Here is a 72,089-nt window from a genome sequence, read left to right as displayed (position 1 = left end):
GTGGCTCTACAAAGAAAAGCAGGAGATCATAGCAGGCACCAAGCCTGAAGTTTTGCACATACTGGCAAAAGTTTTTATGCTAGTTTGACATCTTCTCCCATGTGGAGGAATGGAAGGAATTGCAGGCATTTTGCAGCACAAGTTCACAATGAGTTGTACTCAAAGCTATATCTCTAAAGGTCTGGACATGCTCTGTGGTTACAGGTTTGAATTTTGCCCAAAGAAAATATAAAAATCTCTTATTCTTTTATCACTGCAAAAGACCGCATGTCCACTATAGTAATACTTGTTTTCATATCTGTGTTCAGCAGACTTGTACATAAAGTTTAGTTATTGCATTCAAGCACAAATATCATCAGATACTAAACCCAGCATGTTACACATCTTGAGTTTTTATACTCTCTGTAGAAAGACAAATATTTCAAACAGGACACACATAAGTACACATAAAGAACCAATTTTTTAAGACAAGCAAGATCAGTAGCACCATCTTTCCTGTGTGCAGTGTTAATTAATATTTCTATGAAAGATTGGATTATTTTCTAAATATATATTGAGGAATTTTTTAGAATAAGAGAAGAGGGGAATTGTTGAGCTGGAAGTCTGGAAATTGTCTTGTCCAGCCCCTGCTGCTCAAAGTAGAGTCAACTTCAGCAGGTTGCTCAGAACCATGTCCAGTTGGGTTTTGAATAACTTCAAGGATGGAGGTTTCATAATCTCACCAGGTTACCTGCTCCAGGGTTGAATCAGCCTTAAAATAAAATTCTTTTTTCATATGCTTAAATGGAATTTCCTGTATTTGAAGTTGTGACTATTGCCTCTTATCCTTCCACTCGACAACACCTAAAAGAACCAGACTCTATCTTCTTTATTTCCCTCTGTCTTTCTCCAAATATTACTCATATTGATAAGATCATCCCCCGAGGTTCTTTTTTCCAGGCTGAACAATCTCAGCTCTCTCAGCCTATCCTTTTATGACAGATGCTCCCATTCCTTAGTAATACTTGTAGCCCTTTGGTCGACCAGCTCTGCTATATCCATGTCTCTCCTGTACTGGGGAACAACACTCCAGACGGGATCTCACCACTGCTGAGTGAAGAGGAAGGATCACCTCCCTCGACTTGCTGGTAATGTTTTTCCTAATGCAGTCCAGGATGCTGTTGACCTTCCATGCCACAAGGGCACATTGCTGCCTCATGGTCAGCTTGTTGTCCACCAGGACCCCTGCATTACTCACTTTCCAGTCAGTTGGTCCCAGTTTTTCCTGAGACATGGGATTATTCTTCCCCAGGTGCAGGACTTTGGATTTTCTTTTGCTGAATTTCAATAGGTTCAGCTCCAGATGGGCTTTGACTTTCCTAATGTCAACCCTGCACACTTGGACAGCATCTCTACTTCCTGCTCAGCCGCATGGCCCTGCTTCCATCTCTTGTACATTTGTATTTTTTTTAATGTATGAGTTTAGTCAGGAGCTCGTTCCTCATCCATGCATTTATCCTTGCCAGCTTTGCTTGACTTTTGGCATGTTGGAATGGGTAGCTCTTGAGGTTGGAGGAGGTAATCCTTGAAAGTCAACGAAGATTTATGACTTTCTGTTAGGTATTCAGTAAAACATTAATCTGGGCTACACTACTTTTTCAAGAGAGAGGAAGACAGACTGGTCCGCTAATGACACCTCAGAAAATGGTTCATAAAATACATGTTCTTTCCCTCCCATCTGTTAGAAGAGTGGCAACAGACCTTACTGCTTTCATAACTGTAAAACACTTCAGTATCTACATTTTAGATGCCAAAACCAAACAAAATTACCAATTAGGAATTATCAATTAGACTTTCAGTGCAACGAACTAGATGTGTTCCTACAGTTTAGAGGTCAAATTATTTTCTGTACCTGCTTCAGCAGAAAAATAACCCTGAGTGAAATGAGAAAAGAGGTCACACTGATTATGAGGTAGGCAAGGGGGGGCATTAACTGGCTGGATGACCGAGCCCAAAGAGTGGCGGTGAATGGAGTTAAATCCAGTTGGCAACCAGTCACAAGTGGTGTTCCCCAGGGCTCAGTATTGGTGCCAGTTCTGTTTAACATCTTTATCAATGATCTGGGTGAGGGGATCTGGGATCTGGGAGCGCTCTCAATAAATTTGCAGATGACACCAAGTTGGGTGGGAGTGTTGATCTGCTTGAGGATTAGAAAAGCTTTACAGAGGGATATGGACAGGCTGGATCGATGGTCAGAGGCCAATGGTATGAGGTTCAACAAGGACAAGTGCTGGGTCCTGCACTTGGGTCACAACAAACCCATGCAGCGCTACAGGCTTGGGGAAGAGTGGCTGGAGAGCTGCCTGGCAGAAAAGGACCTGGGGCTTTTCGTCGACTGCCAGCTGAATATCAGCCAGCAGTGTGCTGAGGTGGCCAAGAAGGCCAACAACATCCTGGCCTGTATCAGTAACAGTGTGGTAAGTAGGACTAGGGAAGTGATTGTCCACTGTACTCAGCACTGATGAGGCTGCACCTCAAGTACTGTGTCCAGTTTTGGGCTCCTCACTGCAAAAAAGACATTGAGGTGCTGGAGCAGGTCCAGAGAAGGGCAATGAAGCTGGTGAGGGGTCTGGAGCACAAGTCTTATGAGGAGTGTCTGAGGGAGATGGGATTGTTTAGCCTGGAGAAAAGGAGGCTGAGGGGAGACCTTATCACCCTCTACAACTACCCGAAAGGAGGGTGTAGCCAGGTGGGGGTTGGTCTCTTCTCCCAAGTAACAGGCAACAGGACAAGGGGAAATGGCCTTGAGTTGCACCAGGGGTGGTTTACATTGGATATTAGGAAAAATTTTTACACTGAAAGTGTTATCAAGCATTGGAACAGGCTGCCTGGGGAAGTGGGCGAGGCACCATCCCTGAAGGTATTTAAAAGATGGGTAGACATAGTGCTTAGAGATATGGTTTAGTGATGGTTTTTGTCAGAGTTAGGTTGATGGTTGGACTTGATGATCTGAAAGGTCCCTTCCAACCTAAATGATTCTATGATTCTATGATTAGGAAAGGTGGCTTGATGAAAAGTTTTGAGTGTGAGCTTCCAAAATATTTAGTGATATTCTGCTGATATGCTCACTGACAGTTATCTACCAATACCTCCTTAGTAAGGTCACTCTCAGCCAGTGTGGAGAATTAAATGACCTTGTTACCATTTCAAAGTGCTGGTCAGCATATTTTATGTGCAAAAGAAAACCAATGATCTTCCATGAAATAAAGCCTTTACCTATAGTTACTAAATAACAGTTGCTATAGCCTTGGATAAACTTTATATGGTAAGAGCTCAGCAGTACCCATGATCTACATTTTTCCAGCTAGATTTTTGCTTCCTCTATACAGCATGGTAGAAGTAGGCACTAATGAACACTGATACTGCAAAAGTCTATATGAAGCTTTTTATGACGATTTCCAAGATCTAAAACTAATTAAATTGGTTTAACAATCTTATTCTAAAAAATTTTTATTGTAAATATTACTACCTTCAGGCAGGGTAGAAATTTGGTGACAATCTTCTTCCCTGATATGTTAACATTTTTCCTGCAATAGTGAACAACTGATGGGATTTATTTCACTTCATTGTCTGCAAGAGCAGGAAACTCAATTCAATAATTCAAGAGATCTTTTCCAATCCAACGTTTCTTTCAATTGTAACTTGGAAGTACAGATTTTTCTTTAAAAAAAGCTATCAAATGGCAGTGGAGCTTAAAAAGATGTAATAGGTCACCTGCTCCATTTATCTATTAGTATAGTATTGCTCTTTTCAATATTCACCTTTGCATTTTGTTCAGTGCAGTTTTAAATATCTCAAGTGTCAGAGGTTCCATCACCTTTCTGAAAAGATCAACTTTCAGGAAAATAGCTCTTATGATAGGAAGTCTCTCTGGCTACATCCATGCCTTTTATCAGTACAGTAGTCACTAGTAACCCCTGTCCAAGCTGGGGAACTATTCAGAATAAAAGCAAACCTTTGACGAACATTAGTAGTAGAGAGACACAAAAAACTAGTCAAACAACAGCGAGGGTCTCAAGTGAGGTGTCTGATCTTCAGAAAATTTAAAAGTTCTCTAGACTTACCTGAACTAAACATTTTTACAGATTGTGGGGGACTGAGCTGAGTGACCCAACTGATCTCTTCTACTCTTGACAAATTTGTGCTATGTCAGAGTACCTAACTCCAATGTTTATAATGGTTTGTGTTCTTGCTCGATGCCAGTAACTCATGTCTCTGACCAATCGTGCAATTCTGAGCGGTCCTGGATTGCCACCTCTCCTGCTGGTTGATCCATCTGAATCACATCCCAGTCTGAAACCATATGCTTATTCACTCACAAGTGTCACTTCTTCATATGCATTCTTCCCTGCTCTCCTATATGGTTTTCCAATCTGCTTTGGCTTTCTACACAGTAAATATTAAGAATGTCCCAAAGACATCACTCAGCTGCAAGTTGCAAGTGGGTCTTTTCACTTTCTGTGAAAAAGCTGTCCTGAAATGTTATATCAATGGTACTCTTTCCATTCTCTTTCAAAACTCAATGAAATAGTTGCTCCCCATGAGTGTGAAGTCATTTCACTATGGGAATGCTGTGACTTCCATGTAGAAGATGCTGAATTATGATACATTGTAATTACTACAAACTACCATGAAAATAGACATGGTAGATCTAAGGAGAAGGAAACAGCCAAATGGAGTGTGGACCCAGCATCTGGCCTTGTTGAACCTCATACCATTGGCCTTGGACCATTGATTCAGCCTGTCCAGATCCCTCTGCAACGCCTTTCTAATTCTCAAGCAGGCTGACACTCTCACCCAACTTGGTGTCATCTGCAAATTTACTGAGGGTGCACTCAGTCCCCTCCTCCAGATCATTGATAAAGACATTAAAGAGAACTGGCCCCAGTACCGAGCCCTGGGGAACACCACTCGTGATTGACCGCCAACTCTATTTAACTCCATTCACCGCCACCCTCTAGGCCCAGCCCTCTATCCAGTTTTTAACCCAGCGAAGAGTACCCCTGTCCAAGCAATGGGCAGCCAGCTTCTTCAGGAGGATGCTCTGGGAAACTGTACCAACGGCCTTACTAAAGTCCAGGTAAACAACATCTGCAGCCTTTACCTCATCCACCAAGTGGGTCGCTTTGTCATAGAAGGAGAACAGGTTAGTTAAGCAGGACCTGCCTTTCATGAACCCATTCTGACTGGGCGTGATCGCCTGGTTGTCCTTCATGTGCCACATAATGGCACTCAGGATAATCTGTTCTATGACCTTTCCAGACACCGAGGTCAGACTGACAGGCCTGTAGTTCCCCAGATCCTCCTTCCGTCCCTTCTTGTGGATGGGCATCACATTTGCTATACATCAGTCAACTGGGACCTCCCCTGTTTGCCAGGACTGCTGGTAAATGATGGAAAGTGGCTCGGTGAGCACTTCCACCAGCTCCCTCAGTACCCTCAGGTGGATCCCATCCAGCCCCATAGACTTGTGTTATCTCCAGGTATTGGAGCCGGTCCCTCACCATCTCTCTTTGGATTGTTGAGGCTTCATTCTGTTCCCCACCCCTATCTGCTAGCTCAGGGGTCTGAGTACACAGGGGACAACCAACTCTACTACTAAAGACTGAGGCAAAGAAGGCATTAAGTACCTCAGCCTTCTCCTCATCCTTTGTCACTATGTTACTGCCTTCATCTGATAAAGGATGGAGATTCTCCTGAGTCCTCCTTTTGTTACTAATATATTTATAGAAACTCTTTTTATTGTTCTTAGCATCCAAAGCCAGGTTAAGTTCTAATTGGGCTTTGGCCTTTCTAATTTTCTCCCTACATAGCTTTACAACATCTTTGTAGCCTTCCTGAGTGGCCTGCCCCTTCTTCCAAAGGCCATAAACTCTCCTTTTTTCCCTGAGTTATATCCATATCTCTCTGTTCAGCCAGGCCAGTCTTTTCCCTCAATGGCTCATTTTATGGCACACGGGCACAGCCTGTTCCTGCACCCTTAAGACTTCCTTCTGGAAATCCATCCAGCCTTCCTGGACTCCTTTGCCCTTCAGGACTGCCTCCCAAGGGACTCTGTCAAGCAGGCTCCCGAAAAGACCAAAGTCTGCGCTCTGGTCTATGGTGGCAGTTCTGCTGATGCCCCTCCTTGCTTCTCTGAGAATCAAAAACTCTACCATTAGATGATCGCTATGCCCAAGACAACCTACAGCTATCACATTCCCCACAAGTCTTTCTCTATTTCCAAACAACAGGTCAAGCAGGGCTCCTTCCCTAGTCGGTCCCCCATCAGCTGTGTCAGGAAGTTATCCCCAACACCCTCCAGGAACCTCCTAGACTGTTCCCTCCCAGCTGTATTGTGTTGCCAGCTGATACCTGGTAGGTTGAAGTCTCCCACCAGGACAAGGGCCAGTGATCTTGAGATTTCTCTCAGCTGCTTGTAGAATATTTCATCTACCTCTACATCCTGGTTGGGTGATCTATAACAGACTCCCACCATGATATCAGGCTTGTTGGCCCTCCCCCTGATTCCTACCCATAAACACTCAACCCTATTGCCACCATCATTAAGCTCTTGACATTCATAACACTCCCTAACATACAGAGCCACCCCAACTCCTCTCCTTCTTTGCCTGTCCCTTCTGAAGAGTTTGTAGCCAACTAATGCAGCATTCCAGTCGTATGAGCCATCCCACCATGTTTCTGTGATGGCAACTACATCATAGTTTTCCTGCTGCACAATGGCTTCCGGCTCCTCCTGTTTGTTGCCTATGCCACATGCAGTAGTGTAGAAGCACTTCAGCTGGGCCAATGGTCCTGTCACCATAATTACAATTTAAACAGATGGAGAAACTGAGATGCTGAAAAATCAAACATCTTATCCAGACTCAGGTCAGAATAATATTCACAATATGTCTAAATCATATAGAGGTGCCCTGGGATACCTGTGTCTCTCGAGTAAGTGAAGTCCACAAATGGAAATAATATAGTAATATCTATTATGCTTCTGGGACAATTATTTCTGTAGGGCTCTGCACTGTGTTATGTCCACGTCTTTGCTAGGTGTCTGTAATACTGCTCTGCACTGTGGCAGCATAGCTGGACCCTCAGATAGGCCCTTACGCATATTTCTTTTTTTAAGTTCTACTGACGGCACCACGCTTTGAATGCCATTGTGAAAAGAGGTTCTTAACTGAATACCTACTACTTCTCTTTCACAGTAAGCCAACAAAATGCATTTTTTTCAGTTGACTTATGTTCCAGTGGATTTGGATATAATGTCCTGTATCGATACCTTTACTATATCAAATTTTACATAATTTTTTCTTCTTTTTTTTCTTGTCATATTTTTCTTACAGAAACATCTTTGCTATAGAATAATGTTATTAAGAATTAATTGAGGACCTGTTAAAGGTGCTTCATTAAATGCAAAATTAATTTGCAGCAATATAGACACATAGTCTGTCAATAGAGGGATAAATATGCTTCGTACTGGACATTTTCCTGAGCACAGCCTTCTTCATAATATCATACAATTACATATGCCTGTGGAGGTATTGCAGTGGTTATATTCAAGTCAGTATAGAATTTTTGAGTGCTGCTGCCCTTGTTTTATAATATTATATTCTTCATTTCATAGCAAGAGAATGATAAATTTCAGAAATGTTTTTGTATGAACTTGAAAAATCAATATAATAAAGATGAAAGCGTACACATACACAAAGCAATAAAGTTACTAAGAGACTTTAGGAAAATATATAGCTCAAATAGCACTAACTAATTAGAAGGCTGGAAGTTATCACAAAGGGTGCGATTCAGCTCCAGGTTAAGACACACATATAAGCTAAAATTTCTCTTTGTAACTATGTGTAAACTAGATTTCTAAGCTTATGCTACGGTCATTGGAAATTTATGACTTAATTCATAGCTGCCTGATGCCATTTCAGGTGCCTGGCCTTCAGCAACTATAGAAAGGTAAGTGACCGGAGGTTCAGCTGCTGCAGAAAAATAAATGTATTCTACAACACATAGGTTTGCCTGGAACCATCATAATATCTTCATATGCTATAGTAGGGTCTTAAATATGTGATCTGTGTTTTACAATGGGAAGAAAAAATAATTCCAATTTTGGAGGACTTATTTCTTTCTGAAATTGTGAAATGTGTGCAAAAGAAAAAAGAATTAAAATCTCCCAGAGTCAAGCTAGATAGTTCTCTGTATTCACATCCATTTAGAAAAAAGTTAAATAATTGTTAATTATACCACACATTTAAACCAGAAGCTAAAAGTCAAGGCACTACCTATAAACATCAAGCAAACAAGCATCTACAACATGTAAATAGAAGACAATAAGAAAGGAAGACTATTTATGACCTTAGTTGATGTTTCTGTTATTGAAGGTGACTTTACATTGCTGTACCTTCTTTAACAAGATTAGAGAACACTTTAACAAGTTTATATTCTGATTCATTTTTGTATGAAAAGAAATTGTGTAATGATATTACCCTCCTTATCACTTGAGAAATAACTGTTTAATATTTTTCTTTAAATCAGAGAGGGTCACTTAGGATCTTGTCTTGGTCCTGTTTACTTACGCTATTTAAGTCTCTCCTTTATTTTTCTTTTAACAGGACTTGCCACTCCTAGTCAAAATTATTATTGCTGTAGTAAGATGATCAGTCTTCCACAGTTGAAAACACTAGATGTTTCACAGGAAAGTGCAAAAGACCTTGCAAAGGGCAGAGGATCATCTTCCTTAGTGAAATCTTTGCCAAATCTCTGAGTTAAGACATGTCCTGCTCATGAGATTTTTCTTTCTCTTGCAAATCTTGTTCTGCGGTGCTTTCTAATTATAACTCTTCATATCTTTATATACGCATATTGACTTGCTGGATATAGCACAGATCTTGCCTTCAACATTAAATAGTAGTGCATGTCGTTGCCTAATTCTATAGTATGTGAAAAATATACTTTATTTCAGCAGTTCAGGACTGTCTTTCTTTACATACCATTTGAGATATTACATTCTTTCATTTAAGACAGGAACACTAGAAACTACTAATCTACCATATACTATTCCGTGTTTTTTTCATATCAAAGAAGTAAGCAGACCTTTCTCTGCAGCCTTACTGTATACTGAGTTGCTGACTGAAGCGGGGAATTTATCAGTTATGATTTTATGAACTATGTTGAGGTACCTACACCAGACTTCAGGAGCTGTCAGCCCATATAATAGAATTTTTCAAAAATTACTTGAAACTAGATGGCTTCTCCTATTATTGAGTGACCAGAGCCACAGGACTTTACAAATCTCGAACTTCATAAACGATTATCAACCACCAGGGACAAAAATGGAATGGCAGTACAGGGAGTTGTCACTGGGAGAAACTGTTCAGTTATGTGAGCAAAAACCAAATCAAGACCAAAATGGCTTATTAATGCATTAGGAATGCATAACAAACTGGTAATCAGTGATCTATACATTTTGGATATGTTTCGGTAACACTTCAGATGAAAGACAATACTGAATGCTCACAAAATGTTAATAAACTACTAAAAATACCTAAATAGCCTTCTGTTACTAATCCCAAAGCTCTAACCACACACACACGCAGAGATGCGTGCACAGAGCCACTTATACACCCCACCTCCCCAGGACACACGGGTCACAAGCATATACAACTTTTTCTGATAGTGCCAGTTCCCCTGTTTACTCACACTGTTCATACTCACATTCCTACCTTAACAAGTGAGGTTATCAAGGTATGTCACCAAGGGTAAGCCCACGCGATCACTCCCACAGGAATGATTCCTTGTTTATATCAGGAATAAATGTGTACGTATCCAAAGAGACAAATATAGAAGTAAAAGCAAACAAAACAAACAAAACCCAACCAATCAACCCACCCAGAAAACTGTGAAACCCAGTAAACCGTGAAACCAGGCATGTCATGTGGCTCCAACTGTTTAAACTTAACAGTTTGTGATAATGCCTATTTCTGTGGCTTATCTTGACACAAATCTAAAAAAAAAAAAAAATTAATTAGACTCAGTAAGTATTGTCCTATAAAACCTCCAATGCTCGTAGATGCTAACGAACAGCTCAGAAATACCAAACTTATAAAAAGACATGCAAAGACAAAAGTAGGTGGTAAATGGGTGAGTTATTTGAGCTGAAATTTCCACCCCTGTAAAGATTAATATCCAGATGCCACCAGCCATTCAACAAGAGGAAAGGAGGGGGAGAGGAGAAGGAGAGAGAATAAACGGTTTGTCGCTCTAGGTGGTGAGCTCTCACACTGCTAGGGGATTCAGCCAGGCAGCGATCAGTTGCAATGACACAAACCATAAAATGGAAATCTGAGTTCCAAATCTCCCTTAAATGGAATTAGATCAAAAGATCTTGTGTTTTACTGTAAATAAATACAACTATTGAGTGGGATACTGTTTTCTCAGGGTTTACATTGATTGTACTTCCAAGCCTGCCTCGCAGTTGCCCTATCTCCTCATCTAAGACATAGAACTGACAGTATATCTGCCTTTAAAAGTCCCTGAGCCACAAATAGCTGAAGAGAAGAACACTCTGGGGCAGCAGGACAATGCACTTGCTCTGTTCTTGTGCACCTCTTTTAAGATATGGTATTAGCAACTGTCAGAAACAGCATGCCAGCACAGAGGGAACTCTGATCTAACTGTATATCCTTGGGCTTACTCTTTTTATGTCCCCATCCAATGGTCTCTTTTTTCCCCTCCACTTTTCACAGCCATCTTATTATAATCATAGTAGCTTACACTTTTCTGTCCAGGAACTTTTAATTCTGACATCCTCCATCCCTGGAAAGATGATGGAACAGCTCGTTCTGGGCGTCATCTCAAAGCATGTGGAGGAAAAGAAAGCTATCAGAAGTACTCAACATGGATTCACCAAGGGGAAATCATGTCTGACTAATCTGATAGCCTTCTGTAATGGCATGACTGGATGGATAGATGAGGGGAGGGCGGTAGATGTGGTCTACCTTGACTTAAGCAAGGCATTCAACACGGTCTCCCACGGCATCCTCATAGGGAAGCTTAGGAAGAGTGGGTTAGATGAATGGATAGTAAGGTGGATAGATAACTGGTTGAAAGACAGAGCTCAGAGGGTCGTGATTAGGGGCACAGAGTCTAGTTGGAGGTCAGTGACAAGTGGTGTTCTCCAGGGGTCAGTACTGGGTCCAGTCCTCTTCAGTATATTCATCAATGACCTGGATGAGGGGACAGAGTGCACCCTCAGCAAGTTTGCTGATGACACAAAGCCGAGGAGGGGGGCTAACACACCAGAAGGCGGTGCCACCATAGAGAGAGACCTGGACAGGTTGGAGATTTGGGCAGAGAGGAACCTGATGAAATTCAACAAGGGCAAGTGTTGAGTGCTGCACCTGGGGAGGAATAACCCCATGCACCAGTACAGGTTGGGGGCTGACCTGCTGGAGAGCAGCTCAGCTGAAAGAGACCTGGGAGTCCTGGTGGACAACAGGATGACCATGAGCCAGCAATGTGCCCTTGTGGCCAAAAAGGCCAATGGCATCCTGGGCTGCATCAAGAAGAGTGTGGCCAGCAGGTCGAGGGAGGTCATCCTCCCCCTCTACTCTGCCTTGGTGAGGCCGTACCTGGAGTACTGTGTCCAGTTATGGGCTCCCCGGTTCAAGAAGGACAGGGAACTGCTGGAGAGGGTGCAGCAGAGAGCTACCAAGATGATCAGGGGACTCGAACACCTCTCTTATGAAGAAAGGCTGAGGGATTTGGGTCTCTTCAGTCTGGAGAAAAGACGACTGAAGGGGCACCTTATCAACTATAAATACTTAAAGGGTGGGTGTCAGAAGGATGGGGCCAGGCTCTTCTCAGTGGTGCCTGGGGACAGGACAAGAGGTAATGGGCACAAACTTGAGCATAGGAAGTTCCACCTAAACATGAGGAGGAACTTCTTTACTTTGAGGGTGGCAGAGCACTGGCACAGGCTGCCCAGAGAGGTGGTGGAGTCTCCAACTCTGGAGACATTCAAAACCCGCCTGGACGTGTTCCTGTGCAACCTGCTCCAGGTGACCCTGCTCTGGCAGGGGGGTTGGACTAGATGATCTCCAGAGGTCCCTTCCAACCCTATGATTCTATGATTCTATGACATAGTTTTGGCAACTTTTTCCTCATTAGAGCAGCAACTTTTATTCCTCATCCTTCCAGCTCCTGCTTTTATTCTCGAAACTAAATGCCTAATATTCCCTTCCACAATGTGGACTTTTCCAGAGGCGAAGCATGTGACAGGCCCACATAACACTGTCACAGAAGTCGATTAAGTAGCACAAGAAAAACTATTAACATCTCATGACTCAATGAAGAATTAATCATACATCACCAAGACATACATAAGCCAGTAAGGTGCAGACCTGGATGAAAAGGGTGTTCTGAACGTTAATGTGCTAAGATTTGTAGTTGAGATTCTCCTCCATAAAGTTAAGTGGTTCGAAAATTTTGGGGCATCAGATTCCAGCGTCTGAACTGGAATACGACTGGTGAAGAACTTAAGATAAGGGTTGCAGCGGGAAGCACTCTGAAACACATAATGAGGAATAGATTCATCTGTCCTACGCTGCCACGCTTTCTGCTAAGTAGCCTTGAGCACCATCTACTGGCACTTTCTGTATTAACTCCTTACAAGCAACCCTGCTCCTGAAAGAGGTTCAGCCCTGGTTACTAAATGTCTTACTAACTGACTGAGCAATTCATTTCATCCCTAGTTGACAAAGCACCAGAGGGACAGATTAGCTTCTATCTAGCCAGAACGGTAGACATGGTACTGGAGTCACAAAAGTATCTCTGGAAATCTTCTATGTGCACTATGATTCTGCATCACCTTGCTCAGCATAGTAGCTAAATGTCCAACACACTGTTCTGGGGAACTCAAAAGGAATTTACACCATCTCCTCAAGAGCTATGTCTGCTGCCCCCATACATGTCATCACTACTAATACACGAGCCCAGAAAAAAATAATAATGTACAGGACAACTTCCACAAGAATATACAAACACTTCTGAGGATCAGAATTTTGAAGTAAAAACTGTTGGGAGATCAGGATTTTAAGAAACATGAGAATCACACTCAAAGATATTTTATTGGCTTTCACAGAAAACAGAGCAGAAAAGTATAATTGCACAGGGATCAGGACTGAGTATATGATAAGGTCTTCATTTTAAATGGTATGTTATATGAACAACATGGGGGTTTGGTTGGTTTTTTTCGTTGGTTTTTGGTTTTGGGGTTTTTTTTAAGCTCTGGCTATACAAAGAAAGATAAAAATATGTTTATGGAAACAAGAAACTTTTAAGACTATTGAACTCTCCACGTTCACGGTGCATTAGAATTGTGTTATTTAGAACAGACCTTCCTGTAATTGCCACACATTAAGAAAATAATGCAAGGTTTAATGGTGTACTAAGAATTGAATTTATTGCAAAGTATTAGTGGATTTCTCTCAGATTACTGTGAATTTAATTTAAGTAAGATGCAATAGCAAGTAGGGAAAATGCAGCTTTCCTGACTGCAACTGTGTTTAAAGTCTTGTCTTAGGACAAACTACATTGCCAAAGTATCTCTTCCAATGGTCTTGTTCTTATTTTGAGTGGACCATTCCTTTTATCAGAAAAGGAATATGGAGGGTACGAGATGTTGTGTGGGCTTCGTAGTACCAGTAAGTCAAGGACATGTGATTTATATCTTTTTTTTGCTAGCAGTAGTGTTACAAAAAAGTTGAACTGCATGTGAGAAACCAGACATGTATGAAACGCAGATGGATAAGTTTCCACAAATTTAAGGCTGTTTGCTAGGGGAAAAAAAAAAAAATGGCACTGAGCAAGCTGGTGCCATTCTTCCCTAAAAGCTCTTTCCTTTATTTGTCAAGGTGGTGCACAGTCACATGTCCCACTGGGCTTCCCTCTGGTGGATACATGACTAACAGTGATTAACATTTACTTTATGTCTGTATTCATGTGTGTGTCTGTGTCTGTGTGTGTTTCCTTTTCTTCTGCCATGAAGACCTACACTTAGTTGCCACTGTATAAGGTCATTGTAATATAATCTATAAAGACCATGGCAGTCCTTTTGAAATTTCAATAACTTCATCAAATGAACAATTTTATAAGGTGGATAAATACACATACTGTAGACTCTGATCCTCCTCTTCTAGACTGTACTGATTTAATGCAAATTCATTATTAGAAGTGGCTGTAATCCGATATGTATCACCAATCTCCTTAGTTAATCAAGGCAAATACAAAGTTTTTGGACTGTACTTCATAGGGATTTCAGACTCTCAGTCTCTTTGTCTGCACTTATCCTTTAAGAGAAGATGACTAATATGATTTTCTAATCAGATTTGTAACTCAAAGAATGTAAATTGCACATCGAATTGCCAGAGCGGTGAACATCAGGGTGAGTTACTGACAAAGGAGAGAAATAAAACATTTAAAAGGAAAGAAAACAAAACCCCACCCGCTATGCTAAAAGTTTTGATTAATTAGTGTGACCTGTTTCGTATTTCGTATGTCAAAGAAGAAAAATGAATGTGTATACAAGAGCCATTTACTGTGTGCTCTTGTTCACTAATCAAAGCATCTTAAATAAAAAAATCATACATTAGGGTAGTCAGGCAAAGAGTTTGAAATGTAACAGATGACAAGTCATCGGCTAGTGCTCTGTGTTTCAAAACTTTGTGAGAAACTTTGGAAATTTATTCTTCCTAATGAACTTTCTAATAATTGTACTATCTTAAAGCTCATCTTATTATTATCATCTTATTATCATCATATTATTAACTACAAAGTTGTTAATAATAATATCTAACCGATAAGTCCCAAACTGCTTCATTGAAAATATAATGGAATTTAGTTCTGAATATAACCTCCTGAAAGGTTAAGTTCAAAGGTTAATGAGCTAGAATGATCCACCTGCATAACTTAAGGTATGCTAATCCATGTAAGCTTTGTTTTTATACAGAAACAGTGTGTGCAGAAGACCCCTGCCATTCACTAACAAAACATCTTTAAAGAAGGAAAAAAATGTAAGTAAAACTCCTCAGGGTTGGGAAAGGAAGCTGTTAGATTACAACTTAGATAGTTACCATCAATATTAATTATATTGATGGTAGCTATTAATTATGTGTTTGATGTTATTTATACCATATTTCAGTAATTACTACTAAAATTAGCCTTTTTCTTCAGATATTCTACTATGATACTGACAGCAAATAAAAATAATTATCTTTGATACCTTTTTGTGACTAAGGACCGGATTCCAAAGTAAAACTTCATTTTTGGTTTAAAACCTCTGAGATTGGTGCATATTGACAGTCATCTTGGAAATGAAAGCATTTAAAGTATATGAAAGTGAATCTCTGGAGCAAAACTCTTGATTTCTTTACTTAAACAAAAACTATTTAAAGGTAGTTTTCCGTTTTACCACCTCTGGCTATATGACTGCTATTTCTCATATTCTAAGAGAAATTGTAACTGAAGGAACAAAATGAAATGGGGATTTCCAAACAGAATACAGTACTTGCCAGAAATTATAAATTCAGAGCCCATAAATATATTTAGACATTAGGACCAACAGAGTCCTTCCATACACTGTTAAATAGAAGGTATTAAGTAGGAAAATACTTGCATCAGTGAATAAAGGTGACAGTTCTGCTGGTTGGATATACAAGAGATGAGAAGCCTCAAATTCTGAATGGAGGTGTTAAATATAAAAGAAAATCTGAGGTAGTCCATTCAAAGGGTAACAATCTTAACTAGAGGGAGATGAAGTGCATTGTACTAGACACTGAATGTTACGTCTATGTATTTTATAGATCCTACATGGAGGACTGTTTTGAGTGGTTTTTTTCCTACCCTAAAGGAATTCATCAAGTGTATCTGCTGCAACACAAAGGTTAACAAGGAACACATCTTTTTATTTTAGTGTAGTTACATAAAGAAAAAAAAATGTGAAGTTATTAAAAAAAGCACCATTATGTAACAGAAATTACACTTTGTGTTCAGTTCTTTTGCTTCTAATTCTCTGAACCTGACATTGTACAGACTACAACAGACTGGAAGGGATCGTGTGCTGCTCGCTCATCTTCTAAATTGAAGATCAGGTCCCTTATATTAGAGAAATAGAGGAATGTCCCTCCAATGGATGCCAACAGTTAGGCAATTCCCATCATCTTTCCAAGAATCAGTTTATTAGGCTACTAGGAATTTAAAGACCTCTCAGTTTTAGAATGGGTGTGAGCAGCTGCTCCATAATCTCAAGCCGCCCTTAAGCGTCACTGAAGTTTTGCTTCTGTTGCCTTAATTTTATTGTGTATCTTTTGCTCTAGCTAGCAAATGTTAAACAAAGGATAAAAAGTGCTTTGATTAAAAAGCTCTAAAAAGAACAAGAAGGTATTTTATAGCTCATTCTTTAGCAGAATAATTCTATGGAGGAATCCCCAATTATATTTCAGAAAGCTGAACAAGGCAAAGATCTCTTTTAAAAAAAGCTATGTTTAGGGTATGTTACAGCAACATGTACAAGTGCACCTAATATAATCACTAACACAAAAGAAACTCACTGAATCATACTTAACAGCTGTAAAAACCTACTGTAATTTACTAAATTCGAGAATTAGTTTTGCAACAAAAATGAAAAGACAAGACAACACACCACAAAATATATCTTCTTCATTTACTCTGACAAGTGAAGCCTTGTTTTAATAATTCATGATAACTTATAATGAGCTTGTAAATAATGTGAAACATCTATTATAATAACAATAATAAAGTAGGAAGCTTTTATAACTTCTTTTTTTTTCCAGTGGTTATTCTGCAGCTGGGTTATGCTCTTAGCCCTGGGGCAGTTTGCTTCATAACATAAAAGACTCTATAAACAGAATTTGATATTGCATCTTCTAATATTTTTTTCCAAAGATAGTTACTAACTTTTTGAATGTCGCAGAAAATAGAACATTTCTGATGTGTTCATTGATGGGAATATTATTTTTTTCTTGTATCAAATAGTTAAGGCATCTACACTGAGATCTAGAGCTGATGAAAAATAAACTTTTTTCCCCTTTGGATTCCAATTTTTACTGGTCTTGTAGTAGAGATTTTTAAGTATTTTAGCAATGCCTTATTTAGAGAAATGACAAGCTACGTTTTTCTTGCTCTAAGGTAAAGGCACCCCTCAGATGTAGCTATACATGAGCTGTGGTAGAATAAGGAACTAAATTATGGTTTTATTTTCTCCTTGCAGCCTGGAATTTGTTTAATAAGATTTTCCATAAAAGCATTTACTGTATACATAATGATAAAAACTTTAAAAACCTTACAGAGTTGTTTTTCTTTGCATATAAAAATAGGACATAAAGAGATGTAGCTTTGTTGCAAGTAATGTTGTTAGATGCTTTCTTATTCAGCTCATCTTTGCTATTATGTCAATGACCATTATGTCTATGGTGCTCTGTCCTGGAATAATCGTAATTAGCGAGATTAAATTGGAAACATTTTTTTGTTAGCAGTAATTTTAGAATTTGTAAAAGGTCAGGAGAAATGCTGGGAGAAGTTTACTCTCCACCAGTGTGCAAAATAGGCTGGATTGTTACAGGGGGAAAAAATTAAAATATTTATCAAATTTATCAAAGGAAATAAGTTTGCATGCTAAATCTGTAAAAAGACTGTAGTTAATTTATGTACCATTAAGGAATACAGGTTTTTATTAAACTGTCTATTATACTTTTCAAGAATATTCTAATACCATCTGCCACTTACAGCACCTGTGAAAGAAAAAGTAAGGTTTTCTTTTAATTGCCTAATGCTTTCCCATGCTTTCCTGGGCTTCTTTGGTACTACCTGTAAAAATGTTGTAATGACAGAATGGTATTTTTGCATAACTTAATCATATACATTATAAAAATACCTTTCCTTCAATTTGCTTTTTAAAAATGCAGATTCTTCATAATTCTGAACTAACCCCAATGTAGTAAACTCAGCACACACAGGTGCTTATAGGGGAGATATGTTTTGGGGATTTCTGTTGTTCGGGATTTTTGTTTTGCTTTGTTTTGTTGTTTTGGGGGGCATGTGTGGTTTTTGGTTTTGGGCTTTTTTCAAAAATTCTGAGTATAAAATTCTGTGATCAGTTATATACTTAGTTGGTTGGGGCAGTGATCATGATTGCGTACACAAATTACACAGTTCCACATTCAAATGGTTAATAGTGTTTGAAAATCAGTTACAAGACTCTACTGTGACTTTCCAATACTGATTTGCTCATTAGTACTATTTGTTGGCACTTCTGCAGCCACTGACCTCAAAAAAAATAATAATGGTGCTTGTATTCTGCAATTTACAGATCACAAAACTGACGCAGAATGGTTTATCTGAGCTCTCAGAGCAGACCCACACTTTTCCCTGAGCTGCCTTCAGTAAAAAAAACTTAAAATTGTAACCTGTTGGTGGCTAGCATCCCTAAGCACAAAATTCATGACAAGATTGCAGGTCAATAAACAGTTGGCGCTGGGCAATAGCCCTTTTATATTTTAAAGGCGGCAGTTGTTTAAGTAAAGTTCACATCTCTGATCAAAGTGGATGTGAAGCTGTTTACAAATTCAGGACCATTCAGGACCATTCACGATAAATGAATCTCATACTGAAAAGAAAGTCCTACTTCAGGAACGAAATCTTATCCTAACGTGAAAATAAAGTGACTCCCTCAGTGTCATTTACCTAGACCAAAATACATAGATTATAGATAGATTATAGCATATAAGAATTTCTGTAGAATTGAATGTGATCCAAAGAAGAAAAGAAAGCAAAAAAGAGTAGGAATCCTATCTAAAATAAATGTCTGTTTTCACTCAGCCTCCTCATAGACTGGTACCCAGACCACCAACATCAACATGTTAGTTGGTACACTCCTTTCATATGGAGAACAGATCTGTCATCTGTGGTGACGGAACCACATTTGTAGTCCTAATCTCAATAATAACATGCCATAAATAGGGATTTCCACTGGAAATTGATCTCAAGAAGCTTCCCTATGAAACTTTAAAATGCTACTTACGTTTATACCAGTTCTTACTATTCCAAGCTAAGCCCTCGGAGTTACAGTTTCTCAGAATAGGACTAAAGAAAAAAATTTGGATAGTACAAGCAATATTGCACTATCAAACTTCTGACTATTCCACAAATTAAAAAAAAAAAAACCCACAGAACAACTCTGATTCTTTAATGCTATCATATAACAAGCTGTGAATTCATGCAAACATTCCCTTAGAAAGCTATCAAATACAAGTCCCTCTGATCAGTTTACTACATGAAGAGAAAGGGAAAAAGCAGAAACCTTTTAAAATTTGACCCATTTTATAACTGAGTTCACAGTAAAAGTCAGCTAGTCAGGAAATGAGTTGTTACATGATTCCAGCTTTACGTGAAAATATAGATAAGTTGCTGATTGCATCAGTAGTTGCATCTGTCATTTAATTAAACAAGAAATTAGAAACCGACCTTAATAATTCATCTGATACTGAATATATTATCTCTCCTTGATATAATCACAGAGAAATTCACTTCAAATTAACTCTTGCAAGCCAATTAATCCCTTTTATGAATCCGAACTAATATTTTTGTCTCAAAGAAGACAGACACGTTTCTCTTCTCTCACATTTTTGGTTTGTACGATCTTTGCATGAAAAGAGATGCCTCATGTTTTAAAGGTCACCTGCTCCTGCTGTTTGTTCTGCCCCCGAAGTCATAATCTTCTGCCTGTGACATCACAATTAGTTTCTGCAGAGCTGATTATAGCCACAAACAAAGGATTATGACTTCAGGTGAGGGATAAGCAGCAGGAACAGATGAGCTCCTGAGGAAAATGTTCCCTGTTCATGACTGTATCCTTAGAAACAAAGTGCAGAAAGTAAAAGTTGTGCTTGATTCAAAACAAAACACTTTATATGAGATGGCAGTATCTGTTAGCAATTGCCTATTGGTCACATGCATATAATTATTTTCTGGATAAGTGCTGCTTGACAAAAGCAAGACATGGAAAACATTCAATATATAAGACCAAGGTTCCCAGAACTACATTTAATTTAGCTTTACAAGACCCAGATTGTCTCATTATGTATTACCCGTACCATGCAATAGATAAGCAGTGCACTTCACAATATCAGTAAAGATACATTCCCTGCACCAAAGCGTTTACAATCCAGGCTAAATGAGAATAAGCAGAATTGTAAACAGGACTAAAGTACAAGATGTGAGGGCAGAAAAGAACAAATTAAATTATAATATAATTCTGTGGGAGGCTAATGTATATGTCTTGAAACTAAAAATGTAGATTTTAGCATGAATTATTACCTGCTCACTGTTTAAGAAAAGGGGGTTTTTTATTGCCTGTCAACTTTAACCCATGGAGAGAAGCGGTGTTTTCTGTCTAACGGTGACAGCAAGGGGCTTTGGGACTCCACCATTTGCTTGCTGAATTACTTTAAATAAGTCACTCAACGCATCCAGATCTCATTAACTGTTCTGTGAAATGCAGCATTGCAGCCATTACAATAATAGGGACTTTTTCGTCCTTCAGATGGGTGCATGTTCTGAATGTCAGAAACATCTATATCTATCTATCGATTTATCTACCTATATATTCATTCTCTATATATAAATATATTCATGAAGGCTTTGGGCCTGATTCTCACCTAGTGTAAATCACAGCCCTGAGAACCAGTGCTCCTACTGAAGTCAAGGGCAGAATGAATTTCCCAAACTTCACGCATAAAGAAATGACAGTTACATTGTAATAGAAGTACAGAATGAAGAACACTTTCCTTTCTGATTTTGGGCCAATAAATACATTTCAAAGATATCAGAAATTATACTTCTTATTAATAAAGGAATTATTTTAAAAAATATATTATTCAGGGAAAGAGAAAAAAATCCCTTTAGAGAGATTGAAAATAAAAAGCTTTTTAAAGCTGAAAAAGTTCGGCATGTTGATACTGTGCTCTGAAACCTGAAGAAGCCTTCATTTTGACTCTGCAGAAATATAATATCTTCACTCAAAAGCTTTCCAGGTATTAATATTTCATAATTTATAATTAATCTTTTTAAATCTTACCTTGATGAAAGAAGCCAAGCAGCTAAGATTAAGTCCATAGCCTCTAAAATTTCCACTTGCCCAGAGGATATTCCACTGGGCTTAGTACTCAGCCCCCTATTGATTTTAATTTATATAAATGATCTGTTGCCTCTCTTACACTACTGTAGGGGTACCATGTGCACAGGCAAATTAGAGACAGGCTGGTGGTAATGAATTACTAGGCAGACGCTTTCCACATGGACTGCTGCTAACACTGATTTAATTATTTCTTCAAGAAGTTAAAATTCAGGTTTAACTTCAAGTATTGTCCAGGCTGTGGCCAGATGGCTAAGGGAAGTAATACCTATTAGGGCTTGATCCGACTATGAATCATATATTTAAAGTCAGTAGGGAGAAGAAAATAAGTAGAATAGTAAAATTAATAATAATGAAGTACCTAATCTAAGTGGAACTAGCTCAGAAGACATAAAAAAGGCATGAGGTCATTTTTGAGGTACAATAGGCTGAAGCAAGCAGAAACTAAATGCATTTTTTTGGCTGTTTCTGACATTCAGAAATATGACATCTTCATTTCTCCCTGACTTACTTCTGGGCAGAAGGCCTATGCATTGAAATACTTCCTGTTTTTTTAAAACATAGGTGGTATGTAAATTTTATGCAAGTTCTCATCATAAGAATGAAATTTAACTTGGACAAGTTATGTTACTTCTCGGTGGATCTGGTGGCTTGGTCTGTAAGAGCTCTGTGTGAGGCTGATTGAGGACTGGTTCACAAATGGGTCACAAATGGGGCTAACCACTCCTCCAAAGGGCTTAAAAATACGCTTTTAAACTCTCATGCTCTGCTATTGCACACAACAGTTGTAGTTTCATCTTTAGGTGCTTTGAAGCCTGTTATGGAGTTTTTTGAAGTGCATGAAAACCTATGGTTTCTTGTGGCACACAAAAAAGATGACTTCTGAATTACTGCATGTTGGCCTGTGATCCCCTCCAGCCATGTGCCCCCATAGACCACCAAAAGGAGATATATTTAATTGTGCAAATATCTACTGTACCATTTGAACTACTATTTGGCCTTGCTAGAGGCCAGCATACCTGAAATTAAACAACACTGTTCCATCGGGTGGATGAAAATCCATCAAGTGTTTGGAAGCCTGTGAGGAGCTACAGAGAAGGAGCTGGTAAGGAACTCTTCTTAAAGACGCATAGGGAAAGTCCCTGAATATCTTTGCAGGTATAAGGAGACTGTTGAGAAGACTGAAAGATGATTAACGATTGCTAAATGAAAACCTTTACAGAGACAAAAGCAGGGACCATTCCCAAGGGATTGTGAACCAGGAAGCCCTGGGTAAAATACTTAATAAACATATCCAGATTCCAGGTTAGGAAAGACTAATTTGAAGTTCTAACTCTTTCACATTTGGAAGATGCTGGAAGGCAAGGCATATAGGGTATCTTGAAAGCACGGTCCTGGGATGTCTGCCTACTTTTATTAGTGTCTCCTGCATACAAATACATATGACAGACACAAATGACAGATATCACAGGGAAAAACCACTCAAATGAGTCTAAGAAAAAACAAGTGTGTTCCCCTATATGTAGACCTCTTGGTGGAGATGGAGGTGCTCCAACTTTATGTGTAACTATGCAATCCCTACTATCTGATAATGCTCACAGTGGTGAGAAGGTCCCCTTACAAGGTCACCTATGCAGACCCCAGGTGTGGATCTCCACCTTGTTGCAACCCATATTGTCAGTGCATGTGCTGGACACTGGCTGCTTGTGGCATCCAACAGGGAGGATGTTCTTTCTGGCCAAGGCAGGGTTATGATGCTGTGGAGAAAGTTCTGGTAGTGTCAAACCAGGTTTGTCTGCTGCTGTTTCCATCTTCCAGTTCCAAAGTATCTTACTGCTGTTAAAAATGTTTATTCTTTTATATTTAATTTCATTTCATACTTAAGCTGACTCTTTCTTTCCACCACAGGCTCTTGACAGAACTTTGGTTACTGTTCAGTCAGGCTGATGATCACCTGAAGCAAATTTCACTACAGCTGATTTCCTCATAGTATTACCAGTTTTGGCTAAAACCCTCTCACTCAGAGGTGGGTGAGGTAGTTTGTTCACACCCATAGTTTACACTCATACTCTCTCCTTATTATCTGTTGTTATCCAAGCCATGTCACCAAGACGAGGCCATTTGGATTCCCCCAGAGTAGTAATCTCCCAGAGTATTGCTAGGCATTCTCTTCTGATCTTGCGGTACAGCTCCCACGGTGTCCCACTGGCAGTGGTATTTGCCCCTTACACCATAAAATCTTACAATCTACGCCACAGGTTTATTCGATACTATCAGCCAGAAAACTTATCCTCCATGGAGAGTAGTCCTTTTTTCCTCCTGGCTGGAGCTAGAACCTTATCAGTATTGGTTCCATGCTATTATTTTTAATTTGTTTGGAGAAACCAGAAATTTTAAAGTTTAGTACTTCAAAATAATCAGTAAAACTGTGCAGTGAAATAAAACACTGCCTTGCCTGAGTCAGAAATGAATAAAAATCAGGAATGGTACTATATGCTGTGCCAGTGCCAAGGGATTTACGTTCCAAAGATTTCTTTTCACTAATGTCATGTAGGTCTTGAACTGACATTGCACACCACTCATCACTTGCAGAGACAGATGCTGCAGTACATCAACTTCTTTAATGACAGCAGTGACATATCTTGGATGAAGTCTCTCCCATGTTTACCCTTAAGGATGCAGTTTTATTCCTCCATTTCTAAGTATTCAAGCTTGTTTGCGGGTTACGAGAACAGTATCTTCAATTGCATGAAAATGACTTCAAAGTCAGGGTCATAGGATTACAAGAGGCATCCTGGATCATTAAGTCCTGTCTCCCAGTGTTTGAGATACGCACACGATTAGCTCATCTCATGCATCAGCCAGGTTCCATCTTAAATGTTAGGTTTTTCCCTCACCACATTAACTAAGAGGTTGGTTTGCTTTCTAGATTTTTATTTCCCTAATTTTAATTATTACTTTCGTTTACAGCCCGAATGTTTCTACCCATCATCAGTTTATATCTGTTTCTTCCTATACCAGCATTATCTATCTTTCAGCTAGATGAAATTATTACTTTCCTTTCCGGTGCATACCCTATTGATGTATTTTTCAAACACTTTTTCCCCATAATCTTCAATTTTCTATCTTTCAGTTTTCACTAATAAGATAGATTTTCCAGCCTCCTGCTTATCAATGTAGGCCTTATAAATCTGTCTATTAAATGAAAGCAGTAGCTCTGTTTTCATTTAGTTCTTCCGTATAGCAGATTTGTTATAAATGAGGTTCTGTGTGAAGTCTCATTGGTGCACTGTGACAGTGTGTCCTGGAAATACATTCTCTAGTGTGAGAGTCATATTGGATTTGTCCACGGCCACAGCCTCATACTGTGATTAACTAAATATTGTCTTTTCATCAGATGTGATAGCTGGCTGATGAATTGCTAGCTTTAAGAGAAATTTATCTATGAAACAAATCTTATACCTTTCTTTGTGGCAGGTATCTTCTGGAAGGCAGATACTTCCAAAATATGATACTTTATGATACCCCACCTACTAAATGTTTTTTTTTTAATTTTATGTTTTATGACAACAGGCTGATGAATGTTTTTGACAAAATAATCCCAATCATAGGACTCCGCTTTTTTGATGTTGGTGTAAGACTGTCTTTCCTCCTCTCTGGCACCCTCCTTTCTGGTGATTATCTTATTGTCTCTTTTCCTTTATGATCTCCTGACTGCCATTTTCATTTGTCTTTGAACTCCAGACATAGATCTTAGTAACAATTTGCCTCCTCTTTCTTCTTCTCCATCATGACCTCAAACTCTTGTATGCACACTGTCACTTCCAGTTTTCACACCTTCTATGCTGGGTTGACCCTGGCTGGACACCAGGTGCCCACCAAAGCTACTCGATCACTCCCTCTCCTCAGCTGGACAGGGGAGAGTAAAATATAATGAAAAGCTCATGGGTCAAGATAAGGACAGGGAGAGATCATTCACCAATCACTGTCATGGACAAAACCAGACTCAGTCTGGGGAAATTATTTTACTTTATTACCAACCAAACCAGAGTAGCATAATAGGAAATAAAAACTAAATCTTAAAACACCTTCCACTCACCCCTCCCTTCTTCCTGGGCTCAACTTCACTCCTGATTTTCTCTACCTCCTCCCCCTGAGTGGCACAAGGGGACGGATAATGGAGGTTGTGATCAGTTCATCACACATTGTCTCTGACGCTCTTTCCTCCTCAGATGAAGACTCCTCACGCTCTTCCCCTGCTCCAATGTGGGGACCCTCCCAAGGGAGACAGTTCTCCACAAACTTCTCCAACATGAGTCCTTCCCACGGGCTGCAGTTCTTCACAAACTGCTCCAGCATGGGTCCTTTCCATGGGGTACAGTCCTTCCAGAACAGACTGCTCCAGTGTGGGTCCCCCACTGGGTCACAAGTCCTGCCAGCAAACCTGCTCCAGTGTGGGCTCCTCTCCCGCAGGGTCACAGGTCCTGCCAGGACCCTGCCCCAGCACAGGCTTCCCTTGGGGTCACAGCCTCCTTCAGGAGCATCCACCTGCACCGGCATGGGGTCTGTAAGGGCTGCAGGTGTATATCTTCTCCACTGTTAACCTCCATGGGCTGCAGGGAGACAGCCTGCCTCACCATGGTCTTCACTATGGGCTGCAGGGGAATCTCTGCTCCAGTGCCTGGAGCACCTCCTCCCCCTCCTTCTTCACTGATCTTGGTGTCTGCAGAGTTATTCTCACTCCTCTCTTCAGCCGTAATTGCTGATGCACAGTAACTTTTCCCCCATCTTAAATATGCTATCACATAGGCGCTACCACCATTGCTGATGGGCTCAGCCTTGGCCAGCAGCGGGTCCATCTTGGAGCTGGCTGACATTGGGTCTATTGGACATGGGGAGCGCTTCTAGCAGCTGCTCACAGAAGCCACCACTGTAGCCCCCCCATTACCAAAACCTTGCCACAGAAACCCAATACACCTTCCCTTCTGCAAACTTTCACAGGTGAATGCTTGTGCTTAAATGAGCTGAGAGGTAACTGTTGAGGGCCACTCCTTCACTAGGTCATCTCCCCGTCTCCTATGCTCTTCAGCCCACCTGGGTCATTAGCTATCCTTGTTTAAACAACATACAGTAGGAAAATAGTCCTCTGCATGTTGCCTCACCAGAATCACAGAATCACTGAATGGCAGGAGTTGGAAGGGACCTGCAGAGATCCTCTAGTCCAACCCCCCTGCCAAAGCAGGCTCACCTAGAGCAGGCTGGACAGTAACACATCCAGGCGGGTTTTGAATATCTCCAGAGAAGAAGACTCCATAACCTACCTGGGAAGCCTCTTCCAGTGTTCTGTCACCCTCAAAGTAAAGAAGTTTTTCATCATGTTGAGATGGAATTTCCTGTGTTCCAGTTTGTGCCCATTGCCCCTTGTCCTGTCGCCTGGCACCACCGAAAAGAGTCTGGCCTCATCCTCTTGACACCCACCCTTTGGATATTCATAAGCAGGTTGATGTATAGTTGCTTTTCTATCTTTTCTTGGATCAGTCATGCCTTCATTTTGGTTTGTCATTAACTGTTCTTCATCTGTCAATAAAGGCAGAGACCTGCCCTCCAACCAGTCACGTAAATTAGCATTCCCCAGACTTCTAGATGTGGGAACATTGTCATAACCACACAAATTAAAAAAAAAAAAGTTCAAAAAACAGCATATACATGAAAAAAGCATATACATGAAATTTGATTCTAAATCTCATGCACCAAGAGGTTAACTTCATGCTTTTGAAGGTCAGTCTCTGATTTCGATTCAAGTATTGTTTTTTTCTTGGCAAGCTGCTGTTGTAGGAGTAAAAAGCTTTATAAGAAATCATAATGAATGCAAATATTCCCATCTGAGAAGATCTGCAGAGAACTGCAAAGACTTGCAGAAAACTTCACATTTTATAACTAAAGATCCAGCTTGATGGCATTTTTAAAAATGCTTCTAAGCACTGTCCAATTATTGCTTACTAAACTGGATTATTAAATATAGTATTGACTGCAGTCTTTGCTTTGTATTCCATGAACTAGGTGTAAAATGTAGCTGTACTTGCTCTGAATAAAAAGCCTCCCAGCTTTACGATACTTTGAAATTTTAGAGTTCACTTAATTTGGACAGTATCTCTCCCAGAGTTGGGTTAAGACATCTTTAAATTTTCACTTCTCTTCTGCTTCATCTCAACCTGAACGAGGCCAGTGAGGTTAGTCTCAGAAACCTAAAGTTATTCTGTGTAGAGCAAGAAAGCCTAGTCACAAAGACAATTTACACAGAGCTTCTAAATACTTCACCAGGAGTTTACTCTAAGTTCAGGAAATAAGTAACTTTCACTGTAGAGATAGCATTTAAATCCATGTTTTATATTCCTCAGAGCACAGCCTATGTAATGAATCTTTCTGTTGAGATTTATTTGCATATCTTGTGCTTTATGTTTATGAGAAAGAGCCTAAGAACCACCTGCCAAACACCCAGCAAGTTTAAGACAAAGAACCCAACCTAAAACAAAAAAAACCAACCCACCTTCAGTTTAATTTCAATTTAGCATGACACAATAAATAACTGTGACCAAAGTTAATATATCAGGAATGCAATTACAAACATCATGAACAAGTATATTGATTTTATAAAATGGATGCATTCTGACAGATCATCCACTGCTGAAGGGGTCTAAATATGAGAGACTGGTTTGTGTTGCTTCCTCCCATTATTCCAATACTGCGATGTTTCTTATCTTTGAGTTCTTTTGTATCTCATCTTTGAGCGCTTTTGTTTCTCTGTGTTTGTTGAAACATCCTTCTCATACCCTTCTGCCCCTCTAAGTCCTGCCAAATACTGCTGGGGTGTTCCCCCAGCCACATCATGATTCTTGTCTGGCTGAGGCATTTTGAGGTAAGAACTTCAGGAGGATACCATGCCAAAGGCTGCAGAAGGAGGTGAGACATGCAAGACACAGGATTCTCAAGCAAAAATTCAGTTTTCTATTCATTTCAGCGACAATATCTGAGAAGAAAAAAAAAAGTAATTTTGTCTTTCCATGGATTAAACCCCGTGATTTTTAAAACTAATTTAATTATCTTGTAAAAATATTTCTCAGCATATCTTTAGAATGAATGCATACCGCTATCTGCTGCACCCACTGAGCATTCATTTATATGGCCTTCATTTGTTCCAGTGATTGAAACGTCAGATTACCCCCATATCCCCTGTGCAAGATGAAACAACTACTTTAATTGTTTTGGGTTTTTTTTTTCTAAGAAATTGGTAGTGTGGTACTTTTGAGCACAATTCTCTCCTGAAATCTCAATAAGACATCACCCAGCTCTTTTTAGGTTTATTCAAAGATCGGCCTTTGTCTTATAGATTTCCATATCCAATAACCTGTTTTTAGACTACGTACACTATTCAAAGTGAGGAAAATATTAGCTAACTCACATTTAGAACTTAGAATCATAGAATGGTTTAGGTTGGAAGGGATGTTAAGGGTCATCTAGTTCTAACGCCCCTGCCATGGGCAGGGACACCACCCACTAGACCAGGCTGATCAAAGCCCATCCAGCCTGGTTTTTAACACTTCCAGGGATGGGGCATCCATAACTTCCCTGGGCAATCTGTTCCAGTGTCTCACCAGCCCCAGAGTAAAGAATTTCTTCCTAATATCTAATCTAAATCTACCCTCTTCCAGTTTAAAGCCATTTCGCCTCATCCTATCACTACATGCCCTTGTAAAAAGTGTCTCTCCAGCTTTCTTGTAGGCCCCCTTCAGATACTGGAAGGCTGCTATAAGGTCTCCCTGGAGCCTTCTCTTCTCCAGGCTGAACAACCCCAACTCTCTCAGCCTGTCTTCACAGGAGAGGTGCTCCAGACCTCTGACCATCCTCGTGGCCCTCCTCTGGACCCACTCCAACAGGCCCATGTCCTTCTTATGTTCCAGAACTTCAGTGCCTTAAACATCTTCTCTTCTTCTAGTATGTATTTAAAGATACTTAGTTGCTACAGGGAAAATAATTAGATATGCAGATAAGTATAGGAAGATAGATGGCATACAACAGAGAAGAAAAATGTGAAACAATAAGGATATTCCGATATTCTGAAAAGTCAAATATTTTTTAAGAAATTATCCAATACCAAAAAAAATAGTTAAAATAATGGAAAATTTCAAAAAATTATTTCATGTATTTGAACAACTCTTAAATTTCTGTTAATAAATATTCATTAGAATATATTATCATTTGAATATGTGAAAAAGGAAAATTTCTCATTTTTTAAGATTTAAAATATTTTTGTTACTAGGCAATTGGGCCTTCATAGTAAAATTAACTCATCCGATGTCAGACAAAAAAACCCCAAACCCTTATGTGTCTCAGTTAATTGATCAAATCTCCCAAATAATTAATTTACTTAATGGATAGAAGAATATTAGTATGAAGTATTAACTCTATAATTAAAAAACTTTATTTGGAAAAAAAATTACTTCTGAAGAGATCTTTTAAAATTCCTATCAGCTTTCATGAATATGAAAGATGGTCTGATTACAGCCAATAGATCATACTTTGTGAATTATCTGTCCCTATTTTATTGTGAGGGATGCATCTACTGGCAGCTGAAGAATGATTCCAACTCAGTTTCTCTGTCTGGACTAGATAGAAGTTTAGACAGAGAGGTATGGCGGATCTTCATGATTCATAAATCACTCAGCTGGGAACGGAAATCATATCTATTCTATCAACAGAAGCAGACATTATAAAGCTGGAGTTTCTACATAAAACCAAGGATAGTTATCCCAGCACCAACATTAAGGAGCCACAATCTTTGTTTTGGTTATCATTTTAGCAACAAATAATTCTGACAGATCTTATTTCTAATTAATATGCTTGAACGCTATATCACTGCCCTCTCTTTAAAATATGAGTTGTTTCTATCCACCTGTCTCACTAACTTGTCAGTGTTTGCATAAATGCACTACCCATATCTTTTGTAAGTGTATTTTTTCCTCGTTGGTCAGGGAAGTTATCAGAGTAATCAGAGCAAAGTTTCATTTTACATTTCCTCTTCTTCGTGTTCTCTGTTTATTTTGTCTCATTTGAAAAGCTTAAGAGTGGATATATCTGTAACCTCACTACTCCATCAGTCCTATACTTAGTCCCAAGAAAGCAAAGTTGAGGGTATGGTAGGCAGCATAGGAAAACTTACAGGATATTCTTTTAGGAACGTAGAAGAATGTAGCCATCGCAGCTGACACAAAGCTTATTTCATCATCATGCTTGTCATTTCAACGGACAAAAATACGCAAATACACCGATGAATCTCTCATATTTCATGTAGGTTTTTTTATTTTGCTTAGCAACATTCAGTAAAGATGTCTATCATTACTGTCATATATTGTACGGTTAAGCCTCAAAGTCTGTCTGTTCGAATGGGTTACTCTGACTGATCCCGCTGCGTCATTTATTATGCTTGTATCCACAAAGGAATGTGATGTATTCAATTAGAACTGAGCCAACTATTGGCTAACAAGTCTCGATGCAACTGAAACAAACTTATAGCAAGGAACTTGAGACATGTGGCAAACCCAGGAAATTAAAAATTGCACTAAATGCTCGCTGTAATGAAACTCTGTTCAGCTCCAGAATTAAATAACCTACACTGTAGCTGAAATAGACAAGATGTAGTATCTGTATTATTCCAGAGAAGATAGTCTATGCTTGATTAGATTTACAGATGTTTAAAGAAATTAAAAACTTTAATAAAAATCATCATGCTGCCCCACTGTTTGACTTAATAGGCATAATTTCAATTGAGATAGAAATCTAAAATTAAACACAATATCTGAAATACTACTGATTACAGTCTATAACTTCATAATAACTTACACATATTAATTGAAAATAACAATAAAACAGGTAAAATTAATTCTATTTTTTCCCCTCAGACTTTGAGATACAGTAAAGTGACCTGTACACATATACAGGCTGTTTTGGGAGGTTTATCTCTTTTATTTCAAAATTTTCTGGCCTGGCAATAACCTGTCAAATAAAGAAAAGAATAAATATGACTTTCAGTATTTTGACAATTTCATCCTAACTGGCATAAAGATATATAAGTGTGTACTTCAAATCAGATTTCCAGTTTTACTGGAGTAGCAGAGAGGAGCCTCCATAGTAGAGACTTGCAGATGCTAGACACTGTATAAAGTTTCTTGTCTCAGGAAACTACAATCTAAATAAAAAAGAAAAGTTAATCCAACTGGAAATTCCAATTTAAATTACAAAAAAAAAAAAAAAGAAATATTTTGTTTAGATTCGTTTTTGTATTTATGAATGTGTTCCTCCTTTTGTTTACAATGATTCAATAAGTGAAATCCAAAACTAATGAACTGTCTTAAGTTATTCATACTCAGACAAAAAGAATGAATCTCAGTCCTCTGTTGATTTAAAGAGTTATTTTCAGAGGAATAGCAGAATTATTGCAGACCTTTCTCTTGTAGTAGCAGTCACACTATACCACCAGTGCCCCAGAGAATGCCGGCATTTTCCTGTCATATTATATAAAGAAGCTATACTGAATATAAACAACCCAAACTGCTTGACAAAGAAACACTGAGGAGAAATGTTAAGCAAAAAGACTGCTATCTTAATTGCCTCCTCTTAAATATTAAGCTTCCTCAGTTTGAGTTATACTGAGGGTATTTGGAATAAGTCAGGTCTAATTATGTTCCATTTTCTTAACAGCCATTTTATCCTGACAGCATTTACATGGTTCGAGGGAATTAGAGGGACAAATGTTTTCACTTATTTATACAACTTGATGGAACATTCCATGTCTCACATCACGTTTCATAGCATTTCTTAAGCAGAGGCAAGATAAAACCTTGAAATATGCTTTTCATATTTTCACCAGTCAAGGTTTCCACAAACTTGAGGTTTTGCAGATTAAAATGCAAGTACATCTGCACACCAAATGGAACAGCTGTGATCAAATGAAGATGTTTAAGTACTGTATAAATATACACATATTTATATAGCCATATATACAATTGCAATACTTCAGAACTTTGTTATACTATGCTTAAAGCTCTTGATTTGATCACAGATGTTCTATGAATGATAGCACGTTCCTCTTCTGAAATGCAGAGATACAGTACTCCATATACACGGGATTTATACACACAAATACACCTATCATATTTCTTATTACTTAACAGGAGGTTAGAACAATGATCTACACCACCAATATCATATAGAGGAACCAGTGAACCGTGTGTGATGCCAGTGCAAAATGGTGAAGACATTGATTCTATTCATAATGCTTTGGAAACTGTTTTATTTTATGTCCAGTGTTTCTGTCCATGGCAACACTACATTACTGCTCTGATATTTCAATATGGATAACGATCCCACCATCTCCTGCTAAGTTTGCTAAAGTAAAAACTCATGAGAATGCTTCAACAACATTCTGGGAGAAAAACAATAACACCAAAATGTCATTGTTCCACAGTATTTATGACTAAACACTTTTCAAGTCCTTGTCTCAGAAAGGAATACAGAAAGAATAAGATCTATCAGCAACATTTTTCGATAAAGGTTTTGAGAAACTCAGCAAAAGTGGGATTCATCTCATGTCGATTTAGCGATCAAAAGATACAGACTTGATTAAGTTACATCAGTGATGTGCTTTCATAGCCAGTGAAGAACAAATGACTCCTAGTCAGGATGCCTTTATTAAGGACAATGAATTACTCTCTCATGGAAAGTTCTATAGCAAAGTCTGCTGTGCAGAATTTAGATTAATATCACATGATGATTTATGTTCCCTGAAAATGGCAAAGCCAAATTGTTATATGACTTGAAGATCCCCATCTACCAGGTGATCTCCTTTGGATCTATCATTGGGAGACACTGGAAACAACATTATTTTCAAGATTTTAAAAAAATCATAGTCATTGTAAGTATTCGAATAATCCTTTTCTTTTCTGCTATAGTGACTTGGGTTACCATTAATATTATAGTGGCACATCTCCATAATCTTTTGCAAGTAGATGTAAGCTCCCTTCATGTTTGATTGAAGCCAGAGAGACATGAATCAGCACTAAGTAGGTGTCATGGTTACTGCAGTGCTAGAGCTTATAAACCTTTCTCACAGGGCCTGAACACCAGGGTGAATCTAAAAGAGAAATCTTCTGTAGACAATGCTAGTTAATGCTATATTGGTCAAGTAGGAAATCACAGTGGGTACTGACCCCATAAGGAAGAAAAAGAGAATAAAAGATACTTAAGAACAAAAGATTACTGAAGCGTAGTCTTTTTTAAACTGTGACTGTTGCCACGTGCCTTTAGCAGTCAGAACATTTCGTAAGAACAGCTGATTTCATACATTTCAATTTCCTCATTGGAGATCAAACTTCATTCCAGTACAACCTCTAGTACTCTCTTTAGAATAGCTATCACAATATAGAATCATCCTATGGCATGGCATATGCCCTCAGCACTAAATGGAGCAGGAGTTGTAGTACATTGTAGGAAGTTCTGAGTTTTCATAAGATCGGTTTTTTCGCTTGTTCACCTTAATCCTTGTATTTCCCCTTCATTGATGTTCTATTATTGCATATATAGGCTATATATTGATATTACGATATTATCCATATATTAATAAAGATTTTGATGGCGTCTTCTAATGTTTGTTATTTGCTGTAGCTGCAATTTCTATTGTGTTGTGTAAAGAGTAATTCTGGCTCCTTGAATATATTACAGTTATGTCAGAATTATGTGCAAAATATCCCAAGACAAAATCAACTGACACGTTTTGTCTCCCTACAGGTGTTGTGACAAAGTATGATAGAAAAGTATGATAGGAAAGATGGGGAAGGACTCTTTATCAGGGAGTGTAGCAATAGGACAAGGGGTTACAGTTTTAAACTAAAAGTGGATGGATTTAGATTAGATATTAGGAATAAATTCTTTACTGTGAAGGGGTTAAAACACTGGAACAGGTTGCCCAGAGATCTCTGGAAATGTTCAAGGCCAGACTGGATGGAGCTTTGAGTAAACTAGTCCAGTGGGAGGTGTCCCTGGCCATGGCAGGGGGGTTGGAACTAGATGATCTTTAAGGCTGCTTCCGATTCTAACCATTCTATGATTCTATGATCTGAGATTTTGTTGCCATTACTAACAGAAACTTGTGCATACACAAATTACTAGAGGACCTGAGGGAAAATGTGCTTTCTTCCCAAGGATAATACCTTCTGCCAGAAACGTATGTCGAGTGCTCTCAATAGCATCCCAGAGGAGCTGCACCTTGGTTCCTGGCAAATACTCCAGAAACATATTCAACCTAAAAATTTGCATCTTTTAGATGCACCTGATGCAGCCAATTATCAAAGCAGAAGTACCCACTGTTACAGCAATACTGGGCTTTAAATTAGTTTTCTCAAACTAAAATCTTACTGAATCCTAATAGTAGGAAGAAGGAATAACTTAAGACAAAAATAACAATTTACACTTAGTTAAGCTTTATTACTTCATATCTCAAGCAGAGGAGAGCAGAGCTGTTTGCATCTATCTGCTTTAAACACCCAGATGGTTTTGCTGCGGTAGGAGAAAATAATTTTATGTTTTCAGCCTGTTCTTTCCAAACATTGTTCATCCAAATTTCTAGCCATAGAAGTATAACCTACCTAATTAAAATAGTCAAAAACACATTTTTAATAAGCCCAGAAGTTGTACCGAAATGCTTGTGTGCAGTCATGTCTTCCTGCCTGTTTGTCAAACAATCTGCTATTAAACAACATTGAAAAACATTCTAATAATCTAATCACATACTGTGTCAATAAACTATAGAGAACTCTTCTGAATCATTCATGGGGTTTTCAGGTGGTGTGAGCAGATGTGAAGTTTGACTAGAGTTTCATATGAATCTCTACAAATCAAAAATGCCATGTTTCAAAATGATCAGTATACTCTTAGTAGTAGACCATGCCAAACTGTCATACAACTCTGGTAACAACTTTTCATAGACCCAACATTGGGTTCCAAAAGTTTTCAGTTTCATAGCACAATTTTTTTTCCACATAATAATGCCTGATAATGTAGTAATACTTAGCATGTCTGAATTTTATCATGGTTTTCCAGACAATAAATCACTTGAAAACTCAGTAAAATTATTATTACTATAAACAGTCCCCTGGATTTTAGCAAATGGTCCCAATCTCAATTTTCCAGTCTTCATATTTAGCCAGTCATGACGATTATCATTCCCCTTATTTAGTTCATCACATCATATGGCACTATAAAATTCATTTAAATGAAGCTGGGTGAAACGCAGGGTACAAAAAAGGTGATGCATATGCTAAGTCTAAAAGAGAGGCACAATTATAAAATTTCATTCAGCTTTGGCTTTTAGGTGGTTAACATTTCATTCGATATTAATAAAGTATCTCCTTCCTAATGTAGATTTTCCAGGAAAGAGCATAATTGCAAAAAATGCTCCAGAAAATCATTTGCACTTGCTATGCAAAAATGAAGGCCACGATTGAGTGACTTGTTTAATAAAAATTAAGATTTGTTCCAGCTTTTAAGTAGATGCACATGGTAGATAAATGTTTTTCCCTTTGGCCGTTATCCAGAGAATATCAGGGCTGATAAAATATACAGTGGATTTATTATTAACTGCCAGAATAAAGTACTCAAAGACACTGGTCTGCCTACAAGCATCCACTGCAGTGTTGCCAACACTTGACGGGGGCCCCAAGACTAGGTGAATCACTCTGTGGTCCAAAGCACCTTTATTGCCACCCTCGTCGTATCACTATCCCCTTGGATTCTCACTGAATTTGACATTTGGCTTACAACTGCAAAATTCCTCTAGATAATTTCATCCAGAAACACGGCTGGACTCCTTCTTGAGTTTGCATTTAGAATGAGCATATTCTACTCGGGCCTGCAAGCGTGAACAACACTGATTCCTTTAGGAGAAAGACTCTTATATATGTGATTAACTCATTAGGGAGTCTGCTCCTGTCCTTCCTCCTCTGTCAAATGACATGCTACTATAGCAAAGCAGTACCAGGAACTGGCTATGAGGAGGGCATGTTCCAGAGCTGGAAGGGAGTTTTGCCCTCCAGTTTTTCAGAAATATGTGTTCTCCCATGATTAAAAATTAGGATAACAACAGTAGCCAATGACAAAACCACAACTAAATAATTCAAACTATCAATTAAAAAATGCAATTCTTAAAGACCCATTTTAAAAAATAAATCTATAAACACTACAATGCATTGCCAAATAAATATTTACAGGCACAGGAACCAAACAATCTAGCAGGTAAGACGTAACCACTGGAAGGCTTTGGAAGGCCTATCCCAGAAAATGCTACCTATTCTCTGATAATAGTCATAGATAAAAGAATAGTGGGGGTGAATGCCTGTGTTTGCCTTACAGACAACTTAAATCATAGGGTGAGACACTGTCCCCCGTGAAACCAATATATCTCACTTTGTAGAAATACTGTGCAAAAAACTAACAGACATAAGAATACAAAATTATTATGCAGGAAATAGTATTAGTTCACTTCAAAACATGTGTCAGGCATTATACAAAAGTTCAGACTAAATGATTATAATGGTCTCCTTTGAAGTTTTAAAAAAATTAATCTAAAGCTGGGGAGGGAGTTTTTTAGAATATATAAAAAAATGTAAGTAGAAAAAGACATCAGAAATAAACCTTAGGTTGCAAAATTTTAATAGCACATCAGAGCTCCACTCAGTATAAAAAAGCTCAGGGTTAATTCGATGAGCATATCTCACTTGTACTCGAGCCTTATCAGTTGACCAGTGTAATCTTTCTAATTGTCCTTTTTTTCCTCTTCCTGTTCTATCTCTAATTTATGCTGAGAGTAGCCCTTTTGTCCTTGTTCAAGTAAAAATTGCACTCATACCAAAACTCTTGCAGGAAATCCTATATTTATGAACTACCTTACTCAATTTCAAGATGAAAGATTTTTAAATTAGCTTTAGATAAACATTCCAGTACAGGTTTTGAGTTGGAGCAAGTCTGTATTGCCCCATTGATTTCAATGAAGTAATGTCTCTTTAAGCCTACTAAGGATCTGGACTGCAGATTTCTGCAAATTTGAGTGATATTCATCCTTGAGTCTTTGAACTTTATCTCAGACTATTAATTATATAAGCTGTACACAGTATCTATTAGAAAAAGGAATATTTTACTGAGGGTTTACAGTAAATGCTGACATATTTTCAACAACATCTCATTCAAAATAACTGATATGAAATGCGTTTTAAACTACATAAATGCTTTGTAAAATGCTAAAACCCATGGTGCTCAGTCCTTGCTCTGAGCAAACTTCAAGCAAATTTATGGCTTTTAACACATAAATTAAAGATGGAAACTACCTACTTCACAGGGGTTTACAACACAAAAGACTATGTGAAGTTTTGAGAAGAAAGGCTGGGCAGTAAACTTTTAGTGTTAGAAAAAGATGTCACAAGCTTGTTTCTGTTATCACAAAGCAGTATCACAGCCATCACTAGCATTTGATCATTTCCATTCGTTATAAAAGCTCATGGTTTTTCCATAAATAAAGTAATTCACATATTTTTTATCATAGATGTAAATCTGCACATTTTGGAAGTCCTGGGGTTTTGCAGCACAAAATGGGGTTTTTTTTCTCTTTACAATGGTTGTAAGCTTATGGTGCTACATCCCATGCCTTACTAACGAAGTGCCTCGAAAATACATTCTGCAGTGCCAGTTTGTCATTTCCCAACTTGATCCAGTGCAAAGGTACCAAAATGCTCATAAATACACAAATACCAGCGCCCAACAACAACAGTTTTAAATGTTATACATATACACATATATATTGCTTATAAGCACAGGTTTTAAACAGAACATTTGGTTAGGGATTTTGCCTAGGTCTGCCAATTAAAGACTCAGAAACATTATAAGCTTTTTTCAGGAGGAGGAATATTGGAGGCAGTGGTGACATATTTTTTACAATCCAAGGTGCTATAGCGGTCTGCAGGGGGTGCATGATTAGCAAAAGCTTACGGCATATTCTGCCCTCGATCTGCATGAAGAACCAGCGTTAGCAGCAAGAGCATACACAGACCCCAGGCAGTTTATGGCCTGTAGTTAGGAATGACATGCTAAGCTTTTCCTGAATGTAATGTCAAACACACTGCAGTGGTATTGATTAACCTAATTTTTCTGTGCTTTTCACTCTTGCTGTGGTGATAAACTGCACTATTACAAGCTGACACAGAGCCTGAAACTGCATTTAGAGTAATGAATGCTTTTTCATGACACAAAAGGGGCGAACCAAAGAAGTGTTTAGCCTGAATTAGTAGCGAGTACAGGAAATAGGCAGGTAACGTGTTCCTTCTAAACTGCTACTCCTGTGTTGAATTATGGCCTTCTTTCCCTTTTGTTCTAAGCTCTTTTTCGCTTGTCTTGACCGAGCAGAAATTCTACCGGCATGACCCAAACAGGTCACAGTGGTTCAGCAGTGGTTCACACGGTTCAGCATCAAATACCGGACGGTGATAGCTGTCAGGTGCTGCCATGAAAAGTCCAACACGCATTATTCCCCTCTGCTTTTCTCCTTTTGCCACCAGATAAGATTAAGAGCAAGAAATAATATTTCAACGTATGTTTAACACAATAAACCCAAACATGTTATAAAATACAATCAGCATGTGAAAAGAAACTCAACAGTTCCAAAGGGAAGTGGTGCTAGTCGCCCTCAGGACCAAGTTATCCAGCTTGGAGAACTGGAACCTACAAAGGAGATCTGCTTCCTTCATTTCAACGACACAGTATACTTCCATTTTACAAATCCACAAGAGCTAATGAGAATCCTTAGAAACGTTGCATTGTGTGACCTGGAGCATGGTGAGGTGAATACTGCCTACTGAGTTATAATCTAACAATAATTAGGATGCTGGTCAACTACTCAGACTAAGAGATGTTGCGGAAATACAGGACCAGAAAAGACAGGAGGAGGCAGTCATAAATATTTGATTACTTAGGCAATTCCTAGATTGGACGTTGTAAAAAAAAAAATAAATAAAAAAAAAAATCTATTTTCCGGATTTCTAAGATAAAATAATATTTTATGAATTGAAAAATTACTACCTTTTTAAGGAAGTCTGATTTTTCAATTAGTTTGTCAGTTCAACTTGTCCTGGTTCCGGCGGGGATGGGCTTAATTCTCCCCAGGCTCCGGCAGGGACACGGGTGTTCCACCCCGTGTGGGCCCAGCCCGGGCTGCAGCCGGGAGCTGCCGGGGGAGGGGGCGGGAAGTCGCCGCTCGGGAGCGGGCTGGGGCGTCCCGGGTGCGGTCGGTGAGCGGCGGTTCCGTAACTGTGTTTCTACATTCCTCCGTCCGTGTTACTGTTGTTGCTTTCCTGGACCTTTTGCTGTTCTGTTAAACTGCCTTTGTCTCAACCCGCGAGTTTTGCCTTTTTCTTCCCATCCTTCCCCGGGGCGGGCGGGGAGTCCGAGGGAGCGGCACGTGGTTCTTTGTTGCCGGCTGAGGCCCAGCCACGACAAACTGCCGGCATTACGGAGGATTTGTGTCAGTTTACGCTAAGATCTGGGGCTGAAATATTGAAAATAAATAAATGACAGGCTACTCCCTTAAAAACCAAAAGATTAACAAGGTACCTTTTTATAAAAGTGAAAGTAATCGTCAGTAATGTAATAAATAGAATCATGTTTGTTAATCAAATCAGGCTTTCTTAAAGGCTGGTGAAAATTTACACTGTTTCGACTCTTCACATACTTAAATCGCAGGCATCCAGCGTGTTATCTGGTGCACTTTGATACCTCAAGGCCTAAACCACAGGCATCCGGTGTGCTGTCTGGGGCACTTTGACACCTCAAGGCCTAAATCACAGGCATCTGGTGTGTTTTAACACTTCAAAGGGAAGAGCTAAGTTGTGAGATAAGCTGAAAAGAGTCTCCCCAAGGACACTGATAAAGATGAGGAGCCTTCAGCCCCACGACCATCAGGAGGCGGGACAAGACCGACCCCCTAGCAACACGTCGCTCAGACACAGAATATACCAGGACTGACACATATACGGGAACCAGAAGGGTATATAATCAACTACTTTCGGGAAGTGGCTGTGCGCCGTTGGCGGAGCAAAGACTCCCCGGCCGCCCAGCGCTGTTTTGCTTGCTGCCGCTTGCTTAATAAACTAATTTGATTAATTGGACTGGTTCCTGTCAATTATTGGGCCACAATCTATAACAAGTAAGGCAAGCAGGTAACTTCTCATTCATTAAGCGTGAGTAATGGTGGGGATGATGTAATACAGCAAGTGTAGAGTAGCGAACGGAGTGATCAGTGTGTGATCCAGATGACCAAAGAGTGATGATCCAAAACTCAAAATACATAATTTTAAGTTTATATAATGCCTTTTCTTGACTTTAAGGGAATAAGAGATCTATATTTTATAATATAGATGGTTTTAATCTATATTTTATATTTTATCCTATATATGATATATTATATATAATACATATATATTATTCTATATATATTATACTAAATTCTATATATATTTTAATCTATATTTTATAACATATATATATACTGGGGAGGGACTCTTATTAGGGAGTGCTATGATAGGACACGGGGTAACGGCCTCAAGTTGAGAGTGGGTAGATTTAGATTGGATATCAGGAAAAAATTCTTTACTGTGAGGGTAGTGAGGCACTGGAACAGGTTGCCCAGGGAAGCTGTCAGTGCCCCATCCCTGGAGATGTTCAAGGACAGGCTGGATGGGGCTTTGATCAGCCTGGTCTAGTGGGAGGTATCCTCCCCAGGGCAGGGGGGGTTGGAACTAGATGACCTTTAAGGTCCCTTCCAACCCAAACCATTCTGTGATTCTGTGATATTTTGTCCAGCTCAGTAAAAAAGTATTTACACAAACTTTGTCCAGGCTGGTTCTATAATGGTAATGGAAAAGCTTTCACATGAAATTTCAGGGTTTTTTCATTTTGAACTCGCTGTGGATTTTCATTACTGCCTTGCATTCCCATGTCATGCTGTATGTGCAAGATGGGAAATGTAGACAAAGGATATGAGGACATTTTCCAAAGATTTTGACTTAGAAAAGTAAGTCCATTTCCCCTATTGAGGGAAGTGCATGAACTGAATTTGAACTAAATCAGTTCACTCAAAGCTGCATTGCACTAAAAAGTGTCCTAACTGTGGTCCTGGGGAGTTACCCAAATTGTACTGAAGTTTAGGAGGGTGCAGCAGATCTGTAGCTGACCAGTCCTCTTGCGGGAGGGGGAGCATACAGACGGTAAGAAGATGAGGAGTGGATCTTTTCTATCATCATCTTTTGGTCCATTAACCACCTCTGAGCAGATGAGACCTGCTTAGTGTATACTCATTAAAATGGCCAAATTTCTTAGTAGGAAAGTTTAGGATTAAATAGGATCAGCATATGTCATTCAATAATTTCAAAAGCCAGCATTAGACTTCATTTCTTCATTTTGTTTTTAATGGAGTATGGTTTGTCGTAGGGAATAATGTCTGTTGAATGTATTTAATCTCCAATTGCTACTTGAATTTATTAAGTCCCTATTAGGTTTATTTTATAATTTGTCATCTAAATGATAATTTATATCTTTCCTTTATGCCTCTTTAGTTTTAAATAATGAACATTAAATGAGCAGCCTGTTATAGAGAAAGGCAGCAGAATTTTTTGGTTAACCTTATCACATGACCAGATGAACGCCATTCTGAAGGGCTTGCAGGATCGTGTTCAACCTTTGTTTAACCTTTCTAAATTTCTCTTTTGAGAGACATTAAAATATCCAAACCCTATTTTTTGCCATTCAATTCCCAAAGTCCTGACAAAGTGAACCTTTTACCTTCGGGATATTTTGTCTACGTTTTTGACAACAGCATTTTATTTAAAGCTGCTGCGACTTCCTGAGATACTTGACACGATGCAAAAGGTGCTGCACTTCATATAAAAAAAGTAATTTAATCGAACTGCATCTAAATTTTCCTGTAAATCTGTAGGCATGTTAGCAAGGCTACACTTACTTGTTTAAGTGAACCTGAATTTTGATGGAATGTTAAAGAGCAGAAATAAACATGGAACTGAGTGTAAGACCAATTTTGGAACATTTGCTTCACGATCTTATTGTCTGAACCAAACCAAGCCACCATGCATTGTTAGGATTCCTTTACATCTAATTTACAACATGTCAACTTGTCCTTTCTACAAGCACTTGTATCATGTTCTTATGCACTCCTTTTGATACTGTCACAGCCTGCAGATGTAGCCCGTTGTTTTTAGGAGGATCTTTCTTAATGCCTAAAGACTAATTGTGAATTCACTCCTATCTTCCAGAAAAGCCTGCTATTCTTTGGAATTTATCTTTCTCATAGAAATTGACAATCAAATTACAAAAAGAAATTTAGTTTTAACCATTAAAGCAATTTTGAGAAAGACACTCTTAATCTAAGGTCTTCTATTGGGGAGGGGCTTGCTGAAGCTTTAGAGTTGAGCCTTCGTGCTCAGTGGAGCTGGAGTTTCCAGTCTCAGCTATTTCAAATAAACTCTTTGTATTTCTAAAGCAAGCAAAACCAAACCCTACTGGAGAACAGCAAAGCAAAAGCTAGATGAGCCAAATGCCTTCAAACCTTAGGAAATATGCTTACTCAAATGTGAATCTCAAGGTTAAGCTTCTTTTCCTTGTCTTTGCAGTGTGTTGTCTGTGGATCTCTGAGCTGCAACTGCAAAAGTCAGGCTCCAGTTGATGTTGCCTGCCTGCTAAGATGCTGTGACACTGCAGTAAGATTTTTTTCGCCTCACACATTCAGCCAAAATGTTCCCCGTAAATTAGCAAAAAGTATATAATTCATAATGCTTTTAAACATAAGGAATTTATCCAGCCTTTCTGCCTACGTATGCCTGTGTGTATGTCAGTGTGTGGGAGCGAAGTGTGAAAATCAAGTCTAAGCCAATGGGCTGTATTCTCTCCTAGAGATTTAAGCCAGGATGAAAAACTGTGTCATTCAAAAGCATTCGGACAGAAAGCTTCAAGGCAAGGTCAGACCTGGAAATCTCCAAAGTACTGCTTTTATAAAAGTACTCATTTCTAAAATAAACTTTAATCTGAGTAGTGAGCAATGTATCGCTTCCATAGGCTGCCGATATATTGATACAGTGAAATGAATATGATTTTATTTACTATTCGGATTTATGCAAAATGTTTAAAATTAGTTTCAAACACCTGATCTCAGAATTCTCCTTATATATTGATTTGATGATCACACTTCTGTCAAGGACTACTAACACAAACGAAGAACATGTCTATGGGATGAACAAATTAAGGTGTCTATGAAGAACGTAAGTTCTGTAATACCTGGCTAGATCAGACAGCTTCTGGAACAATGTTAACCAACGTGTGTTTCCAGATGCAGAAGAAAACTTCTCTGCAACATAAGAAAGAACAACAACAACAAAAAGTAAAGGAAATAATTCAGTTTTACTGAGTTATGCAAACAGGACTTTCTTCTATGAGATCTCTAGTCTCAGCAGTTAGTCGTATGCAGCCTGTCTTAAGCAGCTGCTTAATTTGCTTATACTTTATTCCAGACCTCCCTGAGTATATTGCTTCAGTACAGCAGAAGAATGGATATAACCATTAGTAGTCCCATGTTCCAAGTTACACCAGTAGAATAAATCTAATCTATTAAAAAAGGCAAGAATTGCTCTCATGAGGTTTATGATTAGAATTTGTCCATTTTTAAAATGGATTCTAAATAGAAAAATTCTGAATTATGTTGGCAATTAAAAATATGAGGTAAAGTTTTGAATAGTCATGCCACTGGGGGTTTGGTCAATTTCTTCAAAAAAGAGAGAACAAATTTAAAATTCAAATCCTGTTATAATGGTCATGTGTTAAGCTTAAATTGCATATGTTTACAAGACTAAAAATAATAAATGCAACATTTCCTCTTCTTGGCAATCACATTCCTATTGCTTCTTTAAATTACTATATTTTAAAATTAACATCACTTATTCATTTGGATGGCACTTCTTTTCCAGCATAGTCCTAAAGTGTCCTATGCAGTGAATAAATTAAAAAGAAGACAAGGTGTGAGTCATTAAGTATAATGTGGTACTGACAGAGCAAAAGCAAGAGGAACAAAAAATATATGCGCTAAGAGCAATAGCAGTAACTAAAGCTGAGCAAATCAGTTTAGATAGGATAAAAAATGACTTGCGATTACTCTGAAAATCATAGTGAACAGGATCTGAACATTTTTGCACTTTAAAGGTTTCTGTGCTAACTTCATTCCTTTCAGCCACTGTTTTCAATTTTCACCTACCATGAATTCTTTATTCTGGCCAGGATCTGAAATTAAATGATAAAAGACTGTGTTCTTATACAGCCCTTCGAATTCAAAGGCCTAAAAAGCACTTCACCAAGACAGGAACTGCTGTTACCCCATCTGCACCAGTTAGGAAATAGAGACTTTTAGCTATTGAAAATGTCCCCATTTCCTGAGGATTCCGTCTGACCACTGTTTGCTGAAGGGACACACAGGCTGAATAAAGTTTTATATGTTCTAGTGTCTGTGGAAACAACCTTTTACCTACTCTGAGGTTAACCTGTAACAGATAAGAAATCCCATGGAAGAAAATGTTGAAAATGTAATTTTAAAAGATCATCTCACCAAATAAATTTCTCAGACCATTCTTATAATTTATTGTAAGTTCAGAGGTTCAGTAACTAAACTAATTTTTTAATTTGCTCTCAAATAAAACAATGTTTTCAAGCGATCCGTGAAGATGCATTGATGTCAACTAATAACAGATAACATTTCTGGCATACAATATGACCATTTTACATGCAAAAATTTATCTCTCCAGGGATTTATGTGCTTTGTTTCCTTTGTATTTTTCTGTCACAGCCTTAAACTTACCATAATTCTGTCTGGAGTAGAAGAGGCTGTTCTTTTAGAGACATAAAATTACTGGTAAGGAACTTTCCTCTTCTTTTCATTCGTATAGCTAAAATTTGTAATAAAGAGTACAGATAGTTTTACATAATTTGCCTGATCAAGTAAATTTCATTATCACTTTTAGTAGTTTAACAATGTTCCTTTATTTTAAAATAAAATGTAGTAGAGAGGTCAAACAATTTACAAATATATAAAACCAGAAGATATGATCATGTCTATTAAGGTGTCTGTAAGACAAATTTTGTCACATAAGGCCTTTATGACAAAAAAAATTTACGAAGATGATCTTGTAGATGATCTTGTATGTGCTTTCACTATCACACAGTAACATTTGCTGTCTTCTTCAGGTAGATACCTTGATATGAATATTTTATCTTTGTGCTAAATATAAAACCATATACACACACACACACTCTCTCTCACTCACTCACTCTGATATGATGAGAATAATCATAGAATCATAGAATTGTTGAGGTTGGAAGGGACCTTTAAGATCATCGAGTCCAACCTTTAGCCTACCCTGACAAGAGCCACTTCTAAACCATGTCCCTAAGTGCCCCATCTACCCTTTTTTTAAACACCTCCAGGGATGGTGAATCCACCACCTCCCTGGGCAGCCTATTCCAATGTTTAATAACCCTTTCAGTGAAAAAATGTTTCCTAATATCTAATCTAAACCTCCCCTGACGTAACTTGAACCCATTTCCCCTTGTCCTATCACTTGTCACCAGGGAGAAGAGGTCAGCCCCCATCTCTCTACAACCTCCTTTCAGGTAGTTGTAGAGGGTGATAAGGTCTCCCCTCAGCCTCCTCTTCTCCAGGCTAAACAACCCCAGCTCCCTCAGTTGTTCTTCATAAGGTTTGTCCTCCAGACCCCTCACCAGCTTTGTAGCCCTTCTCTGGACACGCTCCAACACCTCAATGTCCCTCTTGTAGCGAGGGGCCCAAAACTGAACGCAGTACTCGAGGTGGGGCCTCACCAGTGCCGAGTACAGGGGGATGATCACTTCCCTAGTCTGGCTCACCACACTATTCCTGGACAATAAGGACAATAATGCTTTGTAAAATAATGTGGTTCAGGTGTGCGATATATTTGGTACCTTCAGAGTTAAAAACAACTTTTAACTTCAACAGCCTCACATTATCTTTCAGTGGTACATTTTTGAAGTAAAGGGTTTAGCTCTATCAACAACGCATGTTGGTTCTGTTTTTTACTTGACAAGCATTACAAAATGCATGAAAGTTCACTTTGTGACAGAGCAGTATTATGAGTCTCTACACTTAAAATAAAAACACTTTGCAGCTGCATTTATGTAGTATTAACACATTTACAGCATCAAATCATCATTAGTGCTAAATTACAGAACAATTTGCTTGCAGGTGTTAAGAACCTGGACACAATAAACGTTTTAAATTACCTGGCAGATCATTCATGTTAAAATATGATGTTTTTTCTTTACATAGAGTGTGACAGCTTAGGACATTTGTCATTTAAATGGATTTCTGTAGTTTTCAATAATTTATTGACTTTTTTCAAACTGCACTCCTTTTTTTTCCCAAAAAAATAATGTTTACCATTACAGCCGACGTACATCATTAGCTATGGACCCTGCAGGTAGCTCGGTGCATGTGAGCCTGTCTCAACAACAGCTGTGCAATTCTGCCCCAGCTACTCCTTTCCTCCATCCACCTTGACAACCTTGATTATAGGTGTCAGAGAGAGATCCAAAAAATGACACCTTTCAGAAAAGACTATTACTATTGAATTGTTCACCGGTAAACAAGTGTTGAGCAACATTGGTGAAAACGTAGAAGACCAAAAGTAGCTTATTTCCATACGCATATTAATCAAAAGCATTTCTAAATTTTTCTGTGTGAAGGTTTAGCAATACTAATAAAAACAGTTCCAGATCCTTTATACTTACACATTCACAGACTTCATATTTTTCAGATAATTTGTTAATTGACCTGTTTCCAACCTGTTCAAACCTGTTTCCAACAACAGACAAAAAAAAATCATTATATGTAATTCCTGGGAATGAACACTGACTATATAGGTATCCACCTTTGTCTATCTTTGTCTGCATTAGGTATAGCAAGATTTTATTTTCCAACTTTGTTCCTCTATACCATGCCCAAATTAGATTCCTAAAACTACTGTAATTTATGCTTCTCTAAGTATGCCTCCTGACAGTCAAAAAAGGAGTTTTCATTAGTTTACAGGTTTAAAATATATCTTCTTATAATTCGAATCAAATAGCAGAACTCTTAACAATCCAAGTAAGCCAGGCAATTCAGCAGCAATCTTGGAAACCTCGCTGACCATTATCACTAACCCTTTCTAGGAAAAACAGTAAAATAATGAAAGATCAATCAAAGAGTAATATCGTGAACAGCACCCATCTCCTAACTTTATCAAATTCAAGATTCGGTAAATCATAAAAATTAATTCATTCAAATTTTGACATACAGACAGTTAAAAAATATGTTATCACCTCTACAGAAGTAAATTTGTTATCATAGAGGTGTGAAGGGCTGAACATTCACACCAGTTTTGTTTCTGAAACTAAATGTTCTTGGAAAAGTTATCAGAATGAGCACATGTATATGGAATTTCCTCAATATATTTTTCAGCTGTGTTTTTCACTACTATAAAACACAGAAGAACAAGTCCTTTGGATTTTCCCACAAGCAAAAGTACCGCTTCTTTCTTCCATAAAAATACAACTGACTTATACTTTATTAAAATTTTGGAATAATTAGGCTGGAAAGTTAAAAAAAAAAAGAAAAACAGCTCTATCTTAGGAGGCCAGGGTTAAACAATTGCATTGCCATTGACTGGAGGAAGTAGGGAGAGACGGCAAGACGAAACTTAAAAATTTTCTTGTCGGAAATATCACCTAGGAAATAAATCTGAGCTATCTAAGATTGATTTCAACTATGCACATCACAAACTCCTGCAGAGTTAGTTTTATGTAAATAAACAAAAGGAAATTCTGCCACGCACAGTGCCTAAACAACAGAAATGCTCTTCATTGAAGACCGTGCCCAGATCCCTTCCTGTAAATTACAAGTGTTCTTGCTGGTTTTGGCACAAATGTAGAGGATTTACCTGCTGATGTGGCCAATGAGACTCTTAACTTCCATGACACTCATAAAATTGTATGGTGAATGCAATGGGTTTCTTTTGCTTCTTAGTGCTGTTTTTAAGACCACAAAGGCTGCAGTTGGAAACCTTGTTCTTTCATATTGATTTAAACTCTTTCTATTGGTGTTTATGACTGCCTGCTGGTTTACAGCCATGTTATGCTCGAAGTATTAAAGCAAGAGAAATAAAAAGTCTCCTTGTCTCACAGCTGTACTCTCAGTACCTGGCTTACCTATATTTGGTTTTATTGTTACCAGGGAAGACTGTTTATTTATTCATTCACTCATTCATGGGTCAGTTAATTTTTAAGAACTTTTTTTGAGGTGCTGTGTTCAGGAAGGCGGTTTGCTTCAGATGAGCTTGAATTAGAATTAGCTTTTAAAATATAAGTTCCAGCCTTTCTGCATTTCTCTAGTATTGAAAAAAAGAGGTTGAAGTTTCCCATAGTATTATATATTTCCTCTAGTATATATATATATATCTTGTTTCTCCTGTTCGTTCCAAATACGAACGAGGAAAGTAAGAAAGTTTCAGGACCTTCAGGAGAGTGAGTTGTGCTCTTGAAAAAAGTGGAAACTTTGGGATTTTTCCCATTTTACAGTTATTATTGAGCCTCTGGTTCGCTGGTGTCCAGGCAAATACATTCTTTTCACGTGATCACAGATGATGATCTCAGATATCTTTTGCTGTGTCTGGATTGGAAAAACAATACCTCACTTCTGCGCCATTTAAGACAATGGTGGGATCACTAACAAGGCATTTTGCCCTATTTTTCCTTTTACCTATCTGTGAAATGGAATTTAGAGTTAAATTACAGAATCACAGAACCATAGGGTTGGAAGGGACCTCTGGAGATCATCCAGTGCAACCCCCCTGCCAGAGCAGGGTCACCTGGAGCAGGTTGCACAGGAACGCGTCCAGGCGGGTTTTGAATGTCTCCAGAGATGGTGACACCACCACCTCTCTGGGCAGCCTGTTCCAGTGCTCTGCCTCCGTCAAAGTAAAGAAGTTCCTCCTCATGTTTAGGTGGAACTTCCTATGCTCAGGTTTGTCCCCATTACCTCTTGTCCTGTCCCTGGGCACCACTGAAAAGAGCCTGGCCCCATCCTCCTGACACCCACCCTTTAAGTATTTATAAGTGTTAATAAGGTCTCCCCTCATCCGTCTTTTCTCCAGACTGAAGAGACCCAAATCCCTCAGCCTTTCTTCATAAGAGAGGTGTTCGAGTCCCCTGATCATCTTGGTAGCTCTCTGCTGCACCATCTCCAGCAGTTCCCTGTCCTTCTTGAACCGGGGAGCCCATAACTGGACACAGTACTCCAGGTACGGCCTTACCAAGGCAGAGTAGAGGGGGAGGATGACCTCCCTCGACCTGCTGGCCACACTCTTCTTGATGCAGCCCAGGATGCCATTGGCCTTTTTGGCCACAAGGGCACATTGCTGGCTCATGGTCATCCTGTTGTCCACCAGGACTCCCAGGTCTCTTTCAGCTGAGCTGCTCTCCAGCAGGTCAGCCCCCAACCTGTACTGGTGCATGGGTCCCCAGGTGCAGCACTCAACACTTGCCCTTGTTGAATTTCATCAGGTTCCTCTCTGACCAACTCTCCAACCTGTCCAGGTCTCTCTGTATGGTGGCACAGCCTTCCAGTGTGTCAGCCCTCCCCCCCTCAGCTTTGTGTCATCAGCAAACTTGCTGAGGGTGCACTCTATCCCCTCATCCAGGTCACTGATGATATTGAAGAGGACTGGACCCAGTACTGACCCCTGTGGAGCACCCCTCGTCACTGACCTCCAACTAAACTCTGTGCCCCTAATTAAGGTATGTTAGAGTGCTTTCAGACATGCAGATAAAAAATACTTCTGCATCCATGAAAATGTTACTATGTCCTGAGTTAATTAGATTAAAAAATGAGTAAGAGATTTTTGTGAATTGTGTGTGTATTCCTTCAGTTTGTTTTGAAAAGCACTCTTTCATATAATTCACTTGGAATGATCAAAGGGATCACTGTGCGCAAAACAACTTTTTCAGTCTCTTTGGTCAAAAATAGCAAAGAAGCCTCAGAAGACAAAACTCTTTGAGGCTCCATATTCTTCCAGCAGTCAAGTCTGTTGTCACTTGAAGGCACTCTCTGAGCTGCAAGAAACATAGACGTTGTGTCCTTACGGAAGTGATTTGGAATATTTACATGATTTCCCTAAAAATATTTGGTTTCTGTTGACTGTTGCTGTGAAACATGTAAGTATTTATCAAAGGCATTCATTTGAAATTGAATCCAATTCCCTGTTTTTCTGTAAACTCAAAAATTTAGTTAACCATTTTATATTTTGGGGCATTTATTTTAGCCATAAACAGTACATCACAGTTTACATGTCTGTCCAAGAGCTGGAATAGGATGCCTTATGCTCCTTCTAAATAAAAAAAAAACCAACTCTTCTCAAGGAGATCTGCAATTCGAAATATTGTTGATTCCAAAAATTTGATGATTTGGGTAGAAAGCGGTACATGAAATCCAAACCTTTTCAGCTCTTCCCATCATACTGTATAATGGAAAATTCAGTCAGGTGGTGATGAAAAAATATTATATAATGGATAAAAGGTAAGCTATACATCACCACTGGGCTCATTTGTATTACTTAAATAGACTCCTGGGCACACAGTGATGAGAAGATGTTTTGCCTTGGAGCATGAATAAGACGGGGCTTAGGGAAATTGAAGGTGATGCATTCAGATTTCTGAAGCATGACTGCACCCTAATCATTGGTTCAGCTGAGGCAAAGTTGTTTTCTCTCAACTTCCCCCTTAATTGTATAGAACGTCAGACATCCACCACAAGCTGGTTTAGATAATGCGTACAGTGATAGCATGATGGGCAGCAGGCACAATTTCCAACATGACAATTCTGCTTGTATGTTAGTAGAAAATGTATCACCTTGTGTGGTAAGACCTTGGAACAGGTTGACTAGAGATGACGTGAATTCTCCACCCCTGGAGATACTTAAAACTAGAGAAGGCCCTAAGCAATATCATCTGCTTGGTCCTGCTCTGACTTAGGTAATTTGACTAGACGGTCTCCAGACATCCTTTTCCAAACTAAATTATTCTATGATTATACAACTATTACAGTTCATTCCAAATAATGATCGAGTTAAAACATATACACAAACGTTTTAGTATCTACATCTTTCTCTGGCATTATCTCCACCCTTTTGCTGCCCCTTGGATCCTAAAATTGGGGTACCAACCTTCTTTGAAGAGAAGCAGAAGCGTGGTGTTACAATAAGTTGCCGGCGCCTCAGGTTCTTCTGTGGGAGAAGCATTGAAGCTGATGCTGATGCTTCCTCCTCATTCTGGGTCTGCCTAGGGCATTTTTATACATTTGCTAGGGCTGTGCTTATTAGCTCTTTTCTCACTAGTTCGCAGTTTGATGGTATATCTAAATATACTATGCAATGTGAGCTTCACATATGTGTAATACTTGTTCTTTGTTCTCTTTTTTCTCTCTGAAACAAGTTTCACTCAGCTCCCAAGGTTGCATTTCATTAATGACCAGGAAATAACCATTTGTGATCAGTGTTAATAGACCTGGCGCCTCTAGCATTGTTTCATGCTTGCACTTTCCAGGCCTCTGCAATTATCCTGTACTTGAACTTTTGGGGAGTCTCTGTTACAATCCTCTGCTTTTCTTCAACAGCCTTCAAGCTGTGGTTTCCTGATAGCCTAACTAATGTTTTATTACCACAACCTCATCACATATACATCTTTGTTCCAAGGTAACTGAATCATTCACTTTACGAAAATAATGAACCATTCAAACACATATGTATCTGTAGATACAGGTAGATATAATGCTTTGGTAACTTCTTGCAATAAATATCTACTAAGTGCATTGTCAAAATTATTTTACAACCAAGGGTAGAGTCATGGTAACTCAGAGCATATTTTTCCCTCAGGAAAGAACAGAGACTCAATTTCTCTCCTTGCAGGAAATGCAGCTTTCTCCACTCTTCCATGTGCTATTCACCTGCACCCACACAAAATGACAATTCACATTAGCTCCACCACCAATGTTTTGTGTCCTAGCAGTCTTTTGCCATGACACCTATTCTCAGGTTGCTACCTCTTAGCATCCATTTTGCTGCTGTCAAGTCCAAAATTTATGAAGTGTTAATAATTAGAGAAGTTTTACATATTACGTAAACAATCGGTCTGTGAATGTTTGTTTAAATTTTTAATGAATTTTCATGAACTGTGCTGACTCCTTTTGGGTTCACTGTCTGCGGATTATTGGCAGGAAGGCTTACTTCTGAATCCAGGAATTTTAAGCAGAATACTCCTGAAAAGTATAGACATATCCAGTTATTCACAATATTTACCTAATTATAATTGTGGCTGAGAAGAGCATTAAGCACTGTCTAAAATTTCAGATCTCATGAAAGTCAGGTGAATATGGCAGAGTGAAACTATTCAACATATTTATATCTACAATTATCTCAGACTAATTTTAAGTTAAGGTGAAAAACAGTTAGATAGTACTGGCAGCAGTTAAAAAGTATACCAGCTGTGTGAAATTACTCATCATTAGTTATTTGCTCAGCTATATATTGTCCATATTTTCCCAGAACCCGATAATTTAATAGGAAATAGGCTGTATATGAAGATATATACAAGACAGAGGTAAATGGACCTCAGCCTACCATGGGTACACTAAATGATGCCTACTCCTCTATGTGTGTATGTGTTCATCTAATATCTTGCAGTGAAAACACCGTGCTGGGAAACCATAGATGGTATTATTAGCACAAGAAGAATGAAAGGTTTTAAAACATATGTTTGGAAAAAACTAGCAGCAGTATTGAGAGCAACCAACAGCACTGTATTTGAGAGGCAGCCTGTTTAGTTTTCAGTAACATTACCTGATACAGTTACACAGACTGTCAGATGAGTATTTATTGATTGATTAATCAGGAATATATCATTAGATACGAATTGCTGCAGTGGACTGGGATATATACGATGGGATCAGGCCAATATAATACTGGCACTTTTCACAGAGGGGAAAAGAGATTTAACAGACTTCAGGACTTCTGAATCTTCACGTGACTATTTCTAAATGTTTATACTCCTGATTTTCACCTTAGGGTCTAACTGAATTATTTATAGTAGTTATTATGATACAGACATCTGAAAGCTTTGATACTTAGTCAAAGTATAAACTTCTGTTATTAAAAAATGTGCATCCTACTTAGTGTTTTGAGGAAAACAGCAAATTCAGCAATACAGAATTTCTTGACTCCTAGACTCATTTTCTGATCAGTATGTATTGTGAGTTATTATTCTTACAGCTTCTCCCTAATTCAGACACTTCAAAAAGTTATGAATGTTTCTTTAAATTTAAATACCATGTTTCATAGGTGTCCAGACTCAACATAGCTAAAGAAAAATCAAAGTATACTACTGTATAACTAGCTGTCTTTTTGCCAGGTGACCCACCTGACCCATCTAGGGTCACCTGACCCATCTGTGTTTCTGTACTTTTAGAAATCTCGGAGTGTTTCCAGCATTCTGTTTTAATGTTCATAGAAAATACAATTTACAGAAGGAAAGAGTTTTAATGACCTTCAAAGCTATCAATCTCTGGTGTACAATATTCTGCAAGTTTAACATAAAACAACGGGAGAACATTTCTTGTGACCCTAGCTTCTGATTCCTCATCTTGTAGGGATCCCACTTATGTCAGAATAGCTTAAATATCATGTTTATGGCAGAGATGATAATAATCCTACCTTTGGGCAAAAAAAATTATGATATGTGACTTGAAAAAATAAAGACACAAATATATGTACTCATTAGATCAGTGACCCCAACATCTTCCTGAAAGTTGTTGCAAGAACTCTTATAAAATGTGCAAATCAAAAGGTGCTTCTCACACATTCTCCCAAAAATTGAGATAAACTTATGGAATCATTATCAGCAGAGACAAAAGATTTTATCATTTTTGGTAATAATTATTCATTTAATTATTTTATGTAATGAAAAGCTAACTATGTGCTTAACAATAAGCATACCCCAGAAGCTTTAGATGTTTACCTGTTCAAATAGGTACCAAAGTTCCTCGACCTAGACACTGTCAGAAATTGCCTTCTGATACACCTGATAGCTGAGTATCGTGGTTTAACCACAGCCAGTAACTAAGCACCACACAGCTGCTTGCTCACTCTCCTCGAGTGGGATGGAGGAGAGAATCAGAAGAGTAAAAGTGAGAAAACTCGTGAGTTGAGATAAATACAGTTTAATAGGGAAAGCAAAAGCTGCTCACACAAGCAAAGCAAAATCATTCATTCGTTAATTCCCATCAGCAGGCAAGTGTTCCACTATCTCCAAGAAAGCAGGGCTCCATTATGCATAACTGTTACTTGGGAAGACAAAAGCCATAACTCCGAACATCTCCCCTTCCTTCTTCCTCCCCCAGTTTTTTATTGCTGAGCATGGTATGGAATGGTCATATGGTGTGCAATATCCCTCTGGTCAGTTGGGATCAGCTGTCCTAGCTGTGTCCTCTCCAAGCTTTTTGTGCACCCCCAACCTACTCACTGGCAAGGTGGTATGAGGAGCATAAAAGGTCTTGACTCTGTGTACTGCCTGACTTGGAGTAGAAGCAAGAATAATTTTTATCTGAAGGTCCTTCCAGTTCTTTTCTCTACTGTTCTATGATCAGGAAAATATCTCAAAATATTACTTAAACTATAGAACTACTACTCCGAAATTTCCTGCACTGTGAAACATAGAGGTGTATCCATATTTTCATATGCTGTAAGACTACAGATAATAGAAATGCAAATACTGTATAACGTTCAGCTACTGTTCTTGGCATCTGGGTGAACCAGTTTGCTTTTTACTTTCTTGCCTGCCAGCAAGGAATTTGGAACACCAGAATTTTATCAAATAGACAAAGACAAAAAGAAAGACAGCAACTCAATAATGGGCAGTAACATGCAGAGAAACAGGGGAAGCCCCAGAGATATACATGTGAGCATCAGAGAAGAGTTTTTTTTGCCAGGAATAGAGAGATTCATGAGCAAACCAGATTTAGAAAGCAGTCTGAACTAGAAAAACTCATGATACATCAAAACACATCATGACTTGCACGAGGAGCTTGGATTACCTGGAAGCCCTAGCCTTCTGGGAAACTGCTTCTAAAACCGGACTATAAAACAGTGGCTTTGTTTAAAGTTGTGGATTAGATGATTTAGAATCCTGTATAAAATCTGTCATTGTGATAGATGGAATGCACAGATACTCAGTAACATCCTACTTTCCCTAAAAGGTAAGCTGCTTGGATGGTAGCATGCTCCTAAGTGCAGTGCTTGTAAGGTGCTGATGAACTCTGAATTTATACCTTATTCTACCTCATCTTGGACTATGTATGTAGCCACATAGGTGTAAAATATAATCGTCAAAGTCTTTGTGGCTGGAAAAGTTGTATTGAAGCTGCTGGGACACACTGGGTGTCTACGCAGCGCCTGGAAACCTTCAATAAAACAGGCTCAAGATTAAACTTCTCTGAACAAAAAAGAGAGATTATCACAAGGCAGAGTTAAACATCTCAGGACTCTAAGCAAAACACAGAGATAGACAAGTACTGAATGCTGAGGTTCACAAAAGACAAAATGCTAGTCAGAGGCCCTTACTAGTAGCTAACAGAATGCACCTAAGAGAGATGCATGGCTTAAGTCCTTGAAAATGTGCAAATCTTATCTGGCAGATAGCACCAGCTTTGTTTAAGATTGATAATGCTGTGTAATCTGCAGGAGATAAGCAACTAATCCTTTCATTTAAAAATAGAAATGACGAATCAGTTCTTTAAAGAAAGGGGGAAAGAAAGAGAAATGAAGAAATGAGTAACTCAACGGTAAGAGAAATCAGAAAGAGACTTAGGTTCTATTCTCACACCTGCCTGAAAGGGCTCAAATTTTATCAGCCTGTTTCTAATCTCACTACTTATTACCAGAATCTAAAGAAGATTTGGCTTTCTTGATGACTACTGGGTAGTTACTTTACATGCAAAATAGATCAGCTTCCATGGAAAAAATAACTAATCCCTCCTTTAGAATGCTCGAAAATATACGATCTAGCTTCATATCTATTAACTGAAAGAGAAGTGATGCTTCTTGCATTCTTTTGATTAAGTTGATCATGTTCTTAGCATGTTTTCCTCTGTGTGTGAGAGGATATGTCTATTTTAAGGTCCACAAAAAATATCACCGTGCAGGTGCACAGGAGTGATCATGCACAAGCCCAGAGAAAAGAGCTTAGAGGAGGAACTATAGATTAACAATACATGTCCCTTAAATGCAAGGTTAGCACGTGCTTGTGGAAGTCCTTCCCCTAGGGGAGAAAGAGATCAGAGAGCAACAATGATGTGATCTACTGAGACACACTTAATTTCAGTATATAAACTAGGAGAGGTTAGTCACCATAGGCTCCTTTATGTATAACAGAAAGAGACTGGCAAATCCATAGGGTCATTCCAATCTTAGTCTGTCTTTCTGCATTAAGAAATTTTTCGATGATTATGCTTCTGACTTGGGTATCTCAAATAAATGCAAAAGATTGTGTGGGGCGAATCTATGCTACAAGTTTTTTATATTAAATTGACAATGTTATGGAAAATTCTAAGTATTATTTACACCAACAAAAGTCTGAAGCAAGCCACTTCTACAAGGTTGCCATTTATGTGATTCCAGAAGGTATAACACTATTCTAGTGATAAATGGTGTATCATTCGCTGCCTTCCTCCTCCTGGATGGGAATACTTTTGGCAATGTGATAAAAGACTTTTTGTGCGTGCCCATTGGCAATAGCTACCAAGTACAGCTAAACTGGTTGTATGGAAGGTGAGACTACAGGGTTCCAGTCCTTCAGTCTGTTCTTACTCTCATCTTCTAGAAAATCTTTTCATATCAGATAAAGTACATTGCAAGCTGTGAGTCGTGGTGGCAAATGTGGAGCCTTTGTGTAGCTTGCCATGTCTCACGGAATGACAGAATCATAATTTAGGTTTGAAGGTACTTTCAGATGTCACCCAGCCACCTACTCAAAACAGGTCTAATTAGATCAGGTTGCTCAGGACCATACCCAATCAAGTCATGTTCAACTATGTCCTTGAAGATTAGACACATTTCCTGGGTCCCTTTGCATTCCAGAGCAGCTTCTCACAGGACCCTGCCTAGCAGGTTCCTGAACAGGAAAAAAAAATTGCTTTTCTGAAGCCCAGGGTGTTAATTCTGTGGTTTGTCTTGCTTGTTCCTCTCTGGATCTTAAACTCCACAGTCTCATTGCTATTGCAGGCAAGACAGCCCTTGACCAACATCAGTCATCATCCAGAAGTTCTTTCTTGTTTCTGAATAGACTGACCTTCCCTAGTTGGTTTCTCCTTCACCTGCAACATGAAACTGCCTTCAGTACATTCCAGAAATCTTGCTTCTTCTGCCTCCTGTTCTTGAGCAGGATGTATGTAGACTACTACTACTACAATATCATGTGTGCTGGTCTGTCCTCTAGCCCTTGTCCACAAGCTCTCCATTGCTACATCTCATGCCCTAGGGCAAAGCTCTGTGTATTCGAGTGCCCCTGCCGCGTTACATAGCACACAATCCCTCCTCCTTGCCTTCCCATCCTATCTCTCCTGAAAAGCCTGGATATCCAGTGCAACCTTCCAACCAGGAGAGCTATCCCACCATGTTTCCAAAAGTCATAGCTCTGTAACAATTCATGGACTTCTAATTCCTCTTGCTTATTCCACACGCTACACACATTTGTGTATAGACACTTGAGATGAGCCCCAAATCAAGCTGTTTTGACAAGGAAGGTGTGACACTCTCTATCATGCTCTCTCCAGGACATACCTTCTTTATCCCTTATAGAATCATAGAATCATAGAATCTGCATGGTTGGAAAGGACCTTTGAGATCATCGAGTCCAACCATACACACCCAAAAAACCCCCTACAATCTCTGCCACTAGAGCATGCCCTGAAGTGCCAAATCTATAAGTTTCTTAAGTACCTCTAGGGATGGTGACTCAGCCACCTCCCTGGGCAGGCTGTTTCAGTGCCTGACCACTCTTTCAGTAAAGTAATTCTTCCTAATATCTAATCTAAACCTCCCCTGCCGCAACTTCAGACCATTTCCTCTGGTCCTGTCATTATTCACTTGGGAGAAGAAGCCAACACCCACCTCTCTACAACATCCTTTCAGGTATTCCTTGCTTCTTTTCAGGATGTGGTGATCCTACTCTGGGATATGGAAACTGCTGGAAAGGGTGCAGCGGAGGGCTACGAGGATGATTAGGGGACTGGAACACCTCTCTTATGAGGAAAGGCTGAGGGATTTGGGTCTCTTCAGTCTGGAAAAAAGACGTCTGAGGGGTGACCTTATCAACGCTTATAAATACTTAAAGGGTGGGTGTCAGGACGATGGGGCGAGGCTCTTTTCAGTGGTGCCCGGGGACAGGACAAGAGGCAATGGGCACAAACTGGAACATAGGAAGTTCCACCTAAACATGAGGAGGAACTTCTTTACCCTGAGGGTGGCAGAGCACTGGAACAGGCTGCCCAGAGAGGTGGTGGAGTCTCCATCTCTGGAGACATTCAAAACCCACCTGGACGTGTTCCTGTGTAACCTGCTCTAGGTGACCCTGCTCTGGCAGGGGGGTTGGACTAGATGATCTCCAGAGGTCCCTTCCAACCCTATGATTCTATGATTCTATGATTCTATGATTCTATGATATCTAATTTAAAGCTTTCCTTACAAGAGTAACAAACCTGTTTGCAAAGATGCTGTTGTTCCACTTGCTCACGTGCATCACTTCCCTGTTCAGTAGTTGTCACTCCTTGAAAAGGGTCCTATTGTCAAAGAAGCCCCCAACACCAGCCATGCAGCCAGGTATTGGCTTGTTGGATGAGTCCACTTATGCTTGAGCTTTGCCCCCTTGCTCTAAGGACTGAGGAGACACCACCTTACCTCCCCTGCCTTCCACCCTCACCCCATGTGTTCAGGGGTCCCTCTTAACATGGTCTGGGTTACCCAATATTTCTGGTGTCCTTGCAGAAGAGAAGCAAGGGGTAATGGTCTGAGGGCCTGACACACCTGCAACGTCTGGGTTTCTGGACCCCGGTGAGCAACACACCTCCCAAGACACCTGGTCAGGTCAGCGGATTGCTGACGCAGTTTCCTGCGAGAAGGGAGTCTCCTAAAATTGTCATTCACCTTTTCCACTGTGTGTGGATATTAGGTTCACCAGCTGGCTCTGACAGGTCTTGTTTATTCCCCCCAGGGCCTGGCACTGAGCTTGTCCCGCAGCAGTGGATTTGAAGGTGGATCAGGAACATTCCTCCTACTGCCGGGAGTCACCAGCTTCCAGCCTTTCTCACCGTGGCAGCCACCCTCCACTGCCTGTGTGACCGTGCCCCCCATTGTCCCTCCTCCCTTGCTTTGTGTGGCTCAGGTTTTCCTGCAGAATTTCCTCAAAGACCCTCTCACTCTCCTCTCTATTTTCCCTGCTGTTGCGCACCCTTCTCGCCTCCTCCTGCGACTCAGAGCCTCAGCCCGAGCAGCTCCTACAGGAGACACCCAGCCTGTTCTGCAGCCCTGGGCCTGGGCAGCCCCAGCGGGTGCCACGCGGCTGTGGAAACCACAGACCCGCCATCTTGGAGCGGCCACGCACTGCTCCGTGCAGAGGGGCCACCCCACTGCAGCACTGACCATGCCCGCAGCCCTGCCTGCCTGTCCCTCCCTGGTGAGGACAGCAGACGGCAGACACCGTCTCTGTGCTGGGAGATGACCACCGCAGCTCCCGCCACAGAGTGGGGCAGAGCCTGGAGCAGCAGCGCACGCCGAGAACCTGCATCTCACACTTCGCAGTCCAGAGCTGTCTCAGAGCAAATGGCTGCCACGGCATGGCCTCTCCTGGACTTCCAGACCTCCTGCTGAGAGGTGCCCTGAGGGGAGAAAGGAATCTGCAAGGTATTGTCTTTGGGCAGCGGTGGGCAGGGCCATCACCCATTACCATAGCTGCTCAGTATTACGCGTTCACCTCCTGTTTATTTCTTCTAATGAAATGCAGCTGGCGTTGCCTTGGGGCCCTGGGAGATCCGGGCTTGTTCCAGTGTTGTGATATAACCTGCTGCTGTCTGTGGCTTCCATGGCGGAGCTGAAAGAGGGCTGTTTCTGAGGAATGACAGTATTCTGAGTTGTCCCTGAATAATCTGAAGAGCACTGAACTTGCTTACTTATACACTATGTGGACACTTTTGCTCATCTTGTTTCATTTTGTCTGAGCAATTCACTGCAGAAACAAATGCCTGATTCCCTGTGGGAGGCAACAGTACATGCCACCCACTAAACTGAAGGAAAATGTATTGCGTGTGAGTGAATGTTTACACTCTGAGGTTTAAAGCATTTCCTATTGCTAGGTAAACCATCACGCTTTGCTCTGCATATTTAGAGCGGCTGGCTCAGCCAGATCTTGAACCTAGCGGAGATCAATTGTGCTAGAAAAAGAGGAAAGCTAATAATAAAAAAGAGGAAGCTAATAACGAAGACATCTAGACACCTTAAAAAGATAAGGAAACAAAATAATGAGGAAGGGAGACAGACAAGAAGACTGTGTTAAGGAGAGATAAAATATGCTAAAACAAATTTCAAATGGCTTGTATTTGTCTAGGAGTTTCCTATTCTGTAACTGTATTGTCTGCAAACTTTGTTCCTCTAAATAAGAGTCTAAAGTATCAACTGATGTAATTTAGCATGGCTTCAAATATCGTAATGGACATTATGATTCTTAGAATTATGGGACACCTGACCCTTTGAGCCACTGTACCATCACAATTATATTTTGAGACCACATACAGTCTGGGATGGAGTTCTCCTATAGATGGGACTTTGGTTAATACATGTGGTGCAGTAGCATTAGTATACAGTGATCTGAACTGGAGGTATTGCAGTAGCTCGTTTCCCCATCAGGAGTTCATATATAGGCAGGAAATGCAGTCAGCTCAAATAGCATTTTTTAAGGAAAGTACTGCTTTCCTTTTTGCACTGGAAGCAAAGAATAAGGTGAAATAATTATTAAGATAACAGGATTTCTATGCAGCAGCTTTCGTACAAGCAAATTAGATACATTTTCCCCCAGTTAAATGAAACTTTGGAGTTTGTATTTAACTGATTACAAAATTCCTGCCTTTGTAAGGAGACAGTCTCTAAATGCAGTCAGATGCTATATTCCCCCTTCCAGACTTTTTATCCTTGCTGATCAAAAACTTGCTTGAGCTATACAGGAATGCAGAATTAAGGTACCAGAATACCTTTTTTCTTCTGGATTGTCACTGCGGTGTTATAGATAAGTGTTTCTTGGGATTCACCTCTCCTTCTCTGCTGTTTTCACCTGGGAAAGCTGATATGATATATTCATATACACCCTTTCAGCAATCGGTCAAACTGAACATGTAACATTTATCTGTATGATAGTGCAGACTTGCTCCAGATGCACTGAGAGGGTCTCATACAACGTACTGGCACATCTTGGCGGAAGCGAAACTACAAAACTCAGTTGCCCACCAAGATATTAAAGAGAATGGAACACATTAGGTCGCTCTCATACATTTTGGCTGAGAAGAATGAGCAGCAGTCTCTTCTGATTCAATGCACATAGTACAGGAAATGGATAATGCCACAGGAATTATCCATTTCCATGCAGTAAACTGGACAAAAAAATACGGCTTTACAGTTCCTACAAGACTATTCAAACATATGTACTTCAGATGTGCATTTTTCTTCCTATGTGTGCATGCACATACACACACTCACAGTTGTAGTATGTAGGTACATAGGCACTTCATTAATAAATACTACAGCATCATATTACTGTTATCAGAAGCCAGCAATAAGATGAGTATTAGTTTCCAGCATTCTGTAAGGAATAATGCTTTTCTTGTCTGTGGAGAATGTTGAGTAAAACACTTAAGATAACAGATCCTAAGAAATAAAGGCAAGATGACTTTATGACTTTAATATTCTACTTAATGAAGCAAAAATTATCTCTGTGTGTATATTAAATTCAGTAAGTGTGAGTAAAATCAGAATTTGTACTCTGTTGAAATATATTTTTGTTTTCTTTTGATGTCCTTTCCAACCTTACATCAATTCAGCCACTGGAAACTCTCCCTCATCTTAGCTTGATACCTGGAGAGAATTAGAAAGTAGAAAATTCCTGGGAGGACAAAAAAATAACTGTTGTGTTCTCAGCTGCTTCATTAGATAGCTAGTTATCAGTGTAAGCCCTGGTGCATAAGAAACCTGCTGCTTTTTGGACCTGCCGCTGATAGCACTCTTACTGCCTTTGTCCTCTTGATGTGTCTCCCTAGGAATTTCCAACCTACAGTAGCCACAAATACTGCTACTATCTAGTCACCTCTGCAAGTGTTTTTGTAAGTACAAAAGGGACGCTTCCCTTTCTTGTCCTCCATAAAATAAGAAGCTGACCTTCACTATTTTCTAGTAGTGAACAAAAGAATGTGAAGGACCAAAGCATCCATAGAAAAGAAGGAAAATGAATTTGCTGAAAGCTTCTGAAGGATCTTTTACCCTGATTACCCTGGTTAAAGCAAAGAAATTTTTTGGTGTTCATATAAGCCCTAAGAATAAAGTAAAGTGAGAAAGCAGCAACCAACACTTTTCCTGATCGTCTGTGATCAGATTATTCAAAAATATCGTGACGATATAATCAATTATTATTTATATTTCACTTAACACCTTGTATGGGACAAGAGCCCTATTGTTTTAAAAGCATATAATGAAACAAGTCTTTCTAAAGGATATCATCTGTCTAAAGTGCTAACAGCCTAAAACACAGGGAAGGAAAACAGACACAAAGGTGTGTGAAATGTCTTTCCTAAGAGTGCAGAGATATTAGATTAGTCCAATGCTCAGTTCATACCAATTCTAAAAATAGCATGAGAAAATAGAAGACTTGGAGGGGATCAGGAATATATCTCTGAGTGGGAGAAAGTGAGGAAGGCATTATAAGAACTCCAACCAACCTTTGTCTCTCCGTTCCCCTCCTGGGCAACCACGTGAAGTATGTAACATTTATTGTGAGCCAAAGAAAAGGAGTGGGGGGACAGGAGGTGAATGGGGCCAAAGTTTGCCTGCAATTCATAGTTCCCATATTGTGGCTGTCAGCTACGTAAGGTTCTCTTTCTCTGATTATCTCTTCTCTGTACACAGTAATAAGCAAAGTTAATTTATGTGGAATAAGTTGTGAATGCACTTGAAGAAGCTCAGGTTTGCTGAACAGACCTCAGTGTCTTCAGTTAATCTATGTGAAGATGTTGGAATGGTGAGGTAAAGGCACATGGACTGCAACGGGTTTAGGGATCTCTGGCTTTGGATACAGGGACCTGGTTGAGAAGATGAACAAGAGACAATGAAGGTACAGTGTCCATCAACAGCTATCGCTGGAGTGTGAGGATCTTGGGGGGTGTAAGGATTTGAGGTGCAGGTGTTGGAAGAGAAGGGAACAGATCAGTCAAGAATATTGTTATACTCAAGGTAGGTGGAATCTGGATTGCAGGGATTTGGGAATGAAAGGGAGTTGTGATGTGATTGTGCTTGGGGTGGAGGGAGAGGTGGGAAGGAGCATGTCTCTGTAGGGAAACCAAATTATCACAGTTGTCAGTTGTGTCCACAAAGAGTTTTTTAGGACTTGTATCTCTCACTTCCTGTCTTTATGATCAGGATTGAAAACACCCTCACTAGCTAGTTTAACTATTATATATAAATTTAAGGGGCTACTAAATCAGGACAGACTGACCAAGAAGAGAATCTCTAATTACCTGTCTCCCAGAAGAGGATTTCAGATATTCATCTGTATAGTTAAACCCCTATTAATTTTGAGATATGATGATGACTATTAGATATGTTTTTATATATGTTTTTGCATCAATTGAATTTAAAAAAAAAAAGTGGTTTAATAGTTGCTTACTGATACAGAATCCTGGTTCCAGCAGGGATAGGGTTAATTTTCCCCTGGCTCTGGCAGGGGACACAGGTATTGCATCCCATGTGAGCCATGCCCAGTGTGTAGCCAGGAGCTGATCGGGGAAGGGGGAAGAAGTCACCGCTTGGGAGCGGGTTGGGGCGTCTATGGTCTGGTTGGTGAGCGGTGGTACAGTACTCGTGTTTGTACATTTCTCTGTCTGTGTTATTGTCGTTGTTTTCCTGTTCCCTTTGCTGTTCTGTTAAACTCCTTTGTCTCAACCCATGAGTTTCGCCTTTTTCTTCCAATTCTCCCCCACGACTGTGGGGGGGTTGAGAGAGCGGCCGCATGGTTCTTTGTTGTCAGCTGAGGGTAAGCTGCTACACAGCACAAGTCACACCCTAAATATATGGATACTTCCATTCTTTACACTGAAATCCAAAGCAGTACCCAAAAACAAATCTTCCAAATGGTATGTAACTGAATGAAGCGCTACAAAAACCTCATACACAACCAGGTCAGCCCCTGTGGAATATTTTAGCTAAGCATTGTTTACACACAAGTGGAATCCATGACAGAATATCAAGGTATTTTCTGTGACAGTCACACACTTTCATGACAATCAGAAATGCTGCTTGGCTTGATTTCTCATAGATCCTATGAGATTTTTCACCTTACCCTAAAATGACACTAAGGATAATTTCAATAAGGCTGTTGCGATATGCAGAACTGACTGATTAATCCATTGATGCATTAGCAGATACAACAGACAAGCAGCAGCAGGTATTCTCTTTGCATGCATTTATACAGCCTTATAAACACATTGATGTTAGGTTTATATGTCTCATTGACATATGGATCAAGCAATACAAAATCGGAACAACCATTACTAATAACCAATTCCTTTTATCACATATTGTGGTAAACAGAGAGGCATGTAGCCTGTATTTTGTACTGCTTTGACCTTGCATCATCTCTTCATGGTGTATATATGTTTTAAACCAATAGGAAATGTTTTATTCCATAGACTATGAAGCTCTCAAGTACATAAAATATAAATACTAGTGTAAAAAAACTAGAACTCATGTTAGCTAGCATACTGGTATATGTTATTCTCTAATAAGACAAAAAAATTCCATACAAGTGTGAATATCCTTTGAGCACAATATAATGTAGTTACATTAGTTTTCTTTCGTTGCACCCACAAGTGTAATCATACAGTGATATGCTTGTTCTTTATTTATATTAGAGCTATTTGCTATGAATTTGTGTGCTTACAAGTCCCATGTTCATACTCTCTCTCTTTTTTAACATGGATTCCTAATTTAAAGGGTGAAATTGCAAATGTCCCCCAATGAATAGAACAACATTAATGAAGTATGTAGGGAACCATGTACAAATGACAGTGACTCCAGGGCTACATGCACATAGAGAGCATGGCCCAGATTCTTTCTACTTAGCTGCTTTAATGTACATGACTAAATTAAGAGCATGATTGCTGTAGGCTGTCTGCGTTGTTAATGGAGAGAAATCAGGAGTTTCAAATGGCAGATTACTGTGTATGAGATCTGAATAATGCTTTGAATGTGCCTCTCTCTCCCCATTGAACAGAACCTGGGGCAACTAGGTGTCCAGTTTAGGACTAAGTATTTAATATTGAGATATTAGGTACATTATGTGCTTTATGGTGGGAAGACCTTGGGCCAAGGTCACTACATGTTATTTATATAGGACGTAAGAATCATCCTTCTGATAGAAACACACAGTCACACCTCTGGAACTCAACAGCAAGAGCTAAGTCAACTGGAAGAGAAAATAAACCAGGTGGGAATGAATAGCCGTATGTAATTTAAAATCATATGCCTGATATCCCCTGGAGGAAATATAAAACTGTATTCTATCATATCTTCTATGCGTTAGGAAAAAAGCAGAGATATGACAAGTGACATAATTTGGAATTTCAAATATATACATACCTTTGTGTATTCTACACTGAGGATAAGATATTTCTGGATAGCTTCACTGTGATGTACATCTTACTATATAAGAGTCATGCCCTGAACAATTCTGCTTTTATGTTATTGCAAGGATCCTAAAGCAGGCATTTGAATATTGTAAGATTTTGAAGAATTAGCTTTGTGTCTATGGCACATGGCACATCATTTTTTCTTTACCAGCCTGTGGGTGTTCTTCCCCTGGTTGCCCATGTATGAGCTGCCCGTCTTCAGTGATCTTATTGAGCACATAACTGGAAATAAGGAAACTTAAAACAAATATGCCGGGGAAGAAGTTGCAGTTAAAGAAAACAAAGTATGATCCATTGCTACAAAGCAGTAATCCAAACTGCACATGATCATAAACTTGGACCCAGATCAGTTTCCCTTTTGACAGAATGGTGCCAAAATAATTTTTTTTTACAGGAAGTGATATTGAGATAATTCTTTAAAGACATGGACAATTAGATTCACATACGTGATTACAAAGGAATTTCTGCTTCATTCCATATTACATCAGGAGGCCTCCTCTCCATTGTTTCCTTTTTATAGCTGTATGATATAAAATATGTCTGGAATTTTTTCCAACAAATTCGATTAATTTACTTCATCTGAATGTCATTTGTATTTTTATGAATCTTGAGCTCACCTTCAGATGTTTGTTAACTTGCCAATGACTTTACTGGCAGTTACATGAGGAAAAGGAATGCTGTGATTCAGTTGGTGCCAACTCTTCATGATTTCCTGGATGCTTAGTGGGCAATGGGTCCTGCTTCTTTGGGAAAAATGCCCAAATGGCAAAACTCAAGCTTTATGCATGTGGGAGAAAGAGAATAGGAGTAGCCCATGCACAAACAAACATACACACATACATAACTTTTGGCAGAACAGACACACAAAGACAATCCTTCCACAACAGCCCTTTTTCATACAGTGTTATATGTGTAAAAATTTCTATTCATGAATGCACATACACTGTCACTGATAAAAGCTCAGCCTATAAAGCAGCCTGAGATGCATATAGATTCTTCATGTGCTCCAATGGCTTCCTTGTAATTAGGGCCTCTCTTAAAGATCTTTTATTTTTAAAATTTTTGAGGAATATCCTCTGGCGCGTTTCCAATATTCTTGATTTAGCACCTGTCTCTGAAGGGCTTATGTCACCACATAACAATCCTCTGTCCAGACTCATCTCTTCACATCTCTCAGGGATGCCTTGGTCTTTGGCCAGAAGGTGGTGAAAATACAGTTTCTTTAAGGGGGAAAACACAGGTAAAGGGGAAAATAGTGATTGTTGGCTGTAAAAAGAGGCAGAAGCAGAAGGTATACCTTTTGGTTCTGACATCCCAAACTCTTAGATCAGTAACCTTAGTCTGTGCTCTGTTGTCCCAGGAAATACTCCTGGATGTGATCTTAATTGGTAACTTAAATGTTTACACTGAATTAAGAATGTGATCTTAACTGGTAACTTAAATGTCTACACTGAATGTATGTACACCCTATGTATAAATCTCCACTCTACATTTACAGTATTCCCTTAAAGTCCCAATAGATTCCTAAGAAGTCTTGAATTCTATTCAAAAAAAGCAGTGCTACAGACATCATCCTGCAGAGTTTTTGGAATCCCTTTACACTGTTTGAGCGGGCTCCTCACACTTTTTGCATCCAGCTGAATCTCACCAAGAAGCAATTAATTACTCTGATTTTACCTGTCACCAGTGCATATTTTACACAGCTGAATTGTTCTGTGGCTTTTTCTCACCAAGAAAGTGGTAAAAAGCTTTTTGGAAATGTCAGAACAAACTATGGCCCTTGCTTCTTTAAAACTGAGGAGTGTCTTAGAGATGGTTAGAAATGTCTTAAAGCTTGCAGATTATGGGACTGGTCTTTATTGCTGTAGGCTGCCAGAGGTAGCAATGTTACCATGGGATCTGGGATGGAGCTGAAGTAAGATACCTGTTGATAGAAATCTTAAATCTAGGAAGTAGTTACTATCACCTGCTTGAGCATGAAGACGAAGAGAATCCTCTGAAGGTGTCATTTTTGCAAATATGAGAAGATACAGAATTCTTATGGGCCCCTAACTATGACCATGTATTCTTTGCCAAAAATATGTAGGAGGCTTCAATAAGCACGGATCAGTATTTCAATTCTGGTTCAAATATATAAATACATATATATAATTTTTATAATTATAGCACTTGGAATAGTAATGTTAGAAAACATTTCATTTCTCTCCTAATCCTAAGGAGCTGTGCATATTGGCTCTCTGTTAACTCCTACTGAGGCAAATGGAGTAGCTTTTCTTTATTAAAAAAGAAACAACCTTCACTGAAAAATGACACATTTTTGAAAAGCAAAAAAGCCTCTCCCTGACAGATGATACCTGTCATCATTTTTTCTAGGGCAGAAGAATTTGCTTTCAAAAGGTTTCCATGCAGCTTGATTATTTTTTTTAAGCCGAATAAGCATGATATGGAGCAAAATGACAAAATGTAAATTACACCTGACAGTTTAGTATCCATTCTGCAAAATATCTGAGTGCTACCCACAGCAAAGTATCTTAAGTCAGAGATGTGCAAAAATCTTCAATGTGGTTTCATCAGGTACTGAATTATGAGCTATTCATGGATAAATTGTACTGCATCATGCTTTGGGTAAATCTTGAAGTTCTTAAACAATAGTCCTTCAAGTTCTTAGTACCAGCCAAGTAAAAACACCATGGCCATCTACAACGTTGATGACAACTTATTTCCCGGCCAGAGTCAAACAATATTTTGCCTCGGTTGTTTAGAGAATCAGCGGTGTAGTTCACACTTTTTCTTGTACCCCTATGCAGTCCCTTCTTTGACTCAAATATGCTTGTAGAGCAGGAGTAAGAGATAAAATGAGATATAGACTGGGATTTTTCATGGGGTTTTTAGAGTTCAAATTTCTATCCTTTGCTCTTAAATCGCTTAGCTCCTTCTCAAAACTCTGAAGTAGTTAAAAAAAAAACAACAAAAAAAACCAAACAAAAAAGCCCCAAACCCTAACCAAAAAACCTATCCCCTGAGCTGGTTTCTGTAACACAGAAGTAGAAGATTCTGCCAAAAATGACACAGTCTTATTAGGGATTTCTCCTTATTTGGACCATAACAAGAATTTCAGAAAGACTTTCTTCAAATATGGGAGAAGTTAAAATGGCTTTTGAAACAGGACAGTGTTGAAGGCACAAAGGGAGAGTTTATATTCGTCTCTTGTCTGTCTGGCTATCTTTCCTTCGTATTTTGGGTGGACAGAATCTTCCAAAGCACTAAATCATTACTGGGCTTTTTATATCTTATTAGCCACATCAAATGCTGAGATAACACACCACAAATGGCAAGGCTTTCACAAGATCCTAACGCAGGAATAGCATGGCCCAAAGGCCCATAAATAAATTTACTCGGTGCCAAAAATGGATACAGGTCTACGGTAAAAAGTCTTTCTCCTGGAATTTCATGTTTCCTTCCTGCTTGGAACATTATTATTCTTGGCTGAGTATTTATGACTATTCTGCTGTACGTGGATGGATATATTGATGTACATGCAACTGAACGTGTCCTCAGAGGATAACATGCAGGCAAACATACAGACACTTTTCCTTTTGGCTTTACTTTTCCCATGTGATTAATTATCTTTGTTATGCTATGAGGCAATATTACTGCAAATAGATGGAACAAATGCAGTCATATCTGGAAAATCCTCACATTTCTGCAAACCAACAAGCCACAAGAAACTCACTAACATTGTTGTGCATGAATTTAAAAGGGTTTCCACTAAGTCCTGTGCCAAATTAATTTTTATTTTTGGGAAAATATATATTAATTACTTGTGGAAATACATAATTTTGACAGGATATTAGAATCACTACTCCCTGATCTTTCTTTTCCTCCATAATACAGCATTTCGGATTGCAAAAGGGACAAAACTCTCTGATTTAAATGACTTCAGTCCAGCTGTGGGAAAAGACTTATGACAATTACAAATATCCCCGGCTAGATAGGTGCCATGACAAACAGCCTAGTTACTGTAATAAGGTTATTCGAAACACATGGCTTGATTTCAATAAAATACAGTCTCTTAGTACCAGAGCAAACTATTCTAATATCATAAATCAAGTACCCGGAGTAGTTCATTATTCTAAAGATTTCCTGTGATATAATGCATTTATAGGTATATATTGTATTGACTACGCAAAACAGCTGAGTGCTAAGGTCCTCTACAAAGAAAGTTACACACACTCTTTGTGGAGATAAACTTGAAAAGATTTGCTTTAGAACAAGGCCCCTTTTTTATCTAATTGAATAAGACTTTTCTTTTTTTTCCCCCGCTATGGAATGCATTCTGAATTAATACTGCTTAAAACAAGCCTGTAAAAGAAAATAAAGTAATAATCCTTACGCTAAAACACTTCATAAACTTCAGAGCTCTTCAGCATATACACATTCAGTCAACCAAAGCTGTTTATCATTAGCCCACATGTAAATATTTCCCATAACCATAGTACTATCCGAGAGATACTGCTCCTCTTAAAGGCTAGTCTGATTTTCATATTAATGTGACTGAATTTCAGTGAGATTAATCTAATATCAAAAAGGAACAAGAAACCTTTCAGTGCTGTAGTTGAAGTAAGATGCTGGACTGTCTGGATATAGTTTCAATATGGATGTGGGAATTGGACAGGAGAGCAGATATTCCTTTTTCTCATGATCTTCTGAACAGTTGGAAACTACAGCTTTCTCAGTCTGCCCACATATCTACATCAGCAATAGACTATGACACATCTACTCATATATTTCTAGATCATCTATGCATAATGGGATGTTTTTCACTGTAAGTATGTGATGATATAGCATAATATAAATGGAAAATAAGATAAAAGGACAGCTACTCCAGGTCAGAAGATGAAGGTCTATCTAGACAACTCTCCTGTTCCCAACACGAGAATGGATGATAATAGGTGCCTGGAGAAGAGTAGATAGGCTATAGCAGTATTTTCTTCAATATCCCACATTAGTTGGTGATTTGGGAATTCCACAAGATAGCTGGTCTGTCACAGCCCTTACAGCTAATCACCATTGTGTTTAATAACCCTAGAGGATTTTATAGACATTTATCCCCCGTTTAACTGTCCTTTTCCAGGCTGAACAGTTCTTTTTTTTTTAAACTAGGGAAGACCAGAAATTCAGACAGTGTTCAATATAAGGGCACACATGTAGAGGCATAATCTTCCTAGGAGATAGAAAAACCTACCTTTCTTCTGTTTGCCTAGACACTAATACAATGAGAATTTATTCCATTACCAGTGATCCTAAACACTATTATAAAACAAAAATAAGAATAAATTTTACATTGGGTATGGTCTTACTATAAAATTAGGTAGATTGAGGCAGGAATGTAGTGGCAGGAATTTAGGCAGGACTTGGGCACGGGATTAGTTAGTTCGTTCAAGCCTATAACTTCAAAAAACCACAGCTAGTTGAAAACAAAATCCTGAACCAATCCTACTTTGTTTACTTTCAGCTATTAACATTCAATAAATGCAAACTTGCTGAAAGCAGGAAATTGAATTTCTAGGTTGAAAATTAATCACTAAAAAT

This window comes from Chroicocephalus ridibundus, chromosome 4, assembly GCF_963924245.1.
Source record: "Chroicocephalus ridibundus chromosome 4, bChrRid1.1, whole genome shotgun sequence".
NCBI lineage: Eukaryota > Metazoa > Chordata > Aves > Charadriiformes > Laridae > Chroicocephalus > Chroicocephalus ridibundus.
Note: the sequence above shows the minus strand (reverse complement) of the source record.